A 51,371-nucleotide genomic window follows, 5' to 3' on the forward strand; every position below is an offset into this window, starting at 1 on the left:
TTATGCTATTAAACACAAAAACAATGTTTCAAGGGAGAATTAGGCAGGTCTGATGCCTGAAAATAAAGGACATTCTTGCCTACTTGTGGATGGAATTTATATGTTTAAATGAATGATTAGAATATTCCACCCTGAAACCATATAAAGGACAGTGAAATTGATCAGAATCATAAAATTATAATTAATGATGTGTGTAGTGTTAGTCAGTAAAATTATAATAAATTATGTGTGTAGTTTTAGTCATGATGTGTGTAGTTTTAGTCAGAATTAGGGTAAAACAATATGTCTCTATGGTGTCTTAAACACAGACTGTCTGAGCAAGATTCGGTGGTGACCTTGGCTAGGGGCCACTGAGAAATTTGGGAAAGGACAGGGAGTGCTTCTCACGGTCCCTAATCTTTGTCGGCTGGGTAGTGGGACAGTATGTGCGTAGGATACCTACTGTTTGTGTGCAAATGTATGTGCATATGAATTCTGTTTGTATGCAAAAGTATGTGCGTAAGGAGCTAGTATAAAATGAATGGTTTTGTACAACGAACTTGCGCGCCCGTGAATAAACATTTTGACTATCATAGCTGGGGCCTCCATCTGTTTCATTCAACCAGTATCTTACAAATCCTGGGTTGCAGACTGAGTAGTTAATTGAATTGGGTTATGAACATTGAGAACATAATTCTCATGACACTACTTCACCCATATTTTATTTTATTTTAGCAAAAAAGTAATTAACTACTGAAAACACGATGTAGATTTAAACCAAGCTACTGCAAACTGTAGTTTAATTTCTAGTTGAACTATACGTAGTAAACTACTCCCCAACACTGGTAATCTTATAATGAGTGCCACTGATGCAATCAGTTTCTCCCTTACATTCTCTTTTGGAATTATCTCTTTTGGAACAATCTACATTGTTTTTTACTTAACTGATTAAAAAGGTGACAGGTCAAAAGGTAGTTAGGGACAATCTCCTCCACCTCATTGCCAGGGAGTCTCAGCAGGCGATACCAGGTGACTCTGGCTTAGGTGCTCTTCTACTCATTATCCCTCTGCATTAGGCTTTGAGTTTGGCTTTCCCACTTATATTTGTAAAGTAAAATTCTTTAAATCTCCCTATAAAAAAACAATTACTAATCATTAGCCATGAAACTGAAATGTGCTCCATCAAGTATGTATCAAAGGTCATTCAACGTCTTGATCAAAGGTCATTCAACAACTGGCTCACCCAAAATTCTCGCTGCTTAGTTTTTAATCCCTACTATTGTTGTTGTCGCCGTCGTCCTTTTTCTAAGAAGAGTGACATTTAGATTATTATTTACTGTTTGTAATGCTATGTTGAGGTGCGGCCGCTCCTTGGTATCATAGAGACGGGACAGTGCCGCACCTCAACGTCCTGTAGTGGACCAGCTACCACTGGCCTGAGGAGAGACACATGAAACGAGGGGTTAATACGATAGTAAGAGGGGAGCTGTAACCTATAACACACCTTGTTTATTCTCCTCAGGACTTTAAATGGCCCCACAAACCGCGGACCCAGCTTCCGGCAGGGCAGGCGGAGAGGCAGGTTTCGGGTCGAGAGCCAGACCCTGTCCCCCGGTGCGAACACGGGGGCCTCACTACGGTGGTGGTCAGCGCTCACCTTCTGTCGCCCACCGGCCCGTTTAAGGGATTCCTGGACGGCTCTCCAGGTCTCCTTTGAGCGCTGCACCCAATCCTCCACCGCAGGAGCCTCGGTCTGACTCTGATGCCACGGTACCAGGACCGGCTGATAGCCCAACACGCACTGAAACGGCGACAGGTCCGTGGAGGAGTGACGAAGTGAATTCTGGACGATCTCGGCCCATGGGACGAACCTCGCCCACTCTCCAGGCCGGTCCTGGCAATACGACCGCAGGAACCTGCCCACATCCTGATTCACTCTCTCCACCTGCCCATTACTCTCGGGGAGAAAACCAGAGGTCAGGCTGATCGAGACCCCCAGACGCTCCATGAACTCCTTCCAAACCCGGGAAGTGAACTGGAGACCCCGATCAGAAACTATATCCTCAGGCACCCCGTAGTGCCGGAAGACGTGTGTAAACAGGGCCTCTGCAGTCTGTAGGGCCGTAGGGAGATCGGGCAAAGGGAGGAGACGGCAGGACTTAGAGAACCGATCCATAACGACCAGGATCATAGTGTTCCCTGTGACGGAGGAAGATTGGTAAGAAAGTCCACAGACAGGTGTGACCAAGGCCGCTGTGGAAGGGGAGGGGCTGTAACTTCCCTCTAGGCAGGTGTCTAGGAGCCTTACACTGAGCGCACACCGAACAGGAGGAAACATAAACCCTCACATCCTTAGCCAAGGTGGGCCACCAGTACTTCCCCCTAAGAGCCCGCACTGTCCTCTCAATCCCCGGATGATCAGAGGAGGGTAGCGTGTGGGCCCACCTGATCAATCTATCACGAACACCAAGCGGGACGTACCTCCGGCCCGCTGGACACTGGGGTGGTGGATGTTCTAACCGAGATGCCCGCTCGATGTCCGCGTCCACCTCCCATAACACCGGTGCCACCAGACAAGAGGCCGGAAGTATGGGGGTGGGATCGATGGGCCGCTCCTCGGTATCATAGAGACGGGACAGTGCGTCGGCCTTCGCGTTACGGGAACCTGGTCTGTAAGAGATAGTAAAGCGAAACCTGGTTAAAAACATCATCCACCTTGCCTGGCGAGGATTCAGTCTCCTCGCCGCTAGGATGTACTCCAGATTACGGTGGTCAGTCCAGATGAGAAAAGAGTGTTTCGCCCCCTCAAGCCAATGTCTCCACACCTTCAGAGCTTTTACCACAGCCAGCAACTCCCGATCCCCCACATCATAGTTTCGCTCCGCCGGACTGAGCTTCCTAGAAAAGAAAGAGCAAGGGCGAAGCTTCGGAGGCGCGCCCGAGCGCTGCGATAGCACGGCTCCAACCCCAGCCTCGGACGTGTCCACCTCCACTATGAATGGCAAAGAGAGGTCCGGATGCGCCAATACGGGAGCGTCGGTTAACAACGCCTTCAGATGACAAAAAGCTCTGTCCGCCTCCGCCGACCACCGCAAGCGCACCGGCCCCCCCTTCAGCAGTGAGGTAATGGGAGCAGCCACCTGCCCAAAACCCCGGATAAACCTCCGGTAGTAATTGGCAAACCCTAAAAACCGCTGCACCTCCTTTGCCGTGGTCAGAGTCGGCCAATTACGCACGGCCGCAATGCTGTCACACTCCATCACCACCCCAGATGTGGAAATGCGATACCCCAGGAAAGAGACGGCTTGTTTGGAGAACACACATTTCTCGGCCTTGGCGTACAGGTCATGCTCCAACAGTCGCCCAAGTACCTTGCGCACCAGAGACACATGCGATCGATGTAAACCACCACACCCATCCCATGCAGGTCCCTGAGAATCTCGTCAATAAAGGATTGGAAAACTGCTGGAGCATTTTTCAACCCATACGGCATGACGAGGTACTCGTAATGGCCAAATGTGGTACTAAACGCGGTTTTCCACTCATCTCCATCCCGGATTCGCACCAAGTTATACGCGCTCCAAAGATCCAGTTTTGTGAAGAAGCGTGCTCCGTGGAATGAGGTAGCGGGTAACTGAACCCCACTGTGATGGAATGTAGACCTCTATAGTCAATGCACAGATGCAGACCTCCCTCCTTCTTCTTCACAAAAAATAAACTCAAGGAGACAGGTGATGTGGAGGGCCGAATGTACCCCTGTCCCAGAGATTCGGTGACATGTATGTCTCCATAGCCACCGTCTCCTCCTGTGACAGGGGATACACGTGACTCCTGGGAAGTGCAGTGTTTACCTGGAGGTTTATCGCACAATCCCCTCGTCGATGTGGTGGTAATTGGGTCGCTCTCTTTTTACAGAAGGCGATTGCCAAATCGGCATATTCGGGGGGAATGCGGCACGGTGGAGACTTGGTCTGGACTCTCCACTGTCGTTGCACCGATGGAAACTCCCACACACCTACCTGAGCACTCCTCTGACCAACCTTTAAGAGCCCCCTGTTTCCACAAAATTTTAGGATTGTGATAAGCCAACCAGGGAATACCCAGCACCACTGGAAACGCAGGAGAATCAATGAGGAAGAGACTAATCCGCTCCTCATGACCACCCTGCGTTACCATGTCCAGTGGAACCGTGGCCTCCCTGATCAACCCTGACCCTAACGGTCGACTATCTAGGGCGTGCACGGGGAAGGGTTGGTCTATCTGAACCAAGGGAATCCCTAACTTACGAGCGAAACCGCGGTCCATAAAAGTCCCTGCTGCGCCTGAATCGACTAGCGCCTTATGCTGGGAATGAGGGGGAAAATCAGGAAAGGAAATCAACACATACATATGACCAACAGGGGGCTCTGGGTGAGCCGGGTGCTGACTCACCTGAGGTGTTCGAGTCGTGCTCTGTCTGCCCTCTCGACTCCCAGACGAACTCCTCCAGCACCTGGTCCTCTCCGACCACAACTGATGCAGGAGGAGGCTCCTCCTCTGGTGGCCCTAGCAGCAGCACCCGCTAACTCCATGGGTGTCGGAGCAGGAGCGCTGGGGGGTGGAACGAACAGACCCTGACCAGGACACCCGCGAGCAGCCAGCAAGTTGTCCAGCCTGATGGACATGTCGATTAGCTGGTCCAGAGTGAGAGTAGTGTCACGACAGGCTAGCTCCCTGCGGACGTCCTCCCGCAGGCTACACCTATAATGGTCCATCAGGGCCCTGTCATTCCACCTCGCGCCGGCGGCCAGGGTCCGGGAACTCCAGCGCGAAATCCTGTGTGCTCCTCGTCTCCTGCCTTAAGTGAAACAGCCGTTCACCCGCCACTCTGCCCTCGGGTGGGTGATCGAACACCGCCCGGAAGCGGCGGGTGAACTCTGGGTAATGATCCCTCGCTGAGTCCGGGCCCTCCCTGACCTCGTTGGCCCACTCCAGGGCTTTACCCGAAAGGCAGGAGACGAGGACGTTGACACTCTCCTCTCCCGAGGGAGTCGGGTGAACGGTCGCCAGATACAGCTCCAGCTCCAGCTGGAGCAGGAACCCCTTACACCCGGCAGCCGTCCCATTGTAGTCCCTCGGGAGAGCGAGTCGAATCCCGCTGGGGCCGTACGCCGCCGAAGAGGGTGGTGGTGCAGGCTGTAGAGTGGCTGAAGACGGGGTAGGGAGGCCGCTCCTCTCCCATCTCTCCATTCTCGCCAACACCTGATCCATAGCTGTCCCCAAACGGTGCAATACTGCTGTATGTTGTTGCACACGCTCCTCCATGGACGGGGTGGGCGCGTCAGCTCCTGCTGACTCCATGATAAGCGGTGCGGGATTCTGTCAGAACTCCCCAAAGAGATGTGGGTGTGGAGTCAGGCACAGGAGAAACAAGTTCAGGATGAAAAGGACGTTTAATCAACCAGCTCAAAAATCACAGGACACCTGACTACAGCAGTAGCCATGAAACCCACTAAGACACAGTCCAGGGAAAAACACCTGTAAAACATGAACTAGCGAAAAACGCAACCCAAACTGACAGTAAACGAAAACAATCCCGCACAAAAACCCAAAGGAAATGTCGAGAAAAATACCCCCCCTAATTAACCAAAATGAAACCAGGTGGAAACACAAAACAGACAAAACCAAAAGAAAAGGAAAAAGGATCGGTGGCAGCTAGTAGACCGGCGACGACGACCGCCGAGCACCGCCCGAACAGGGAGATAAACAAACGTACAGTCAATAACACAAAAGAAAAATGTGTACAGTGTGTGAAAATTAAGTAAGGAGGTAAGGCAATAAATAGGCCAATAGTGGCGAAGTAATTACAATTTAGCAATTTACACTGGAGTGATATATGTGCAGATGAGGATGTGCAAATAGAAATACTGGTGTGCAAAAGAGCAGAAAAACAAAAACAAATATGGGGATGAGGTAGGTAGTTGGTTGGATGGGCTATTTACAGATGGGCTGTGTACAGCTGCAGCGTGTGCTGTGTGGGCTGTGTACAGCTGCAAACATCCAGAGTATTACTGTATGTTGGAGGAATTGAAGACCTCCATTGTACTGTAGGTGATCACTATGCTGTACTAATACTGTAAGAAAAACTGGAGAGAAAAATACTCAAGCCCTCATGTCATGTTGGCATTATCTGATTGGCTGTGTCATTGATTCCTGGCTCCTCCTATACAAATATAAAGAGTTATACATATGACATCTTATAGTCTCAATATTTCAAACTAGTCACAATTGTTTATTCAGGTGTAATTCAATGTGTATTATGGAATTTGACACTAATCTGGATTTCAGCTTGTGTTTTCATACACACTGTAAATCTGCCGTGTGAGAGCTTGCTTCAAACAAGCAAAAAGTGTTACCCAGTAAGAAATCCGACATTTACAATGCCGTAAACTGGGAGACTTTCCAGCCGATAGCTACAGTGAAAATGGTCAATCTACACAAAACATCCCATAATGACAAAGCAAAAACAGGTTTTTAGAAATGTTTGCAAATGTATATAAAAAATAAAAGAATGAAATATCACATTTATATAAGTATTCAGACCCTTTACTCAGTACTTTTTTGAAGCACCTTTGGCAGCGATTACAGCCTCGTGTCTTCTTGAGTATTACGCTACAAGCTTGGCACACCTGTATTTGGGGAGTTTCTCCCATTTTTCTCTGCAGATCCTCTCAAGCTCTGTCAGGTTGGATGGGGAGCATCGCTGCACAGCTATTTTCAGGTCTCTCCAGAGATGTTCGATCGGGTTCATGTCCGGGCTCTGGCTGAGCCACTCAAGGACATTCAGAGACTTGTCCCGAAGCTACTCCTGCATTATCGCGGTTGCGTCCTTGGGTTGTTAACATGTTGGAAGGTGAACCTTCGCCTGAGGTCCTGAGCACTCTGGAGCAGGTTTTCATCAAGGATCTCTCTGTACTTTGCTCCGTTCATCTTTCCCTCAATCCTGACTAGTCTCCCAGTCCTTGCTGCTGAAAGAAATCCCCACTGCACGATGCTGCCACCACCTTGCTTCACCGTACAGATGGTGCCAGGTTTTCTCCAGATGCGACGCTTGGCATTCAGGCCAAAGAGTTCAATCTTGGCTTCATCAGACCAGAGAATCTTGTTTCTCATGGTCTGAGAGTCTTTATAGGTGCCTTTTGGAAAACTCCAAACAGGCTGTCATGTGCCTTTTACTGAGGAGTGGCTTCCGTCTGGCCTGATTGGTGGAGTGCTGCCGAGATGGTTGTCCTTCTGGAAAGTTCTCCCATCTCCACAGAGGAACTCTGGAGCTCTGTCAGTGACCATCAGGTTCTTGGTCACCTCCCTGACCAAGGACCTTCTCCCCTGATTGCTAAGTTTGGCCGGGTGGTCAGCTCTAGGAAGAGTCTTGGTGGTTCCAAACTTGATGTAGGCCACTGTTCTTGGGGACCTGCAATGCTGAAGACATGTTTTAGTACCCTTCCCCAGATCTGTGCTCCTGTCTCGGAGCTCTATGGACAATTCCTTCGACCTCATGGCTTGGTTTTTGCTCTGACATGCATTGTCAACTGTGGGACCTTATATAGACAGCTCTGTGCCTTTCCAAATCATGTCCAATCAATTGAATTTACCACAGGTGGACTCCAATCAAGTTGTAGAAACACCTCAAGTATCATCAATAGAAACAGGATGCACCTGAGCAAATTTCCAGTCTCATAGTAAAGGGTCTGAATACTTATGTAAATAAGGTATTTCAGTTTTTTTTACACATTAGCCAACATTTCTAAAAACCTGTTTTGGCTTTGTCATTATGGGATTATTGTGTGTAAATATTGTGTATGTAATCCATTTTAGAATAAGGCTGTAACATAACAAAATGTGGAAAAGTCAAGGGGTCTGAATACTTTCGGAATGATCTGTAGCCCCTCTATTTGGTCAGTGCTGCTGTCTGTCGCATACATTATAATCTCTGTGGCACTGAAGCTACCCACTGGACAAAATCTGGTTGAATCAACGTTTTTTTCCCACGACATTTCAACCAAAATAATCTGTGATGAAGATGAATCAACATGCAAAACTGATTGGATTTGTAAAAAGTCATTAACATAAGGGCATTGTGTTTTTTTCCCCTAAGTTTGAACATAAATCCAATGACAGTGAATTATTTTGTTGATTTCTCGTTGAATTCACGTTAGTTGATAACTCAACCAAATGTAAATCAAAGCTATACCGTGAAGTGACTTCTGTACCCAGTGGGTAGTTTGTGTCCTTCTTTAAACCTGTTCCTACTACAGGACACATATGCTTCTCATTTTGTTTCCAATAGGTGGGAATTGACTGTGCACCTTTCTTCCAGTTTCTTTGTAGCTGGTTTACTTTCAAACTCTAAACTCTGTCATCAGGCATTGCACTGCCTGACCCTCAATGGTCTGGTTTACACAACACTCAGTCCCACTGGCAGCAACAAAATAATAAATCATACCATAACACAGGGTCCTCCAACACAATGAAGCCTGTCTGAGCTCACTGGGAAACCCAGGCCCAGATCACTGGCTGTGGCTAGAGCAAGAGACTGATTTCCAGACCCTGTTAGCTAGGTGGTTGGGAGGTTATGCGGAAATGGCTTGGCTATATTGCAATTTGTGTTTATGCATATTACAGTCTGCCCCACAGATATGTATGCACCGTACAGTGAGCATACCTAACCGCGGAGAACTTTTCAAAGCAATAAAATATTTTGTTTCCATTGCTGGACAGTGACACAGAGGAAGTTCAGATTGGTAACTGGCAGAAGCCAGTGGCTTCTGATTGGATATCTGATTCTCAGTACTTCCTATACTGTGTGAGGATGCCTTTATTATGCATTACAACACATCGCAGTATAACAATCAAATTCATAAACAACTCCTATTTCATATCTCAGCAATCAAGGTTCAATGCCTGGCCACAATTCAGTTCAGACAATGAATAACAAAGCTTTATTGTGTGCCTTTGTTCATAAAGTTTTAAGTCTCATTATTGTTGAGACTTATGTAATGTGGGTCTTGTGAATATACAAAAATATTTGGGTCTGATTCAGGTTTTCTTGGCAGAAGTATTCACTTCCTGTTTTGTGAACAGATCCAGAGTGCCTTTCTTTCTGTCAGAGCTCTGTGAATACGTACTGCTGTTCTCTCTTCTCTGCATGAGTTTGAGCAGATTAAACTTGGACGTTCACCTGCTGTTTCTCTTGTTAAGGCTGTGTTAACTTTATGGCTTTTGTCAAGCTGCCAGTAATAATTGTATTATCTTTACATTATTTGAAGGCTGAAGGACAACATAGTGTATGATCAACAGTAAATTCCATAAGAACCATTGTAATAGTGCAAAATGATCCCGGCGGATTTCGTAAATGGTAAAGGGCATAATAAAACAGAATCGAAAACCATAAATGTGGGGCCACATATATTGGGTCTAAGTTACATCTACTTTACATAAAATGTAACTCTTAAAGTAACTGTGAAAATATCCTTTTTAAATATTCTGTTAACTCATACCCAAGAAATGCTGTTGACTAGTCTTATACTTGTACTTGTGGCCAAAGCATAAATTGGAGAAAAAAAAACTTCAGAATCCCCACAGAAGTTTCAAAAATGCTTGCTATTTCCTAAAAGAGAATGTCATCCTGCCTCATTAGCTGAGCTGGCCGATCAGCGGTCTACATTAATATTTTTAATGACTGGTAAACGCCCACACCATTCTGTTGTTGGGGTAGGCCCACACCATTCCAACACAGAAAAGCTGCTTTTTAACATACTTAATAAAAAAAAATTGGAAGGAAAAGTATTTCATAGAAATATGAAAACACTGAACAGTTACTGTAAAACCAAAATGTAAGAAGATGCCCGAAGACATAGATAGGAAAAAGATAATCTGATCTCTGTCGCAGAATGTGTCATTGACATCACCAATACATTCTGACAGGGAGAGCAGGAAAGAGGGGAGGAGAAAAGATAACCATCCATATAGATAATATTGCCTCAGTCAAGAGGACCTGGACCCGAGTGTAGACCCCAATGCATTGATCCACATTCATACCTGCATTGACCCACATTCTGGACTGTTGACTCTTACTTCAGCCCAGCTGACCTTTCTGAAGCCTATGTCCTTCTACGGGGCTGAACTACCTGATCCATAGACTGCAATGTGTTTGCTGTTTGTGCACACCATTTTGAATGACTAGCAGATAACATATGTAAATAGAATAGAGAAAACTTGTTTCTAAACAAAGTGACATGGGATGACAGGCCTTCAATGTTGGGCACCTTCTCTCTGCACTCACTTAACTTTTTTGATGGAAATCACAAGTCTAAGGGAGATTCTTACTTGAGAAAAAGACTGTCCTCTCCTTGACTCCTTCGTCCTCTCTCCTCTGTGACCAGGAAACCTAAAAGTGGTTGGGGAGAATATCAGTTAGTTTGTAGGCAAACGGAGGAGTGTCCTCGCCTCCTTGACAGCCTCCTTCCGCTGAGGAAGCACAAGAGTATCCTACCTGAGTCCTTCGCGGAAGAGTTTTGAAATCCGCCACACCCCCTTTGAATCGGCTGTTGTTTACACAGAGGAGAAAGCATGCATATATTTCAAAAACAATATGCTTTTTATCCTTTTATCTATAAATGTTTTATCACAACTAGCTAAATGTATTTTTACTACTTTACACAATTAATTGGGGACTCCACCGCTGTAAACATCATTTGCATGATGTGAGTAAAAAAGGAGAGTCTCATTTCATACATGTGCATTTGTTTCCACTTTCCTCTCCTCCCCTCGACTACCTTTTACCTTTTACAAAAAGAGGTGAGGAGAGGACGGAAGAGTTGATCAAACCAATTGAGAATCTCCCAAGATTCTACTGTGCTGATTCCCTGGCATTTTCTCATTTGGGCAAAAGTCTGTCCTCCGTCCTCTCTCCTCCGTGACCTGGAAATTGATAAGTGGTTGAGGAGTATGCTAAACAGAAGATTGTCCTCCCCTCCCTGATAGCCTCCTTTTGGCGAGGAAGCACAAGTGTATCCTACCGTGGAAGAGTTTTGATACCTGCCATACACCCTTTGAATCAGCTGTTGTATTTTCGAAGGAGAAAAGCATGTGCACATTTAAAAACGATATGCCTACCTACTTTAATTCATTTTTATCACTTTACACATTTATTTTGGGAACCACCCCTGTAAATGTCATTTGCCTGATGACTCGCAAGTGAAGGATCTTCTCACAAGCACATTTTCGTCTACGTTCATTCGCCTCGATTATCTTTGACTTTTTTTCAAGAGACAAGAGAGGACGGAGGAGACAGGATGCAGGAGTTGTGCAAATCTAATTTGGGTTAAGACAAAACAAATCCAAAGGTGAAAGAGGACTTTAGTGCCTTAAAGTTTTAGCATGGGCAGCGCCATTGAGGATATTCGCCATTTTGAAGTAGTCAACTGGGTGGGACTTCCTATGGGTTAAGGGAGCATCATATAATTCCATCCAGGTCATCAGCCAATGAATTATGCTCATGAGCAAACATTTTATAACTGCAGGTAGCAGTAAATCACCAACCATGGCTTTATATCTGTTCAAACACACTCCAGGTGGCAGTATGCACCCTTTCAGTTTGTTTGCCAACTCAGAACTATTAGAAGGAAATTGACTACTTCAAAATGGAGATGGCCTCACTGGCATTGCCCTTCACCTCAGATGCCACAATTGGACAGATATAAAGAATTCTCTATCATTCTCTTTGGAAACTCCTCAGGTAATATTAGATTAGTTCCAGACCATCCAAACTGTGATCATGGGTAAATTGTAGTGATGGGTGAAAAATATCCATAGTTACATATCAGGATATTATTTTTGCTCTCTCTTCTTTTTAAATAGAGCCAATTTGTTTTCAGCGCTTTCTTTCCCCATGACTGATCCAAACTCATTCTCATGTCTCTCTGCATCAGACAAATGGTGAGCAATATGTTTGGAATATCAAATAGTAATAAAATTGAGTATCCAATCGCAATACATTAGCCTATCATATCTGGACTTTAGTATCGTGATAACATATTGTGAAGTCCCTGGCAATTCCCAGCCCCAGTAAATTGTGACAGACTGACTGATCAATAATTCATATTGAGTAGATATTTGTGATGCAAGCTAATTTGTAAATCAATCAGTCTGGACTCACCTTTAAAGTCGACTGTCCAATGCACCCATTGTATGTAGAGCAATGTCTGAATCAGCATGTCAGATTTTAGAGTAAAGCAAACAAGTGCCACCTAGTGGTCAAACCTTGAATATTATTTGACACGTACACCAGCTCTGGTGGAAGAGAAAAACGTATGGTGGTGTTTGTGTGGGTCTGACAGTATTATGAAGGAATGCTACAGGGCACAATAGTAGAGAGCCACTGCTTGCTGAGATAATGCAACAAATAAAAACCAAAACATGTTCAACCAGATTTAATATTTTTTAAACATTGGGTTTGGAAAAAAAGTACAAAAGTGATCTGTACGCCACAGTATGAAACCAGTTTGGTCCAGAGCTGTAAAGTGAAAGCTGTGTTCCTTTAAAAACCATATTCTACATATGTATTTATATAATTAACCAGCCTTACACATACTCACTAAAAACGATACAAGTTACACATTTTAAATACATAGGCTGACCGCTGTAATACCTTTACATGTGATAAAAAAAGGACAAAAGTCTAAAAATACATGAGACCACAATGCCAACCTGCATATGGCACTAAGTCATGCAGTATTACAATCGTTACACTACAGAGAAACAGCAAAGCACTACAGCTGTCACAGTGAGAAAGAGGCCAGCCGGGAGATGTCTCTAAATAACAAGGTTTAAAAATCTCTCAAAGTTCGTGGTTTTTGGACTTTAACGCCGAGAGAAGTCTCCGCTGCTGGCCAGCAACGCTGTGGTCGGACACCATTTTAACATTTGCATACATAGTAAGTTGAGAAGGGTCTCCAATGAGGAGAGACCCTATTCCATAATTACATCCAATTAGAAAAATATAACTAATATGTTACGAGAAAGTTGCTGTTGAAGACAAAAATCCCCCAAACCTGGGAAATGCTCAGAATATGTGGTGAGGAAACACTAAGAAAGACAATTGAATAAATAAAATTGCATGACATCTATAAAAATCAACTTGGTTCTGTGATGTTGACAATCTTTTCCACCTTGCGCAAACCATGCGGCTGTACCCAGGCAGTGTTAACGAGGCACTCTCCTCCCTCCATCCACAGTCAGATATTTTTTAAATGACCTCAGGGTTAAAACATGAAATTTGGAGGACGCATTCTTATTGTCATGTCAACATGAAAGACGATTTCCATGTACAGCATGTTCACCAGGATCTCCAATGAAGAAAACTGAAAAGGATCAAAATTGAGAAAACAGAAAGGAGAGGGGAAAGGTAGAATGGCATCAGCCTTTCACAGTGTTAAAACAACGAAGCCCCTCCGAGCTGTGGTTGGGTGGGCTTGTCGTTACGGTAACAGCAGTGAACTCCCTGTTCTGTCAAACTTCTTGCCCTTTGAGAGTGCGGCCACTTGTTTTAGCAGCTCCCGATTTTTGGCCTGTAGTAAAAGAAAAGTAGTGAGTATGTAACCATCTATGTTTAATGAAAGCATTTACCACACAAGCTAGTAGTGTTTGATTACATCCTACTGTGCCTCTTTCTTAGGAAAGTTGTTTGAACCCAATGTACTTGAGGGGCTACAGGTCAACATATCGGGTTGGAACTTGTCTCAATGGCTACATTTACACAGACAGCCCAATTCTGATCTTTTTCCACTAATAGATCAACCCATTTGCCAATAATTGGGCAAAAGATCTGAATTGGGCCAACCGTGTAAATGTAGCCAATGGCTCACAAGATGTCAGGTTCTTTTCTTGTAAAGGTATGCATGGAAATTTCTAGTCTACCTGTTGCTGTTCCATGGACTCTTTGTGCGCCTTCTCCATGTTGTTCATCTTCACCCTCATGTTGGATTCCTGGTACTGGAAGTCTGCCTTGAGCTCTGTGAGCTAGAAGTACAAAAAAAAGAGGCAGACAATCAATACAACATGACCAAAAGTCATATTTCACATAAAACAGTTTAGAAGTGTGTATGAGTACCAGTCAAAAGTTTGGATACCTATTCATTCAAATTATTCTTTAGTTTTATTATTGTCTACATTGTAGGATAATAGTGAAGACATCAACTATGAAATAACACATGGAATCATGTAATACTCAGTGTTAAATAAATATATTTTACATTTGAGATTCCTCAAAGTAGCCACCCTTTGCCTTGACAACAGCTTTGCAAACTCTTGGCACTCTCAACCAGCTTCACCTGGAATGCTTTTCCAAGAGTCTTGAAGGAGTTCCCACATATGCTGAGCACTTGTTGGCTGCTTTTCCGTCGCTCTGCAGCCCAACTCATCCCAATTGGGTTGAGATCAGGTGATTGTGGAGGCCAGGTCATTTGATGCAGAATTCCTTCCTGGTAAAAATAGCCCTTACACAGCCTGGAGGTGTTTTGGGTCATTGTCCTGTTGAAAAACAAATTATAGTCCTACTATGCCCAAACCAGATGGGACAGCGTATCGCTGAAGAATGCTGTGGTAGCCATGCTGGTTAAGTGTGCCTTGAATTCTAAATAAATCACAGACCGTGTTACCAGCAGGGCACCGCCACACTATCACACCTCCTCCTCCTCCATGCTTTACAGTGGGAGCCACACATGCAGAGATCCGTTCACCTACTCTGCGTCTCACAAAGACACGGCAGTTGGAATCAAAAATCTCAAAGTTTGACAGATTTCCACCACTCCAATGTCCATTGTTGGTGTTTCTTGGCCCAAACAAGTCTCTTCTTATTATTGGTGTCCTTTAGTAGTGGTTTCTTTGTAGCAATTCAACCATGAAGGCCTGATTCACACAGTCTCCTCTGAACAGTTGATGTTGATGTGTCTGTTACTTGAACTCTGTTAAGCATTTATTAGGGCTGCAATTTCTGAGGCTGGTAACCCTAATGAACTTATCCTCTGCAGCAGAGGTAACTCCGGATCTTCCTTTCCTGTGGCGGTCCTCATGAGAGCCAGTTTCCTCATAGCACTTGATGGTTTTTGCGACTGCACTTGAAGAAACTTTCAAAGTTCTTAATTTTCCAGATTGACTGACCTTCATGTCTTAAAGTAATGATGGACTGTCATTTCTCTTCACTTATTTGAGCTGTTCTTGCCATAATATGGACTTGGTCTTTTACCAAATAGGGCTATCTTCTGTATACCAACCCTACCTTGTCACAACACAACTATTGTCTCAAACGCATTAAGGAAAGAAATTCCACAAATGAACTTCTAAAAAGGCACACCTGTTAATTGAAATGCAATCCATGTGACTACCTCATGAAGCTGGTTGAGATAATGCAAAGCTGTCAAGGCAGGGGGTAGCTACTTTGAAGAATCTCAAATATATTTTGATTTGTTTAACACTTTGGTTATTACCTGATTCCATGTGTTATTTCATAGTTGATGTCTTCACTATTATTCAACAATGTAGAAAATAGTAAAAATAAAGAAACCCTGGAATGAACAGGTTTAGATATATCTATATATTAGTTAGGCGTGTACCTTTCGGTCCTTCTCCAGCATTGTCTGATCCCTCTGCTGAAGCATTCTCTTTAATGACATCACTTCCTCTTTCAGCTGGCTGATCAGAATGAAGTTGTCCGTTCCTCCACAATCCATAGATTGGGTGATTGAACTACTGCAGGGAGAGAGCAGGGAAAAACAAGTTAGGGTGGCAGAAAAAGGAAAATACCTGTTTGGAGATCTTTTTCACACTGGCCAACTTTACCTGCTCCAACAACACCTTGATGGCAACCATCACAGATGTGTGTTAGAACCAAGAAGGCCAAAAATAAGTGTCAGGAACATACTGGATGTTCAGCACTTTACTTCAAAAAGTTAAAACCAGTTTGTAACTCCTTACATGTGATTGAAACTCCTCTCGTACCTGTCCCCGTTGGATGGCTTCATCTCCAGTTTTGGTTTCTTCTTTGGGGTCTCCTTCTGGATCGAAGACGATTTATGGCTGAAGGGAGAACCAAGACACAACTTTAGCCACCAAGGCTCCATCAAAAACGGAACTCGTCCCAGATTGCCCCATAGTTAAAATACATTGTATAACTAAGCAAATGGGCTTGTCAAGTCAAAACACTAGGGAATGTGATTCAGAAAGAGGTGGTAAGTCACCTCTGCTTCCACATTCCCTGCTCTGGACTTAAGCTCCCACTGAGTCTACAACACAGAGACAAGAAAATACATAAACAAAAAACAAGTTATGTAATTTCATCTTTCCAAGATGTTTCTTCTGATATTTGACACATACATTACTCAGACCACTACATCCTTCCAAAAAGTGCCTGGTCAGCACAATACATATATAGTATTGTGACAGAGCAGAGACCTGCATTACAGAGGATGTAAAGGCCTAACACGTAGAGGAAAGGGCTGTGGCGCCAGGGCCTACTTGTGTGAGCTGCTGTGTCTTTGCTGCTGGTGGTGATGGTGCTGTCTGGAGTGGAGGTCCTTCTCGTTGAGCGAGGAGTTGGAGTGGGAGGAGCTGAAACCTTTCCTCTGCTCCTTGGTCTTTTGCAGTACACGTCGGTAGGACAGAGTGCACAGCCAGCACAGCAGTTTCCCATCCACCTGACGCAACACACACAGGACAGTGGAGGATGGTGAATACGCAAGTGTTGGACAACATGCATGTCAGGGTATCAATGCAGCAGGTGTCTGTACCTACCTTTCTCCTGCCCTCCTCCTTGCGGTCAAATGCGCACTGTTGTTTGCACTGCTCGCAGGTCTGTGGAGGGCCATACTTCTTCTCTGAGTTGGTGCAACGCTGACACTTCGTCCCAATGAAAGCAGCAATGATGTTACAGTATTGGCAGGGTTTGGGCTATGTAAGAAATGACAGAAGACTGTTTCAACCTGCTTTTGCAAACAATTTGTCCAGCATAACCAGAACTGAGTCAATCAGTACATAATGTACAATTATAAACAAACAGATAATTAAAGTCAAACATACGGTCCCAAACTGCTTTACATTCTGGGCACACTTCTTGCAAATGGTGTTTGTTTTGCTGGAATAAAGAACAGTAAAGAGAAATCACACCAACGTCCTGAAACCAATGTTTTCACTATATTACATGGTGATACCTTAAGAATGGAATAAGAACACCATGTACAGTAAAGGTGCTGGAGCAGAACTCACCTCTCCTGCTGAAACTCTGATCTGCAGTATGTACACTTGACGATGGGATGAGCGATGCGACACTCCTGTTGATACAAGAAACAAAGCTAAATGTTGGCAATAACACTAAGAAATAACTAAACCCTCAATCATGAGTTGTTTGTCCTACCTGTCAAAACACATTTGTATGCTTTTATTTAGTGTTAGGCATTTGTTCATTATTATTTACCATGAATGGGAAGTGTTTACAATGAACCTTTTATTTAGTCAATCTGGGCAGAAAGCTTGAAAACCTGTGTGTGGTGGTAAGTTTATAGCAATGGGAAATAAGTATTTACAACACACCAGCATGAATAGCAAAATGTTTTAATAAAATGTAATAATTTGCCACTGGAATTATAACTCGATTTTTGCCCAGTCCATTTTGAATTTCTGTGGAACATAGCCTACCCTACAGGCTGAGGAAGAATGCTACATTGAGCCCCCTGGAATTCAGTTTTGTAAATGCCGGTAGTTAAGACTACATTGATGATAAAATACTTGTAAGTGGCATGAAGTGTAAACTAATGACAAATGAACAGGTTATGGACGATGAAATGTGAAAATAGATAACGTTAGTTAATAACCCAAGTTCATCTGACATTATTTTGTCTGTTACACCCAGCGGACACTTCCGTGAGAAAACAATTCGCGGATACATTGTATCGTCCACGTCTTGCGTGTGATATTATCTAGCTAACGAGGTTGCCATTCGCGTCCCAGACATGTTGCAATGATATAGCGGTTACATAATCACTTGCTATAAGGGCTGAATGTGGCCAGAGACCTTAGAATTCTACATCTAGGTAATGTTAGCAGTCTAAACACGCGTGAAACACGTATACGTCTGTAGTAGTACAGTAACGTTAGTTAACTTAGCCCAAAATCTGGCAAAAGAATGGTTATCTAAATAGCAGGCGCCCACAACTAGCTAGCACCCACACCTCCAGTCCAAACCTTGCACAGCTGCTGTCCCTGCGACAGTTCTTCGAACGGATATCGCTGGTTACACTTCGTACACGCGTAGAGGGCCGTTGTTGCCATTCTCACCAAGATAAACAAAAAGTCACAGATAAAAACAAATAGAGTAAAATATGTAGTCACCTAGACAGCGTGCCGTCTTAACTATTTCCTCGGTAGCTATTTAGCTAAGCATGTAGCTAGCTAATAATAGTTAGCTAGGCTAATGCTAAATAAAACAGCTAAATGTTATCAAATATATATCATCTCTTTCTGTTGGCTAGCTAACATACGTTACTTAACATCGGTAGTCAAAACAACTGATAAAGGATTCGTCAAATATTTAACGCTGATCTTAGCTAGTGCTGATCTTAGCTAGTAATTCTCCTATCTAGCAATTCTCCTAGCTTTTTTCCCTTTCTCTTTTTTTTGTATCCGCTGAGTCGTCATTTATACCGGATGCGGCCAACTAGAAAAGAAAGAAAGATAACCCAATCATGACATATCATCAGTGCGCGGGACTTTGCATTTTGAAACACAGAAGCCAATCAGAGAACAAAACAAGACTGGGTGATTAAATTCCACTAGAGAGGAGGCGAAGCGAGAGGATTTTTTTGTATATGAGACTTTCGAATTACGTGAGGCCTGATCGAATAATAGTTTCGTAATGTTTAGACTATTACAAATGTACTGACATAAGTGGATGCACGTGGCATTCCAGCCACTTTGAGAAAAAATACATAGTTGTGCCAGTTGTTCACACGCGTATCTGCCCTCTCATTGGCTAGAATGGTCCCACCCGATCTCGCGTGCCTTCATGAAAACATGTATTTCAATTGTTAGTTCGGTCATCTTGTCAATATAATATATAGTCTTTGATCCCACTAGCCTCTGCCGAGTGGCCATGTCTAGATGGGATACAACTTTTGTCAAATTGGCGTCCAAAGTCGTTTTCTTGCATTTTAGCGAACCCTTTTCTTAACGTAGAGTGCCAGGTCGCAGTTGTAAATGAGAACTTGTTCTCAACTGGCCTACCTGGTTAAATAAAGGTGGGGGGGAATATCTTTTTTAATCCTAACCTGCTACATTAAATCTCATAACTTGCTGTGTAAATTCTCCTAAACCTGCTATGACAAGTACATTTTGACAAAATCTGTATCTCTTCTAGCCAGATCGCAGTTGTAAACGAGAATTTGTTCTCAACTGGCCTACCTGGTTAAATAAAGGTGGGGGGGGGGGAAACTAATTATCCTAACCTGCTACGTTAAATCTCTGAAACTGCTACGTAAGTTCCCCTAACTAACCTTACCCTGGACAACCGTTTGTTAAAGATCCTTACAGGCTTTGGCAATGGCAGCTGGCGTCCAGCGTAGGGCCTCATGAGGTTGGGTCTTAAAGGGAAGGCCTCGTTGCCGACGAAGACGTGGGGAACAGGTCCCAGGTCTTCAGCTCCAGGGAGTGATGCAGGTGGTGGAATCTCCAGGGTGCCATCCTGAAGTGCCTGGCCGAAGGCAGAGTCCCGAAGGGTCCCACCATCACTTCCCTTGCCGTAAGCACCAACATCGGAAACAGATGGCATCTACTACAGCCAAGAGTACAACTGAATATGTACCCTTGTAGTTGTAGAATTGCGAACCTGAGCACGGTGGAGCCTGGATTACTACATGTTTCCCTTCAATGGAGCCAAGACAGTTGGGGAAATTCCACCTCTCCAGGAACTCGGCAGCGATGGCCCTCCCGTCTTCCTCCTTGGGGACAGGCATGTATTCACCAACCAGACAGTCTCAAATGGCTTGTGCCACAGAGGGGACAATGCCTGCCACCGTGGACCGTCCAACTCGGAAGCTGAATCCAATGGTGCTGTAGGAGTCCCCTGTCGCCAAGAATCTGAAATATAATTCAAAATAATTATCAGTATTGTGTCTAACTTGAATTCCACCCACATATATCTACTCATATAGCTACCTCATTACTGTTTATTATGCTCTACTAACTATATTGTAATACTCATCAACCATCATTAACAATGCCTTGAAACAGTACAATTCAGTCAATGCCTATATCAATAAACTGTAGCCCAGGCCAACTCTACTCTTAGAAGAAATGGTACTATCTACTTAAAAGGGTTCTAAGGCTGTCCCCATAGGAGATCCCTTTTTGGTTCCAGGTAGTACCGCTTTTGGTTCCAAGTAGAACCCTATTGGGTTCCATGTATAACATTTCCCCCAAAGGGTTATACCTGGAACCAAAAATGGTTATCCTATGGGGAAAGCAGAAGGACACTTTTGGAACCTTTTTCTCTAAGAGTGTATGTGAGTCCAATAAGAATGTAATGAATGACTGTAACTGTCTTGAACAACAATGGGTCCTGGAGAAGACTAGCCTACCTTCATCAGGGCAGAAGGCACCTCAACTTTCTTTTCATTTGGTAACATTGCATAATTAAAAAAGGATTATAAACCAACTTTGGGAAAAGTTATAGTCCTAATGAACATTCTGTAAAAGTACATCTGATATCAAATAGGGACTATTAAGAGAGCCCTTTAGCTAGCTAGGTTGCACATAAAAACAATGTATCAATCAATTATGGTATCAAAGGCTTTAAAAATGTACTAGAAGGTAGCTTACCGGAGACAAATCGCCAGGCGTTCAATTGGGCTGATGGACTCCCGGTAGTTGGTGTCCATCCGGGCGATCCTGGCTCCAACCATCTGGAGCAGGTGATCGAACTGGCTTCGGTCCAGACGAAAGTAACTTCGGAATTCCTCTCCAAACATTCGAAGCTCTTGAATGAGACGGTGGAACTCCCCTGGCTGCTTTCGGGACTTTAACCAACTCTGGAACCACACAGACCTGCGCTTTCGGCGGGGCTGGTCCCGGCCCAACAGCACGATCAAGACCACCTTCCTCAACGTTGGTCTCATTGTTGAAAGAGCCTACTCTGCTATCTTGACTATTTATTGTTGCATTTCGCTCCAAAACTGCATTTGAGGGAAATTATATTATAGGCTCTCACAATTAATTTGTGGATGTCATTGAATAAATAATATACTTGGCAAATAAATGAATAAAAAAATGTAAAGAAATTCTCCGGTCAAACTGTTTTTATTATGTTGTCCCACATTTTTTTTACTGGATATGTGTGCAACAAAAATTCACCATTCACATTTAGCTACTTTCTGTCAAGTCTACGCATACAATTTGAACGCACTGTAACACAGAACGCACTGTAACGCAATGCTGCAAGGCAAACGCAGCGTTCCATTGGAAATTAATGTACTTCTGGTGTGTCGAAACGCAAAACACATTCGGTGTGTTCGAAGCGTAAACCTGCTATGAAAAGTTTTGACAAAAGCTGTATCCCTTCTAGACAAAACCCTACCAAGCCCCCAACAACTGAATGTTCCGGTTTTCAGGGGAACTGGAAAAAGACCTTGTGACGCGTGTTCAGCTTTTGGACAAATTCATGGACACTAAAAATAGCTTTTTGGTCTTCATTTAAGGTTAGAATTATGCATAAACTTAGCAGCGTGGTTATGGTTAGGTTTAAAATCAGATTTTAAGAAGATAAATCTTTGAAATAGGCAAGGTTTATGACTTTATGGTTGTGGTAACTAGTGACGGCCCATTAACAAGGCAACACTCCATCTTAACTCCACCTCCACATTTAATGGATTGGTTGAACAGTACATGAGAACACCTCCTTGTTAAGACCAGTATGCAGGGGATCTAGTTTCAGGCGTTTCTTTTACGCCTCCTACGTTAGGTTAGAGTTACCTCAATTTGTATCACTTTGTGATAAGAGGAATTTGGAAACTAAGTAATTGGTATTTGGACATAAATTATGGACTTTATGGAACAAATCAAACATTTATTGTGGAACTGGGATTCCTGGGAGTGCATTCTGATGAAGATCATCAAAGGTAAGTGAATATTTATAACGCTATTCTGACATCTGTTGACTCCACAACATGGCGGATATCTTTATGGTTGTTTTAGGCTCTGAGCGCTGTACTCAGATTATAGCATGGTGTGCTTTTTCAGTAAAGTGGCTCTCTGCAAAATCACCGGATGTTTTGGAGGCAAAACATTACTGAACATAACGCGCCAATGTAAACTGAGATTTTTTGATATAAATATGAACTTTATCGAACAAAACATACATGTATTGTGTAACATGAAGTCCTATGGGTGTCATCTGATGAAGATCATCAAAGGTTAGTGATTCATTTTATCTCTATTTATGCTTTTTGTGACTCCTCTCTTTGGCTGGAAAAATGGTTGTGTTTTTCTGTGAATAGGTGCTGACCTAACATAATGATATGTTGTGCTTTCGTCGTAAAGCTTTTTTGAAATCGGACACTGTGGTGGGATTAACAACAAGTTTATCTTTAAAATGGTGTAAAATACTTGTATGTCTGAGGAATTTTAATTATGAGATTATTGTTGTTTTGAATTTGGCGCCACTTTCACTGGCTGTTGTCATATCGATCCCGTTAACGGGATCCCAGCCATAAAAAGTTAAGGATTAACACCCTGGATAGGCAGCCATTGGGCACAGGCTTCATTACGCACCTGACACAGAGCGTCACCCTCCAGATTGGAGTCTTCCACACAGAAACCATTCAACTCATGGAACTCTCATCCCCCAAACAGCCACTCCCCTGGCTTTGTCGTCACAACACTGCCATCTCGTGCGATAAGGTGAACTACTGTCCTGGTCTTCTACCTGCTTCACCAGTCGTCTCAGCCTACCCTGCAAAGCCACCATCATTGAGGAATCTGCCTCTGAAGTGGCACCCACCATACCATCTGAATACGCCCAGTACAGCAATCTCTTCAGCAAAATCAAGGCCTCCACTCTGCCACCACATCACCCAGGGGACTGTGCTATTGACTTACTCCCTGGAGTGTCCCCACCGAAGGACCGTGTTTACCCCCTATCTATCCCAGAAAATGAGGCAATGGAGAACTACATTGATGAAGCACTCAAACGGTTTCATTCGTCCTTCTTCTTCCCCGGCTGCGTCCAGCTTCTTCTTCGTTGGAACTTTGAAATGACATAAATGAACAGAAGATAAAACATGATTAACATTTTCAGTTGATTTGTATGTTTGCACCTCCGAGACTTATGACCTCTGATTTATGATCACGCTATGCACACTAATTCCCACTCCTATTGTACTGATAGTGACATTTCAGCTGGAGCTTTTGACTTTATCAATTTCCCCTTCGGGTTCCTACGAGAGTGATGGCACAATACTTGAAAAGCAAAAGGAAACACAAAACATAACAAGTATTAATAATGCGTTAAGCTATGCATAATTATATATGCAAAGAAAAAACGAAGTTTGATAACATGATTCCCACTCTCTATTAGCCTGACTCTATACCTTTGGGATACTGTTCTGCTGGGGTCCACAAAAATGAAGATCCTAAAAAAAACCTCCTCATGCTTTCACCCAATCTTCCCCCGTTAGCCACAGGTTACAAAAAGTGTTCTAACGCCATATAATTTTCACTTCGCTCATAATCTACTTCTTCCTCCATGGCCACCTGATATACACGTGCGATGGCCTTAATCAACTTTACCTCATCTTGAGGTAAATCAGCACTCTATATACGTTTCAACATCAATGCCTTCAGAAGGTGATATCCCAGCAATGCTAACAAGGTAACTCCTGCTACCACTAACACTGCCCATGATGCATACTTCAAAATACTCCTCATTTGCGCCGTTGTCCAGTTCCATGCAGTTACTATAGCATCCTTCACCACTACTACCGCTTCTTCAGTTACTGTCCATACAGCGACTGCCGTGAGAATAGCTATTGCATTAAATCTGTCTTTTGCTCCTGATCTCCTGTTGCCTTTGTGGTTCACTGATAGATCTAGGACTGAATCTTTCAGATACTCCCTCCCAACTCATACCTGGTTTTCTAGCCACCAACATCTCCAATGACATCCTATGTTCAGCTAGTCGGTATCTGTGGATAATACTTCCCTGTGCTCAGGTTAGGTACACATCTCTCATCTTGAGGCCAATCTACACCCCACCCCTTTGTGAACATCCTCGTTACAGTGTAAACTTTGGGTCCCAAAGGTCGATAAGCCGCAACCTTCTGACACTTTCCTGTTACCGTCACTCGGCCCCAATGCTGGTGGTTAGGAATGAGGGAGAGATTAGTGGCGTTGGAAGAGTATCCAACCTTACAAACTCTGAGTCACATGTTTCTTAATCACACCCTGTGATGCTATTATTATGGTGAACTTCCCTTCCGGTGAGGTGGCTTCCTGTATACAAGGATCTGTGGCTATTCTTTCAAGAGTTGAACCCTTCACTGAAAGTTGACAATTGTGTCTAAAATGACACTAGCTCTGCTACTCCCACCATGATCTGGGTATGCGTGACGTTCAACTTGTCTTCATAGTAGTCTCTATATTCTACATAGTTAGCTGTCCTTCCTCTACTAAGAGCTATCCCCTGTATCACTATACAGAGATGATTGTATTATTCCCCAGAGACTCTATTACCCAGTTCCTTAATTTATGAGCCACACAAATCTCCACGCCAGTCATATTCCATTCCACTTTCCCAATTCCCTGTAACTTTATCGCTATGGTTTTTGGGACTCCTTAGAATGCACTGATGTCAGTCCTACCATGTTCCACACCACCTAGAAAACACATTGACTTGAACAGGGAAGAGAGAATAAATGTTTAATAATTTCATACACACTTGATGAGAATGATTGAGGCAAGGACCGTCCATCCGTTCTGTTCTATGCCAATGGGATGACAGTCTCCATGCCAGTCTTCTTCATCCTCATCCTCGGGTGTCAAAGCAAGATGCAGACTACGAGCCTTGTAAGTAATTAATTGTACAGTATCATCCAGAAAGCCATATGTATTGATGAGCTTTAACATTAGGATTCTGATGACATGGTAAAACAAAACCCCTACTATCAATGTCCCCATCATGGTTAGCCCAAGCTAGTGGGTTCTCTGATAACCTCCCTCTCAGAGGACACTAAAAGACAAGTTTTTTGGGGAGGAAATCCTCCCTAGACTCAAGAGTCGAGCAGTGCACCCTCCCCTCACTTTGCGCTCTCTCTCCTTGCCTTTCCGAGTCATCCTTAGAACTATTGATATCTTATCCAATCCAAATTTAGAATGACAGTGCTTCACGTTGAGTCTATCACTCGAATTCAAGACCCTCAACTTAGTACGCACCGACACTAGCAGAATGTACATTTACAGATGGGAGAAAATGTATATACAGTATGTAGTACTTATATTACACCAGCATGACATTTTCTCATCACGGCCACCGTTTATCCCTGTCGCGTGTGGCATGTTAATGACAAATCGGTATCTCAATGCATTTCTAGTCTAAATTACTACAAATATCCCAGTGTGCAGACCCCCTCAATCGACCTGATACCCCAAATAAACAGTTTAAATCAATTTACAGGCAGTTGACCACCCCCCTCCTTCTCGGCACTCATTCTTCTGGCGTCTCTTCATTTTCTTTATCGATAACGTTACAGTTCATCCTCACAGTGGCACACATGTAACTCGTGGATGTCCCTTGATAATGTCCCAATTTCAATATCTGGGAAATAAATCTGATTTTCCCAAGCAAACTAATCTCTCACCTGAGCCTCCACCATCATTCTGTACGATCCATTCTGTCCTGTCCATTTTCCGACCAGTACACCAGCAGCATGAGGAGTTTGGACGGGATCTTTCTCAATGCTCACTCCACATGTAGTGTCAGGACTCATACCGCACTCCTGCCGCTCGTACACAGGTTGCTGGCTCGGACTCAGATCTCAGGTAGGAATGGTGAAAGACAGGGCCGTAGTGAGCGCCATTGTCGTCATTACTTCAGCCGGTTAGAGGGGCTGAGGCTCACACTGTTCTGTCGAATTATCCCTTCCATGCATCTAGATACCATCTGGAGTCACTATGGCCATTACCTCGAGAGAGAGGACAGACCAGAATAGTTTAGGGCATTTCTGATTCAGGAAATCCAGACAAACTATTCACCGTATGACAAATTATTACATAACCAATTTTCTTAATACAACATTTCTAAGACGAATGTCAAAGAGAATAACAACACACTGCTGAAACCATTTTGCAAATTGGCTTATATTCCCGTATCATATTGGCAACCTCACTGCAGAGTTACAGGGTCAGGGAGTTAGAGGGCTAACCATACAGCAGACCCAATCTGGTGAGATTAGTATTGAAACAAAGCCAAAAACAAAACAACACTTCTTCATATTATACTTAAATCTCACCCAATGTCTATGTGAGAATGCTGTTCATTGACTAAAGCTCAGCGTTCAACACCATAGTGCCCACAAAGCTCATCACTAAGCTAAGGACCCTGGGACTAAACACCTCCCTCTGCAACTGGATCCTGGACTTCCTGATGGGCTGCCCCTAAGTGGTAAGGGTAGGCAAAAAACACATCTGACACGCTGATCCTCAACACGGGGGCCCCTCAGGGGTGCGTGCTTAGTCCCCTCCTGTACTCCCTGTTTACACTCGACTGCATGGCCAAGAACGACTCCAACACCATCATTAAGTTTGTTGACGACACAACGGTGGTAGGCCTGATCACAATGAGACAGCCTAGAGGGAGGTCAGAGAGAGACGTGGCAGCCTATAGGGAGGTGGTCAGTGACCTCTTCCTCAACTTGAGCAAGACAAAGGAGATGATCATGGACTACAGGAAAAGGAGGGCCAAACACACCCCCGTTCAAATTGACGGGGCTGTAGTGGAGCGGGTTGAGAGTTTCAAGTTCCTTGGTGTCCACATCACCAACAAACTATCATGGTTCAAACACATCATGAAGAAGGCATAACAACGCATTTTCCCCCTCAGGAGACTTAAAAGATTTGGCATGGGTCCCCAGAAAATTCTACAGCTGCAACATCGAGAGCATCCTGACCGGTTGCATCACCGCCTGGTATGGCAACTGCCCAGCATCCGACCATAAGGCGCTAGAGGGTAGTGCGTGCGGTCCAGTACATCACTGGGGCCAAGCTCCCTGCCATTCAGGACATATACAATAGGTGGTGTCAGAGGAATGCCCAAAAAATGGTCAAAGACTCCTCCTACCCCAAGCCATAAGACTCCTGAACAACATTATTTAAACCAAATTGAGCATGTTTCATTATTTATTTATGTATTATATTAAGTTAAAATAAGTCCACTGTTCATTCAGTATTGTTGTAATTGTCATTATTACAAATATATACCAAAAAAACCATATCGATTTATATATTATATATAAAAATAAAAAAATATTTATTTTATTTTTATTAAAAAATATATATATATATTTTTTTAAACACACAAAAAATAATTTAAAAAAAATCGTCCGATTAATCGGTATCGGCTTTTTTTGGTCCTTCAATCGGTATCGGCGTTGAAAAATCATAATCGGTCGACCTCTAATTGGTACATCAAAAATCTCTTCCCAACTATTTTGCTATCTGTACGGCACAGCCGTCAACATCCTGGTCCTCAAATTAAACTGGTATACTTTCCTATTTATGCTATTTTTATTCCTCCGACAGTTTTGATCCTTTATATTGGGAAGACAGACCAGTTCCCTACCTCCTCCCACTGCCACCTGGGGTAATGCTGTAATCAATTGGATGTACTCTTTGAGCAGACCTTCCCGTACAATTCTGATAACTCCATGAAGGACATAACTCTACTATTACAATATCATTTAAGAACAAAATACCCCTTTCAAACATCTTTCCCATAAATACAGGTATTTTATCAACCAGCACATTTGAGTTCAGCCATAATATTTGTTCTATCTTTTCAGGGGGATGTAATTTAAATCGTAGCCAGCTCTGCAATGCTTGTTTGAAAATGAGAGATACTTTGAAAGAAGTATCATTTTCAATTACCCGGACTATTTGCATTGACCTCCCCCCCTCAACCCCCCCACCCCTTTGTTTTTACACTGCTGCTACTCGCTGTTTATTATCTATGCATATTCACTTTACCCCTACTTACATGTACAAATTACCTCGACTAACCTGTACCCCTGCACATTGACTCAGTACCGGTACCCCCTGTATATAGCCTCATTATTGTTATTTAGTTACTTTTTCCCCCCACTTTCTTTTGTTTATTTAGTAAATATCTTAACTCTATTTTCTTAACTGCATTGATGGTTAAGGGCTTGTAAGTAAGCATTTCACGGTAAGGTACCCCCCTCTAAGGACGCCACATGGCGTTCCACTTGGGCTCATACTTGGTTGACCGGGCTGCAGACGGTGGAACTCAGTGATGAGTTCACTACTGTAAGGATGACGGTGTTGCCATCAGACGGGGGAACACCAGTGACAAAGTCCAGGGATATGTGTGACCAGGAACGATGAGGAACAGGAATCGGTTGAAGGAGACCAGCCAGAGCTTGCAGAGGAGTTTTATTCATGCAGGCGGCGACAAACGCGGAGAAGTCAGGGACCATGGTAGGCCACCAAAAGCGTTGTCGCACAACAGGCCAGGGTCCAACGAGAGCCCGGGTGGCAGGCAAGCCTGAAGGAGTGTGCCCACTCCAGGACCGAGGGGCGGAAAGCGTCATGAACAAACATCCGGTTATCTGCCCCCTCCCCCCGGGGTCTGGTTGGGAATGTTGCGCCTCACAGACCGGATTCTCTATTCCCCAGCTGAGTGCCGCCAGGATAGTCTCGGGGTCCGAGGGAGTAGCCACGGGGCTACAGCGGTGTGAAAGTGCATCCGGTTTGACATTCTTGGATCCCGGGTGGTAGGAGAGGGAGAAGTTAAACCCACCTAGCTTGCCTGGAATTGAGACGCTTGGCGGTGCGGAGATATTCCAGGTTCTTGTGATCAGTCCACACAATGAAAGGATGTTCCGCCCCCTCCAACCAGTGCCTCCACTCCTTCAATGCCATCTTCACCGCGAGAAGCTCACGATTCCCCACATCGTAATTCCTCTCCGTGGCGTTAAGAAGATGGGAGAAGGCGGCGCAGGGATGCAGCGTGAGGTCCAGGGCATAATGCTGGGACAGAACAGCCCCCAATCCGACATCCGAAGAGTCGGCCTCCACCACGAACTGACGGGATGGGTCAGGATGAACTAATATGGGATCTGTGGTGAAGTGGTGCTTGAAGTCCCGGAACGCTCGGTCAGCAGCTGGGGACCACGTGAACGAACCTTGGGAGAGGTGAGTGCAGACAGGGGGGAAGCCAGGGCGCTGTAACCCCGGGTTAAGCTGCATTTATTTTTTGAAAAACCCAGGAAGAGTTGCAGCTGCACTCCGGACGTAGGTTGAGGCCAATCCACCACCATTCTCATCTTTCCGGGAGCCATCGGTACATTCCCAGCAGCGATGATGTAACCGAGAAAGGGGATGGTGGAGCGATGGAACTCGCACTTTTCCCCTTTCACAAAAAGCTGGTTCTCCAGGAGGAGCTGGAGGACCTGTCGGATGTGGATCACGTGTTCTTGGGCTGAGCGGGAGAAAACGAGGATATCGTCGAGGTAGACAAACCTGTTCAACATGTCGCGGAGAACGTCATTAACCAGAGCCTTGGAACACAGCTGAAGCGTTGGTTAGACCAAATGGCATGACCAGATATTCGTAGTGAAGGCTGGCCGTGTTAAAGGCAGTCTTCCACTCCTCCCCTTTCTGTACCTTTCTGGCGTTCCGCAGGTCCAACTTGGGGAAAATGGTGGCCCCCTGGAGCGGCTCGATGGCCAAGGCGATGAGTGGTAGTGGGTAGCGGTTCTTAACCGTGATGTCATTGAGGCCCCGGTAGTCAATGCACGGGCGCAGGGTTTTGTCCTTCTCCACAAAGAACCCTGCACCGGCGGGGCAGGCAGAAGGACAGATACACCCTGCAGCCAGGGAGTCCTCAATCTAGGTCTCCATTGCCTTGGTCTCCGGACACAATAGTGAAAACATTCGTCCCCGGGGTGGTGTGGTGCCCGGGAGAAGGTCGATCCCGCAGTCATAGAGTTGGTGCAGAGGAAGCGAAGTGGCCCGGGCCTTACTGAAAACCTCCCGGAGGTCCTGGTACTCTGCGGGAATGGAGGAGAGGTCCAGGGCAACTTCCAAGCCCACAGGAAGATGTCCCGGGAAGATGTCCCTTTTAATGGACACGCTATCTTCGAGCAGTCCAAGGGGAAGGAGGAGGGCTGCATCTCGAAGATGAGGGAACACTGAGCGAGAAACGCCCGACAGGTTCCCGACTCTCCAGTGAAGCGTTCCGAAGGAGGTAAGCGAGGTTCTTGGGAAGCCGGGGTGGCAGGGAGAGACGCGTTGCTGACAGCCAGAGTACTGAGGGGATGGGAGGTTACCGTCGTGGTAGGCTGCCTAACAGACAACCCGCAGAATTGCTCCAGCAATGTATCCAACGCGCAGTCATGGCGTTCGACCAAGGTCTGGAAACCTTCCATAAGGCCACGAAACAACTCCTTGTGCCTTCCAAGGGTGGCTCCGGAGGAGACGGTGTTGCGGGGCTGTTCCGAGTCTGCTGGGTCAGTCATGGCCAGTTTGTACTATCAGACCTTAGGATAAGACCCAGATGCAGACAGTTCGAAACAACAAATGTTTATTTATGAAACAGGGGGCAGGCAAACGACAGGTCAAGGGCAGGCAGAGGTCAGTAATCCAGGGCAGATTCCATAAGGTATAGAACGGCAGGCAGGCTCAGGGTAGGCAGGGGTCAGTAATCTAGGGCAGTGTCAAGAGGTACAGAACGGCAGGCAGGGTCAGAACAGGCAGAATGGTAAAAACTGTGAGAACTAGAAAATAGAACTAAAAAGAAACAGGAGTGCGGGAAACCACGCTAGTAGGCTTGACGAGACAAGACGAACTGGCAACAGAAACAGAGAACACAGGTATAAATGCACCAGGGATAATGGGGAAGATGGACGACACCTGGAGGGGGGTGGAGACAAGCACAAAGACAGGTGAAACAGATCAGGTGAAACAGATTACGTTTGCAATCGCAACAAATAATCTGCTCAGACCCCAACCAAGGAGCATCAAAAGTCGTGCTATAAATTCTCAGACAACACAAAAATTCCTTGATGCCCTTCCAGACTCCTTCTGCCTACCCAAGGACGTCAGAGGACAAAAATCAGTTAACCACTTAACTGAGGAACTCAATTTAACCTTGCGCAATACCCTAGATGCAGTTGCACCCCTAAAAACGAAAAACATTTGTCATAAGAAACTAGCTCCCTGGTATACAGAAAATACCCGAGCTTTGAAGCAAGCTTCCAGGAAATTGGAACGGAAATGGCGCCACACCAAACTGGAAGTCTTCCGACTAGCTTGGAAAGACAGTACCGTGCAGTACCGAAGAGCCCTCACTGCTGCTCGATCATCCTACTTTTCCAACTTAATCGAGGAAAATAAGAACAATCCAAAATTTATTTTTGATACTGTTGCAAAGCTAACTAAAAAGCAGCATTCCCCAAGAGAGGATGGCTTTCACTTCAGCAGTAATAAATTCATGAACTTCTTTGAGGAAAAGATCATGACCATTAGAAAGCAAATTACGGACTCCTCTTTGAATCTGCGTATTCCTCCAGGGCTTAGCTGTCCTGGATCTGCACAGCTCTGCCAGGGCCTGGGATCGGGAGAGACACTTAAGTGTTTTAGTACTATATCTCTTGACACAATGATGAAAATGATCATGGCCTCTAAACCTTCAAGCTGCATACTGGATCCTATTCCTACTAAACTACTGAAAGAGCTGCTTCCTGTGCTTGGCCCTCCTATGTTGAACATAATAAACAGCTCTCTATCCACCGGATGTGTACCAAACTCACTAAAAGTGGCAGTGATAGAGCCTCTCTTGAAAAAGCCAAACCTTGACCCGGAAAATATAAAAAACTATCGGCCTATATCGAATCTTCCATTCCTCTCAAAAATTTTAGAAAAAGCTGTTGCGCAGCAACTCACTGCCTTTCTGAAGACAAACAATGTATACGAAATGCTTCAGTCTGGTTTTAGACCCCATCATAGCACTGAGACTGCACTTGTGAAGGTGGTAAATGACCTTTTAATGGCGTCAGACCGAGGCTCTGCATCTGTCCTCGTGCTACTAGACCTTAGTGCTGCCTTTGACACCATCGATCACCACATTCTTTTGGAGAGACTGGAAACCCAAATTGGTCTACACGGACAAGTTCTGGCCTGGTTTAGATCTTACCTGTCGGAAAGATATCAGTTTGTCTCTGTGAATGGTTTGTCCTCTGACAAATCAACTGTACATTTCGGTGTTCCTCAAGGTTCCGTTTTAGGACCACTATTGTTTTCACTATATATTTTCCTCTTGGGGATGTTATTCGAAAACATAATGTTAACTTTCACTGCTATGCGGATGACACACAGCTGTACATTTCAATGAAACATGGTGAAGCCCCAAAATTGCCCTCGCTAGAAGCCTGTGTTTCAGACATAAGGAAGTGGATGGCTGAAAACTTTCTACTTTTAAACTCGGACAAAACAGAGATGCTTGTTCTAGGTCCCAAGAAACAAAGAGATCTTCTGTTAAATCTGACAATTCATCTTGATGGTTGTAAAGTCGTCTCAAATAAAACTGTGAAGGACCTCGGCGTTACTCTTGACCCTGATCTCTCTTTTGACGAACATATCAAGACTGTTTCAAGGACAGCTTTTTTCCATCTACGTAACATTGCAAAAATCAGAAATTTTCTGTCCAAAAATGATGCAGAAAAATGAATCCATGCATTTGTTACTTCTAGGTTAGACTACTGCAATGCTCTACTTTCCGGCTACCCGAATAAAGCACTAAATAAACTTCAGTTAGTGCTAAATACGGCTGCTAGAATCCTGACTAGAACCAAGAAATTTGATCATATTACTCCAGTGCTAGCTTCCCTACACTGGCTTCCTGTTAAGGCAAGGGCTGATTTCAAGGTTTTACTGTTAACCTATAAAGCGTTACATGGGCTTGCTCCTACCTATCTTTCCGAGTTGGTCCTGCCGTACATACCAATACGTACGCTACGGTCACAAGACGCAGGCCTCCTAATTGTCCCTAGAATTTCTAAGCAAACAGCGGGAGGCAGGGCTTTCTCCTATAGATCTCCATTTTTATGGAACAGTCTGCCTACCCATGTGAGAGACGCAGACTCGGTCTCAACCTTTAAGTCTTTACTGAAGACTTATCTCTTCAGTAGGTCATATGATTGAGTGTAGTCTGGCCCAGGAGTGTGAAGGTGAACGGAAAGGCTCTGGAGCAACGAACCGCGCTTGCTGTCTCTGCCTGGCCGGTTCCCCTCTCTCCACTGGGATTCTCTGCCTCTAACCCTATTACAGGGGCTGAGTCACTGGCTTACTGGTGCTCTTTCATGCCGTCCCTAGGAGGGGTGCGTCACTTGAGTGGGTTGAGTTACTGACGTGATCTTCCTGTCTGGGTTGGCGCCCCCCCTTGGTTTGTGCTGTGGTGGAGATCTTTGTGGGCTATACTCGGCCTTGTCTCAGGATTGTAAGTTGGTGGTCGAAGATATCCCTCTAGTGGTGCGGGGGCTGTGCTTTGGCAAAGTGGGTGGGGTTATATCCTTCCTGTTTGGCCCTGTCCGGGGGTATCTTCGGATGGGGCCACAGTGTCTCCTGGCCGCTCCTGTCTCAGCCTCCAGTATTTATGCTGCAGTAGTTTATGTGTCGGGGGGCTAGGGTCAGTTGGTTATACCTGGAGTACTTCTCCTGTCTTATCCAGTGTCCTGTGTGAATTTAAGTATGCTCTCTCTAATTCTCTCGTTCTCTCTTTCTTTCTCTCTCTCTGAGAACCTGAGCCCTAGGACCATACGTCAGGACTACCGGGCATGATGACTCCTTGCTGTCCCCAGTCCGCCTGGCCTTGCTGCTATTCCAGTTTCAACTGTTCTGCCTGCGGTTATGGAACCGCCACCTGTCCCAGACCTGTTGTTTTTCAACTCTTAATGATCGGCTATGAAAAGCCAACTGAAAATTATTCATGATTATTATTTGACCATGCTTGTCACTTATGAACATTTTTGAACATCTTGGCATAGTTCTGTTATAATCTCCACCCGGCACAGCCAGAAGAGGACTGGCCACCCCTCATAGCCTGGTTCCTCTCTAGGTTTCTTCCTAGGTTTTGGCCTTTCTAGGGAGTTTTTCCTAGCCACCGTGCTTCTACACCTGCATTACTAGCTGTTTGGGGTTTTAGGCTGGGTTTCTGTACAGCACTTCGAGATATTAGCTGATGTACGAAGGGCTATATAAAATAAACTTGATTGATTGATTGATCAGGGTGTGACAGGCACGTGACAAACACAATTTGATTTGATGTCTCTAGCCTTTCTAGTGAGGGTCATCAGGCCCCACCAGAAAGTCAGAACTGTCATTCAACACCATTAAGTCTTTTCTTTCCCTTTTCTTTCCCTGTACTTCAGACTACTTATATAAAAACATTTCCATCATTCTGCTTACCCGGTTTACATTGGTTTTTTCAGTACCCTTCTTATCAGGAGAATTTACATGGGTAACCACCACAAACAAATATTCATAAATGGTGTGTTGCGTGTGCTGGTGTGTGTGGTAAAACGTAGTGCATAAACAAACAAATGGCCAGGCCTTACTTAATTGGGAGCTTCCTTCACGGCCGGATCCAGGTACCTTTATACTTTATAAAACTGCAGAATTTCACTAACTGCTCTCCCAAGACAATAGCATCGGGAAACATTTCAAAGAGAGAGATAGGGACACCCCATCCTCTCCTGGAAGAGAATGTGTACATTTTGCACTATGCTAAATCTTAAATCAGCAAAACAAAAGTTTTAATTACAGACAAAACAAAACATAACTTCTGGGAGACCACTGTCCTCCCTCCACTCATCCCAACGTTTACGTACCCTTTATGTAGCCTGTACTACACTTAGACATGGAGACATTCCTCTCGCCACTGAGTCTAACGATTTACTCCCGTACATGACTGGTCTCTCTTTTCCCCATGATTTTGTGTCACCACCTCATTACAAAATTGGTAATTTTAGGTTTGGTAACCCCAATGCTGTCGCTTGACAGAATTGCTTTATCAAAACTCCACAAACAATTACTCACAATATTAACTCCACTCTAATTTTTTGTGAGGACCCCTCCTTCCTTTAGTCAATTCTATTTCAGAATAAAGTGTCTCACGAGATTAAACAAAAACCAAGGTTTTTAGCCGTGCCAATTTTAACTTGTTACCTTTTAGAATCCATTCCCCTGTCATTTCGCATAGACTATAATTTTCCCTTCGCAAATTTCTCATCATAAGGAATCAGTGATATCTGAGCGCCGATATCTATTAGAAAGTTGTGATACGTGGCCTCCAACGGCCTCCTACATCCCCCTCCACATAGAAACCGTCCTCTCGCCGAACCACAATCGACCATAGAGGCCAGCCAGCCCTATGTGAAGTTTTCCTGCCCCGCTGCTTTCAAGAGAATTTGCTGCTGCTGTCTAGTGCGCCAAATGTCTGCATTGCAGCGTTCCCTCCAGAAGAAGGGGGTTGTTGGTTTCGGGGTAAACTTTGAACATTAAGATATTGAAGACATGATAGATCAGACTCATAGTGTATAAGGAGTGAAAGAGACTGGGTTTTATGTCAGGAGGTAATGGGTCTCTGTAGAAAGACAGATGGCTTTGGAATGTGTTGGGCAAACTGGAGGAGATCAAAGGATTGCTATAGGGGAAGTGGATGGACATCTGTGGATTAGGCGAAGGAGGGGTTGAGGTCTGGAGGTCAGGTCAGATCCCCTGAAGGGAGTAATAAGGGTTTATTATCCTAGTACCCTCTTCCTGTGGAACCATAAGATGTTAGGATTGGAGAGAAGGAGGAGTGTTCAAAGTGGAGTATATATACTTGTGATGGTGAGAACATGTTTTTGTCTGAATTACAACTGTAACAACCCTTTGGGAAGAATTAAACTTGGTTAAGCTTCTCTAGTGTCCGTGAGTTATTTACTCTGAAAAATGAAAACGTAACAGAGTGCAGTAGGCTCCAGTACACTCATTCTACCAATGACCGACGGTCCCACATTTAAAACAGGGATCTATCGCCCTACGCTTCTGTATTTTTTCGCTACTTTTCCTTCATCTTACTTGGGCCGTTAAAACCACTGTTAGTGACTTTCACTGTAGCCGTATTAACCACTCGCACGGCTGCGAAGTGAGCGGAATTAGATTCTACTCTCAAGGCTGGCTGTACTATTTCATCCCAATGAGAATATTGGTCCACTACCCCCGCAATAGCCGTTTTGATAACAGGTTTCAAACTTGCCATCTAAGCAGAGGTACAAATAATTATATAAAAGGTACTCATATACCCAGCCCTTTCGATGCTGAGTACATCTTCAAATTTTGGTTCCATCGGTTTTGCTTTTCTGTTGATAGAACGCTGAAATCAAAACACTGGTGTATTGAGATTCAGATTTATTTTCTGTCATTGTGCCAACTCACAATAGCATCTCTGAATTCTTTATTAGATTGGAATTTTCTGTCAGCAGGGAAATGCGGACCAATTTTATTCAGTTTGCAAACTTTTTGTGCACTTTTTTAGCGCCTCTATGGCTTTGCTATAGTTTTCCTCTTCTATTCCCCCTTTTACAGGAGTTTCAGAAAACACGGGTGCCATCTCAATAGTGGCTACTTCTGCGCCTCTCTCGACGGTGTTTAGATTTCCTAATTCACTACTCTAACAATTTTCCAAGGTAGTGATACCCACTTCCCCTGAGAGTAGGTATGGTGTTTATACTTATTAATTGGTCACGGCAACTGATACCCTGTATTAAAACCAATACTGAAGCGTCTGCCAACTTACTACTGGACAATACGGTATAAATATCATTGTTAACGACACACATAATCAAAATGATTTAGTTGTCTTCCTATTTCCACATAATCTGTCACGGTTCCCCGCCCCAGTAGGGCATAAACCAACCTCTCTCCTTATTGATACTGCTAATACACTCAAATCATGTTCAAACAACGTTTGAATATCTTTTTGCTTCTCTAACCATAGATGAGGCTCTCCTCCAGAACTTGTAGGCAACCTTTTATCACCATCCACATTCCCACTCACAATGTTTTATCTTTAAGCACAGATATTCTCAGATATCTCCTATTCTCCACCGTATGCATTTCCTTCCTTTGTCCTTCTACATGGACTACTTCTCTACAACCTTTCATATTAGTACACAAGCATGACAATTTATCCATACACACACTACTGCCTCCTGGCCACCGCGGCTACATTTACAGATCTCGCAGGGGGAACACCCCCACTAGGGACCTATCCTACACTAAGTTAGCGATTGATCTAGGGACCTATCCTAACGGAACCTACCTCAAACTATATATTTATATCCTTCTATTAGGCGGAGTCTCCTCCTTGCACATCTAGACAGCCAATACATCTTTGTTGCTAGGTAGGAACTTAGGTGGTGTGTGTAATAAAAACTCACTTCATCTGACCTGGGCCCAAATTCCTCACTAATCCACACCTATCCAACCAGGTGATTGCCTTTTCCCTCACTCATTAACTTTCCAGACCCCTAGTTTTTATCCACCCTCCATTGACCCCACCATATACATTCCTTATACATGTAATCATTAACTTCTAGTATAGCAAGTATTTCAAGCTAGAATCCAACAATACATATGCAGCATTTATTAAGAACCTGTGAGTATGACCTTTCAAGAAGCACTTGGTTACAGCTTTCATTTTAAAACCCTAACTAAACCATTAAATGCACATTATTGTCAATCCTGATTATCCATTTTCTGAGTGAGCAGTCTGCAACGTGATATTATCGCAGAAATCACCACAATATACACATAAGCAGATAACAGGGCCAAAGTTCTAACATACATTCATATAGCTACCCTCTAACACTATCCATCCTCCCTATACATGATGCACTGCACAGCATAACTCTAGCTAGACTTGTCTAGACTAGTCCATATCATAAAGATTTCCACCATCTTTGCTGTAGGAGTGAGGGATGGTATACAGTACACAGATCAGTCTTCGTGCTTATGGTTAACAATATTTAACTGAGTCAAGATGACCACTCATTGCAACAATTCAATGTATTAGATGATTAACTGGTCTTTGCAGTCAAAAAGCCCTCAAGTTATAACCTAATCAATTAGGAATGAGACTCAGAACTCAGTGTAAGCATATAAGTATATGGTGTACTGTAAACTATACACACAACCTACGAGACAGAAAATAATATGCAGTTAACTTGCTAATAAAAGGAATTCGACCGCTTAAAACATCAGCATACTGATCAGATGAAATGTCATACATAACTAACAATACACCCACCCATGCCCACATTGATTCATTCACACCTATTTGGTCAAAATGTGTCCATTCAGTAACTATTTTCTCAACTCCAAAACCATTAGTGGAGACAATTCTGACCTCAAACCCTATTTGGATTATGTCAAGTAGAAATAAACATACATTGTTTAAATAGCCTGCCTTTTTGGAATAATTCTCCACCCTGCTTTAACAATGGAGGAATTAATTGAGCTTTTACTTTTAGTGTGTTGCTTGTTTTATCCTATTAATCGATTAGTGTACTTATCACTTATAATAAATGTAATACCTACATACAGTAAGCTGATGTGATATTTTATACTTATTTTATGATAATATGTTACAGTACTCTTGACCCTGGCAGCAGAGGTCAGTAGAGTGTAGTATGGCTGTAGCAAGGTGGTTGGAAACAAAGGCAGCTCTGTTTGGTGCAGCAGAAGGTTCTGACCATAGAGATATAAATTAATGGTCTTATTCTCATTCTACGGTTCTGACTCTATACGACCTCAGCTGTTGAGGTGGAGCAGCCAAAGGCCAATATGCGGTTTCTACAGACACTTGTTGGTTGCTTTGCTTCCTATAGGTGTTGGGCCTCTGTCCTCAGCCGTCTACTGTAAGCTTCCGGTCACCATCCCCCTGGGTTTTGTCTGTCTGCTTGTCAGACAAAGGTCTGAACTGGAGTGATGGAGCGGGTGGGAGAGCCCGCCCTCTCCGAGGATGAGGAGGCAGAGCGATTGTTCACCTCTCGCTGCAGCTCCTCCACCCTCTTCTGAAGCTCCGCCCGCTTTGCCAGCAGCTCCTTGTAGCGCTGGTGAACAGGCTCCTGGGAATAAGGTAGACAAACGGTAATGGTCAACACTAGAATATAACTATGCTATAACAAGCATACAAACAGCCATTTATATGAATGGAAATGTACATTTACCAGTGGAGGCTGCTGAGGGGAGGAAGGATCATAACAATGGCTGGAACGGAACAAATGGCATCAAACACAAGGAAACCATGCGTTTGATGCATTTGATACCATTCCGCTCGAGTCCGTCCTCCCCAATTAAGGTGCCACCAACCTCCTGTGACATTTACTCATACTAATTATACCAGATAGCATAAATATTACTACCATTAACTTCCTTACTCCTGCTATGAAAGTGAGGTAGTTTTCACAGACCTGTGGCCTCATGCGAGGGTTCCAGCGGATGTAGTAGCCCACCCAGAGCTCCAGGTGGCGCATGCTGACCACTGGGAACAGCACATGGTTGGAATAGTTGACATACAGAGGGTTGGTGAACTCCTCTGGCTGGCTGTTGATGTAGGCCCACAGGGAAACTGTCTTCTTGGGCAGCTCCTGCAGAACAATACAATGTATGACATGTGGGTGTTAACATAAGCAAATCAAATATATCCCTTAGCATATTCCTATTAGCACTGTTAAACAACTGTATGAAATGTTATCCATGACAGACCATATTTAATTTAGTTTCACATTTCTGCATTGCACTCCATGCGTTTGTCGTTAATCTAACGCCATTGTTGGCACTCTCACCTCCTTCACCCTCTGCTGTTCACTATTACACATGAACGTCCCAAACAGGCAGCTGTACAGATGGTCCAGGATGGTGATCAGGAAGTATTCGTTGAACTCGAAGGCTGCAAGAAACTTAAGACGACAACAACAGTTAATTTACAATTCACACGTAATAAACACAATCCAAGGGGACGTTTGTAAAACATGACCCGTGTACCTTTTACTAGGGCCCAGAGCTTTTCCTGGTCAGGTCATATGGTTAGGAAAAACTCAGGGCCCTAATCCATCAGCACCAAACAGTGATGTCACTCACCTGGCGGGTCATCTGCCACACACAGTCTATGAACTGCAGGAAGACAGGCGAGCGGTCTGCGTCTGTGTGGTTCTTATCCCCATGACCGATCCTCTGGAAGGAGAAGAACAGGGAGTCATGTGACCATAATGGCTGAACAAAACACAAGAAACAGGAAAGGGTGAAGTTGTGCCATGGGCCATGGTTGACCCATGTGACCCGATTCAGGAAATGATGTAGCCATCCAGAGTTTTAAACCATTTCAACTTCTCTTACCACATTAGAATGTCCAAAGCATTTCCAAAATGTGGCCCAAGTATTGAGGCTTGGTATAAGGAACACAACACAGTGAGAGAGAGTAAAGGCTTATTTACCAGCTGGAAGCGGTGGCCGAAGCTCAGCCACTCTTTCTCCAGCAGCACCTGGAAGCCGCGGATGGTGCGGTAGTGTCCGTCCAGCATCAGCATGGCCAGGGAGGTGAGCTGGACAGTACGGTCCCACCCATCACTGCAGTGAACCACCACTGACGTCTTCCCTGACTCCACCTTGTCTGCAATACGCAGCGCCCCAGCCAGGATCAGCTACGCAGGGCACAGACAGACAGGTTAACATGGGCTGGAACAGCATCCAAGACACACCTTCTCCCCATTTTCTGCTTCCACTCTCTAACTCTTTATGTACGAAACAAATAATCTCAACCTTGATTTATTTTCTCTCCCCTCACCTTGATGTGTTCCAGCCAATGAGTGGACTCGAGGTTGGAGAACCAATGGGACTCCTTGATGTTGGGATAGACTACCTCCTTCAACTTGCGCAGTGACTCCCTCATCACGTGGATGTTGTGGATGTCCAAGAACACCAATTCTGCATTCTGATAGGCATCCTCACTCTCATAGCCACCCCCTTTCATCTGAGGACAACACAGAGAATGTAGTCATCTCTTGTAATTTAACATTGTTACAGGTTTTTTTCATTTATGTTTCAGAGTAGCGATGCTGTTAAGCAGCCAGTGAAGATACTGCGAGACACTGGGGCAGCCCAGTCCTTCATTTTGTTTTGCCTTTGTCTGACACTTCAGCAACTGGTTATAGTCTGTAGCACAAGGCATGGAGATGGGTTGCATGGAAGCTCCTTTGTATAATGTGGAACTCGAGTCTGATCTTAATTCTGGTTCCGCTGTTGGTGTGAGGCCTAGCATACTGGTGAAGGGGGTCTCATTCATTTTGGGAAACGATCTGGCTGGAGAAGGTTGGGCTAAATCCTGTCATTTGTAAGGAACCCAGAGTAGAGGAACCTGATGGGTAATCAGAAAAGTACACTAGCGTGTTCCCAGCGTGTGCCGTTACACGTGCTATGTCTAAGAAAGTCATTGCGAGCAAGTCTAGTGTTGAGGAAGATGCCTGCAATCCCACCATGGTTGATCTGTAAAGATGTCTCCCTCTCCCCTCTTTTTTCTGAGATACGTCCAGAGGAGGAGTTTGATAAAGTTTGTGTGAGTTACTTTGACAGAGATGGTTTTCTGGGGCCTCCCGGGTGGCGCAGTGGTCTAGGGCACTGCATCGCAGTGCTAGCTGCGCCACCAGAGTCTCTGGGTTCGCGCCCAGGCTCTGTCGCAGCCGGCCGGGAGGTCCGTGGGGCGACGCACAATTGGGCTAGCGTCGTCCGGGTTAGGGAGGGTTTGGCCGGTAGGGATATCCTTGTCTCATCGCGCTCCAGCGACTCCTGTGGCGGGCCGGGCGCAGTGCGCGCTAACCAAGGGGGCCAGGTGCACGGTGTTTCCTCCGACACATTGGTGCGGCTGGCTTCCGGGTTGGAGGCGCGCTGTGTTAAGAAGCAGTGCGGCTTGGTTGGGTTGTGCTTCGGAGGACGCGTGGCTTTCGACCTTCGTCTCTCCCGAGCCCGTACGGGAGTTGTAGCGATGAGACAAGATAGTAATTACTAGCGATTGGATACCACAAAAATTGGGGAGAAAAGGGGATAAAAATAAAATAAAAAAAAGAGATGGTATTCTAATGACGAAATGGCATTCTCGCGCTACTTCTGGGCAGGACGATTGGCCCAGTGCATCTCAAATTGTCATTCCAGTTACGCTTCGATAAGAGATACTGAGGTTGGCTCACAATGGTAGTATGGCAGGCCATCTTGGAGTCAAATGTATGACTGATACAGTATGACTGTATCTTACGTAACTTCTTCTGGCCTGGTCTGAAACAGGATGCCGTGTCTTACAGTAAATCCTGTTACGTTTTCCAGCGGATGAGTATACCGAACCAAGCTGTGGTGGTTGCACCTTTGCAGCCTATTCCTGCTTTTGACAAACCTTTCAGCAAGGTTCTGGTGGATTGTGTTGGTCCTTTGCCCAAAGCAAAGAGTGGTAACCAGTTTCTCTTAGCCATCACGTGTGCTGCCACTCGTTTCCCTGAGGCCATTCCACTGAGAAAAATCACGAGAGGAAAGTTGCTATGGATATTACAGGAGTTTCCAATTGAAAATCAGACATGTCGGTGGTAAGGACAACTTGGTTGCTGATTGTCTTTCAAGGGTGGGCAGTCAATAAGTTTTGTGTTTTGCATTTAGCCAGTGTGTTGCCCTGGCTCACAATTTGTTTGACTGCACGTTTTGCTGTTTTGGAGATGAGTATTGTTTTGGTTGCGCTCGTTTCAGTGCGATGAGAGTATAAGGAACATACTTTATTTTACATGTTTCTCAAAACTTCTGCGTTTTAGGCAACTATATAAAAATAATAAAATTTAAAGGGGGGGGGGGGTGTTTTGTCTTGTATTTAATTGTTGACAGTAGACACCATGATTATATTGGAAAAGGCGACGCATAAGTAGCAACGCATTTAAGTGAAATTAAAGTTGTTTTCTTTTGGTGGTGAACAAACTTGTCCAACAAAATATAGGATATATTTGTTGTCATAAGAAAGAAGGTGTTACAGGTTTTGGTTTTCCCATTTATGTATTGAGGTTGGACTTTTTGCCACGTATAGCGCGTTAGTACATAGGGTGCGCCGATTGGCGTCATCTCGTTAGTCAGTATGTGTTAGTCAGTATGTGTTAGTCAGTATGTGTATGTGTTACACATGTTCACCTGTGCTGGCCCAGATGCTATTTAAGTGGCTGGCCCAGTGTTCCAGTTGTCTTGAGAGATGTGGAGGATCAACACCTTTAGTTGGTGCGCCCTATTTGATTTCTAGAAAAAAACATTCCTTTGTCTGATCTTCACTGTTTTCGTTTCACCTATATTTTTGCTTTGCTTCCTGTCTAAGTTTGGTGTGGGTTTTAATTTTGTTTCCCTGTTCTTGGGCAAATTTAGTGGGCGCTCATGGTGGGTGTCTTAAGTTCCAGTTGTTGTTGCTAGTCAACTTTCAGTGGACAACGCCATGAGTGTCTTTCAGAACCCCTCTTAAAACCCCACCTGTTTTGGTTGTTGTCAGTGACTTTATTGAATTTTTTTGGTTTTCTTGCTGGAGAACGTTCCCATATACCCTGAACGATAGTGAATAGTTTTCATACTTACAGAAGATCTGTGAGAGGAGATTAACATCAATTCCACAGCAAATAACGCTATCGGTTGAGCATTGAACTGTATTGGCATTGAGTATGGGAAACGCACTTCGCACTCATAAATATTATTATTACTAATAACATACCTTGTTGGCAGCAGCATTGACGCTAGGCCTGGCATCGAAGATGAAGAGCTTATGGGACTGAGCGTTGGCATCCATGATGGTCTGGAGGTACTTCTCATCGTCTTTGCTGCGCTTGCCGTTGACCCCAACCATGGGCTGACTACAGCGGATCACTGTGGCCTGGCTCTCTGGGTGAATCCATGACAGCACCTGCACCGCACACAGCAGAGGCATTGGTATGGACAGGAACACAACACTGGACCACAAGTACTACATCAAGGTACTACTACAGAGGTACCGCAGACAGTGTAAAGTGTAAATATTAACTCACAGGTATCCTGCCCTTGGCTCTGAAGGCAGCCACTCTCTTCAACTCCTCATCTGGGATGTTAACAGGCACCACCAGGGTTGATGGGTAAGTGTCACACAGCTCGTAGTGATCATTCACTTTAGTTATCCTCCAGCTCTCGTTGGGTAAGCCCTACACACACCCCACCACAAGTGTATAAACAGCTTATAACCAGAGCCCAGATTTTCAGAATCTTTCAAATACCTGTCTTTTGTATTCCACTTGAGCATCATACACTTTCCAGCCATTTTCAGGATAGACCTGCCCATACTCAAAGGCAAAGATTGTCTGTGGATGATAGACGGAAAAATAGTCAAGTCAGTTGGGTCTGTACATACAGCACACAGTAACATACCAGGGGTAGCAGAGACCTAGTGACTCACTCACCAGACCATTAGAAACAGGAAAGGCAAATTTCATCAGGATTTCGAAAATGGACTTCCTGAGTGAATCCTCCATCTGCTTGTGTGCAAACCGCAGATTACGGATATCCTGAGGAGACCGGTCACTGTAACCACTGTCATTTACACTCAGAGAAAGAAGTACACTAGTGCAGTGATTGGAGTCACGTTTAAACAGATGTATCTGAATCAATCATGGTAATTTCATCAGGGCACAAGAGTATAAGAAAAATGCTTGTTCTCTTTGAGAGCGTCATAGATGATATATTAGGACAAACATCAGGTAAGGGATGTTCCAGGCATTTTTGTGGTGGTCACTGCTCACCTTGCAGACCAGCCCGTAGGAGACCTCCCCACGGCTAGATGCACCTCCTATCTTCTCCACCCGGCTCACTACCCCCAGGGGCAAGTCCAGCACAAACGCTGGTTCCTAGGAGACATAGGAAATAATAAAAACAATGATTTGACATCCTGAAGGGTGGAATGGAGACAGATGGAAAGCTATTATGACTGTTATATCAGTATAACAAAAGCCTACATACCCTGTCCATGCATTTGAAAAACAATCTGTAGTTGGTGACAGTCAATGTCCCCCTCAGTGCACCGATGTAAGGACAGATGTAGGTGACATCTTTGGCTGTTAGAAAGTTTAAGCAGGTCATTACATTAAACTCAAAATAACCGATAGATGGCCACAAAAGGGGGGTGACATACCCATGTCTTGCACACTTTCCTTTGGTAGTAACTGTGGTTCTTCTTTTGAATCCCTGAGCACCTGTATATAAAACAAGATTCCATTGATAGGTAAAACATACAGAGAAGCCAATTGAAAATAGAAGTAGATTATTTTAATTAAAATGCCAACACAAATCTTTAAGGGAAGAGGGATTGAAGAATATACCTTGGCAACCGCTTTAGGTCTGCCCTGAAATCAATAGAAGAAAAGCAAGAGGGACAAAGGCAGACATGTTTTAGCTGTTACTGCTACATTAGTAGACCTAAATCTACGTAAAGTTGTAAGTGAAGAGCCATGTACCAACCCGTAGCTCTGGGGAAAACTCTGTTGAGATGGACACATTGTCAGAAGACATTGCAAAGGTGGGCTTGGCAGCGTGAGTGGACCAGTCAGAACGAGAGGTGGAGGTACTGTGAAGAGAATGGCAGAATACATGTTCTATATCTTAGGATACTGAGCAAAAATATCATACCTAGCCCAGGGGACTGGAGAATATATCCACTGTCTGTTAGACCCTCTGTTTTTCAGTCCCCTGGGCTACTTAAGTTTGCCCACAGACTAGATGGCTGTGGAATCTGCCATTGTGTCTAGCTAACTACACTGAACAAAAATATAAACGCAACATATAAAACGTTGGTCCCATGTTTGATGAGCTGACATAAAAGATCCCAGAAATGTTCCATATGCACAACTTATTTAGTTGTATGCTGCGAACAATAAAAAGCCACTCAAATGTGTAGTTATCACAACACAACACCACAGATGTCTCAATTGGCATGCTGACTGCAGGAATGTCCACCAGACCTGTTGTGAGAATTGAATGTTCATTGCTCTACCATAAGCCACCTCTAATGTAATTTTAGAGAATTTGGCAGCATGTCCAACCGGCCTCAACCGCAGATCACGCGTAACCACACCAGCCCAGGACCACCACATGCAGTTCGGCGTCGTAACCGACTTCAGTTGGCAAATGCTCACCTTCGATGGCCACTGGCACGCTGGAGGAGAGGTGTGCTCTTCATGGATGAATCCCGGTTTCAACTGTACCGAGCAGTTTGCTGATGTCAACATTTTGAACAGAGTGCCCCATGGTGGCAGTGGGGTTTTGGTATGGGCAGGCAAACTACGGACAACAAACACAATTGCATTTTATCGATGGCAATTTGAATGCAGAGATACCGTGATGAGATCCTGAGGCCCATTGTCGTGCCATTAATCCACCGCCTTCACCTCATGTTTTAGCATAATAATGCACGGCCCCATGTTGCAAGGATCTGAACATGGCCTGCATACTCACCAGACATTTCACCCATTGAGCTTGTTTGGGATGCTCTGGATCAACATCCACGACAGCGTGTTCCAGTTCCAGCAACTTTGCACAGCCATTGAAGAGTGGGACAACATTCCACAGGCCATAATCAACAGCCTAATCAATTCTGCGAAGGAGATGTCACGCTGCATGAGGCACATGGTCACACCAGATACTGACTGGTTTTCTGATCCACGCCCCTACCTTAAGGTATCTGTGAACAACAGATGCATATCTGTATTCCCAGGCATGTGAAATCCATAGATTAGGGCCTAATGAATTTATTTCAATTGACTAATTTCCATATATGAACTATAAAATCTTTGAAATTGTTGCGTTTATATTTTTGTTCAGTATAGTTAGTACTACTAGTAGAAAATAAGTCTACTTTCCAGTGGTGGAAAAAGTACAGAATTGTTATACTTGAGAAAAAGTAAAGATACCTTTTTTAATAGAAAATTACTCAAGTAAAAGTGAGTCACCCAGTAAAATACTACTTGTATTTTGGTTTTTGGTCAAAGTATTTGGTTTTAAACATACTTAAAGTATCAAAAGTAAATAATTGCTAAAATATACTTAAGTCTTGTAAAAAGTAAGTCACTTCAAATTCCCTATATAAAAAATGGCACCATTTTTTTTTTTTTACAGATCGCCAGGGGCACACTCCAACAATTTACAAACATAGCATTTGTGTTTAGTGAGTCCGCCAGATCAGATGCAATAGGGATGACCAGGGATGTTCTTGATAATGCGTGATTGGACCATTTCTGTCCTGCTAGCCATTCAAAATGTAACAAGTACTTTTGGGTGTCAGGGAAAATGTATGGAGTAAAAAGTATGTTTTCTTTAGGAATGTAGTAAAGTAAAAGTTGTCAAATATACATAGTAAAGTACAGATACCCCCAAAAACTACTTAAGTAAAAATACTTTAAAGTACTACTTAAGTAGGGGAGAGGGAGGGAAATTGTCACTGTTCATACCTCCAACACTAGAGGCGCTATCTCAAATCAAATAGCTATTTTGTGTGACCATGTTCTATGGTGAATTTCCTGTTCACGAGTCTCATCTGTCCATTGATGGACTCAACTATGCCAAAGAAAATGGCATAATTATGCTGTCATTCCCACCCCATTGCTCTCATCGGCTTCAACCCTTAGACAGGTCTGTCTATGGGCCGCTAAAGAGGCACATCAACACCGCGTGTGATGCCTGGATGAGGAACAATGTCATAAATTGACAATCTCCTATCCTCTGGCTGCAACCCCCTTGAACATTCAGACTGGCTTTAGGGTGGCTGGGGTACAACCTTACAACAGGGATGTATTTCTGGAAACTGAGTTTGCGCTATCCTACGTTACAGCCCCATTCAGAACCCTACCAGGACCAGCCCTGCCACGCCCCAGCAACATTCCAGCCCTGCCAGGCCCCAGCACCATTTCATCCCTGCCAGGCCCCAGCACTAACTTGCCAGGCCCAACACCATTCCAGCCCTGCTTAGCACGAGATCAGACACAGACCTGCCCAGTTCTTATGCTAGCACCAGCTCACCCTTGCCCAGCAATGCCATTGCTGACAGCGGACTACCAACTCCAGAGGACATCTGGCCATATCCAAAAGCTGGCCCCCGAAAACCAGCTTGCAAAGGAAGAAAACGGCGCAAAACAGCAATTCAAGCAGCCACTAGAAATGGAAAAGAATAAGGCACAATCTAGCAAAATGCTGTTTCTGAAGAAAGGGAAGCAAGGAGGGGGGAGGAGTCAATCTGGATCTGCAAAAAACATGGCATCTCAAAAAAGAAATCGTAGAAAAGTCATCATCAGATGAAGAGGAGTGCTTCTGCCTCATCTGTGTGGAGACATTTTCAAACAGCTTTCTAAAGGAGACTTGGGTGAAGTGTGTGAGATGCAGCAAATAGGCCCATGATGCTTCCACCTCAGGCCAGGCAATTTGTGTGCCAGAACTGACTGAAGATGAGTGATTAATCAGATATGGATGTATGTCGTATAGGCTGTTACAAAACTGTGCATTAGTGTTTAAACACCACTTCTGTTAAGACTTGAGACATTTACGCAAGTTATCTTCAGCATTCCATTCCAACTATTACCGTGCATCCATGTGCATGCCAGAGAACTTTCGATTTGTAAAGTGGTCGTGCCACTTAATCTGTGTTCTGCCAGCATTGTTTTGATTTGAAAAGGCATGATTTGCCAGATTCTCTAGGCATGATTGTTTTTATTTTTGAATTCTTTAATGAAGTTGAATTTGGTTTTGAATTTGAAATTAAAATCAATATTCACAATTAACTAGTTGTGTTCTTATTTTTTGATAATCCAATATGACGATTTACCCGACGTAGTGTCAATTTACCCGCTGATTTGGCAAATTGTCACAAGTGCACACACTCTTTAACTGTCTACAACTCCGTACTGGGATTAGGGTTACAAAAGTCGCTATGGGAGGCAGCTCAAGAAGGTAATTTAACAGTTTGCCCAAAAAAGCAGCAGTGGTGTAAAGTAGGGGAGAGCGAGGTATGTTGTCACACTGTCTAACATTTACTGGGCACAATGCATCACAATGGTATAAATGTCATACCAAATGAAAGGAGGAAGTCTTGGGCACATATTGTATTCATTACATCTTCATATCTTATTTCAGTAAGGTTCAGATAATACTTAAACATCTTTCATTGAATTACAGTCGTATAATGACATACAGTATCTTCACTATCGAGAATGTTTCGACGCATTTTATATAGCGATAGGTAGCATAGTCAGTTATACAAGCGCCTGTCAATCGACTACACAGGGAGCTAGATGTGCGAGCCCCACCTGGACAATGAATCAACACTCGGCTGCCTTGACGAGGATCGCTTCGAGCCTAGACTGTCGATGCTCCCGGTGTTCTCCATGGTAAAGTTTAAGTATATTAATTATCAGGTTGAGGCGATAGGGCAGATATCTACATGCAACTGTTTTGATTCCGTCCTTGGTGAAAAGTAAATCCGAGGTACAGACAGGAAGCTGCCATCTTTTCCCAGAGTTCCTTGACCCTGTCCATAATAACGGGAGTGGTTTGTTTCACTTCTCGTTTGTTTGGAGCTATTTTTTAACAGTCCATCTATGGTTGGGGTTGCGCCCCCCGCAGCCATTACTGGTTATTACATGTAGCCCACCACATCAACACTATCAAGAGATAAATGCTCCAGTATTAGAGATTTTTTTTAAAGAGAAATATGGGGAGAGAAGATGAGGATTGAGAATGGACAAGTACTCAACACATTGTGTGCAAAACATTTGATTTGTGCACAGATATTAGGAACAAATATAAATATCCAGTGCATCATGTTAACATGTACATTCAAGAATTCACAGAATTATCTATATTTTTGGTATTTGGAAATTGAAAAAGGCAAACAGACACATCAACATAAGAACTTAATATAGTTAGCTGTTACAAAAACCAAAATGCATATCGACCCCATGCCATTTCTACATGTCACAAATTCAAAAAGCAATGTCCAAATCAGATCAGATTTACACAAACTCTGAAAACAGTGTTTGGAGGGGATACAGGGGAGAAGAAACATGTTAAGAAAAATATGTGTGCTATAAACTAGTAAATTGATAACTTAAAAAATATACACAGTAGGCCTACATTATACATTCCAATCACCAACATTGTTATATATACACAATACCACAAAGTATATATATTAACAATGTTACAAACGGGTTGAAAATATGGTCCGTTATGGCATCCTGGCAAAATAAATAGTGGGGGTGTGCTTACCGGTAAAACGTGAGCCTATCACAATTAATACAACATGCCCAAAAAAACTATAGGTTATTACAGAAGTATTTAACATTACTGCATGTTTGCCACATCAAATTGTGGCTGCACAGTGCACTGTTGGGTTTTGGATGCTGAAATGATTTTGTGAGTGGACGTATGTGCGCGGGTAGCCTACAAGGAGCGTATTTGATGAAAACATCATGACTGGTTGTGTTCATGCCACATTAAACGGCATAGGCGGCGTGCCATAAGGCTAGGGGAAGCTTTCCCTAAAGTAAATTGAATTAAATTGCCGAAAGTATATGGCCTAATTAGCTTACTCCTGTCTATACATAAATAAAAGCATTCAAAATAGGCTATTACACCAGAAAGCATGATTTGGCCACAGAGGATTATTAGTTAAAAACAAACAACCTGTGGATTGTTTTCAATCGCATCGCCTACAGTCGGAAGGGTCCGACATCTGGACAGTGCAGGCTGCAAATAACAAAATAGATGATTGGGTTACTACTGTCAGTGAAAAGCAGAGACCCAACCAGGCATATCGCAATATTTAAAAATACAATCGCGGAAAAACTGTTTGGAAAGCAAATGGCTATTGCTGTAAAGAGATGACAATTAAAATATCTGTCTTTTAATTATCAAAAAATTCTTATGCTACTGTTCGTTCAATTAAGTTACCTTATTGGCACCAG

At 44.1% G+C, this 51,371-nt stretch overlaps 2 protein-coding genes across 6 annotated transcripts; both read right to left on the bottom strand.

The window, feature by feature from the left end:
• Positions 1 to 12,433: 12,433 nt before the first annotated feature.
• On the bottom strand, positions 12,434 to 18,708 carry LOC120045122 (protein FAM76B-like). Of its 4 annotated transcripts, none has more exons than XM_038990014.1 (10): positions 18,253 to 18,708; positions 17,278 to 17,342; positions 17,092 to 17,146; positions 16,807 to 16,962; positions 16,531 to 16,709; positions 16,254 to 16,298; positions 16,015 to 16,092; positions 15,630 to 15,765; positions 13,936 to 14,037; positions 12,434 to 13,586 (listed from the first exon to the last, which is right to left on the bottom strand). In XM_038990014.1, the coding sequence occupies exons 1-10, from the start codon at positions 18,337 to 18,339 to the stop codon at positions 13,497 to 13,499; spliced, it is 993 nt and encodes a 330-aa protein (XP_038845942.1). In that variant the 5' UTR covers positions 18,340 to 18,708; the 3' UTR covers positions 12,434 to 13,496. The 4 variants fall into 4 exon arrangements, with proteins under 4 accessions (XP_038845942.1, XP_038845941.1, XP_038845944.1 ...); XM_038990013.1 differs by having other exon boundaries at positions 15,991 to 16,092; XM_038990016.1 differs by lacking the exon at positions 16,254 to 16,298 and having other exon boundaries at positions 18,253 to 18,707.
• A 19,247-nt stretch (positions 18,709 to 37,955) lies between these two features.
• Positions 37,956 to 49,936, bottom strand: LOC120045118 (myotubularin-related protein 2-like). Of its 2 annotated transcripts, XM_038990009.1 has the most exons (16): positions 49,713 to 49,936; positions 45,880 to 45,985; positions 45,741 to 45,764; positions 45,554 to 45,614; positions 45,382 to 45,476; positions 45,165 to 45,269; positions 44,826 to 44,930; positions 44,643 to 44,726; positions 44,421 to 44,570; positions 44,111 to 44,299; positions 41,180 to 41,365; positions 40,830 to 41,036; positions 40,477 to 40,569; positions 40,182 to 40,295; positions 39,807 to 39,983; positions 37,956 to 39,461 (listed from the first exon to the last, which is right to left on the bottom strand). In XM_038990009.1, exons 1-16 carry the CDS (start codon positions 49,790 to 49,792, stop codon positions 39,297 to 39,299), a joined length of 1,941 nt encoding a protein of 646 aa, XP_038845937.1. In that variant the 5' UTR covers positions 49,793 to 49,936; the 3' UTR covers positions 37,956 to 39,296. The 2 variants fall into 2 exon arrangements, with proteins under 2 accessions (XP_038845937.1, XP_038845938.1); XM_038990010.1 differs by lacking the exon at positions 45,741 to 45,764.
• Between the last annotated feature and the right edge of the window lie 1,435 nt (positions 49,937 to 51,371).

Source organism: Salvelinus namaycush, chromosome 3, assembly GCF_016432855.1.
Source record: "Salvelinus namaycush isolate Seneca chromosome 3, SaNama_1.0, whole genome shotgun sequence".
NCBI classification, from domain to species: domain Eukaryota; kingdom Metazoa; phylum Chordata; class Actinopteri; order Salmoniformes; family Salmonidae; genus Salvelinus; species Salvelinus namaycush.

Coding starts and splice junctions, on each gene's coding strand:
- LOC120045118 (XM_038990009.1), bottom strand. CDS start 49,792: ATGGAGAACACCGGGAGCATCGACAGTCTAGGCTCGAAGCGATCCTCG. Junction 45,986..49,712: donor AGTGTTGATTCATTGTCCAG/GTGGGGCTCGCA, acceptor TTCTCTTCACAG/TACCTCCACCTCTCGTTCTG. Junction 45,270..45,381: donor TTTTCAAATGCATGGACAGG/GTATGTAGGCTT, acceptor TATGTCTCCTAG/GAACCAGCGTTTGTGCTGGA.
- LOC120045122 (XM_038990013.1), bottom strand. CDS start 18,339: ATGGCAACAACGGCCCTCTACGCGTGTACGAAGTGTAACCAGCGATAT. Junction 17,343..18,252: donor AGGGACAGCAGCTGTGCAAG/GTTTGGACTGGA, acceptor TTGTATCAACAG/GAGTGTCGCATCGCTCATCC. Junction 16,710..16,806: donor AGGAGGAGGGCAGGAGAAAG/GTAGGTACAGAC, acceptor GTGTTGCGTCAG/GTGGATGGGAAACTGCTGTG.